Source organism: Watersipora subatra, chromosome 5, assembly GCF_963576615.1.
Source record: "Watersipora subatra chromosome 5, tzWatSuba1.1, whole genome shotgun sequence".
NCBI classification, from domain to species: Eukaryota; Metazoa; Bryozoa; class Gymnolaemata; order Cheilostomatida; family Watersiporidae; genus Watersipora; species Watersipora subatra.
The window spans coordinates 10,356,071-10,428,159 of record NC_088712.1 but is presented as its reverse complement, the minus strand read 5'-3'; the positions used below and the strand labels follow the sequence as shown (position 1 = coordinate 10,428,159).

At 32.9% G+C, this 72,089-nt stretch overlaps 1 protein-coding gene across 1 annotated transcript; it reads right to left on the bottom strand.

Moving 5' to 3' along the window:
• Positions 1–38,913: 38,913 nt before the first annotated feature.
• On the bottom strand, positions 38,914–70,884 carry LOC137397104 (uncharacterized). Its single transcript, XM_068083391.1, has 9 exons — positions 70,878–70,884; positions 68,048–68,231; positions 56,330–56,489; positions 54,671–54,863; positions 53,147–53,343; positions 52,108–52,278; positions 50,562–50,670; positions 40,579–41,301; positions 38,914–39,047 (listed from the first exon to the last, which is right to left on the bottom strand). The coding sequence occupies exons 1-9, from the start codon at positions 70,882–70,884 to the stop codon at positions 38,914–38,916; spliced, it is 1,878 nt and encodes a 625-aa protein (XP_067939492.1).
• Positions 70,885–72,089: the final 1,205 nt, after the last annotated feature.

Sequence of the window (72,089 nt, the reverse complement as noted above, 5' to 3'; positions counted from 1 at the left end):
ACGATTGAAACATCTTCAGAACGAACACTCAATTGTTCATGAATTTAATAATAGCACTCCCAGTTCTGTCCATCATAACAAACAAAATTAAAAAAAATCTGAGTTGAACACCAACATCTGGAGTCAATCGTTGCGCCGGTTGACCATCTTGAGAAGGGTAAATATTTAATACATTAAATATGAAAAACCACTACAAAATATAATATGTATAAAAAATTTGTAAAAACAATACAGGTAAAAATACAAGAATCGTTTTTCTTTTGTCTTCTTATAGTGTAGGCAGTGTACACTCTTTGAAAGAAAGATAGGTTTAATAACAAATGTGGAGGTTGTTCATGTTGTAGCATAGACGACGACATATTGACTGGCCTAAATTTATTAACAACTCCGAAAAAACTGATGATACGGATTTTTATTGGCAGTTTGTGAGCGTGCCCGTTATATCATTTACTAGTAAATCGCTCAAGTGTGTTTACGCACGCACCAGCGATATCTTTGCCCTCCTCATGACGCTTGCAATAAAATCGCCCTGTTTGGACCTTAAAAGCTCCTTGCTATATTTTCAAAAAAAGTGAATATACCTAAACCTATACCTATACTGAGAAGGTAACTTACCTCCTCAAATAGAGGTGGCGTTCATTAAAAAGATGGCGCTCGATTTTCAAAGCACTCTCCTGATGTGGTCCCAAATAGCGGTGCCAATCAAATCAAGGTGCATCCAAATATAGGTTTAATGGGAGCTCACTTTCAACATTTCTTCCAATACCAAATTGAAGGTGGCCAGAGACTCTGTGCATGAAGTCCTCATCAACTTACTTTTTTATACAATGTTAAAAACTTTGTGCTTTTGTAGAAGTTGTTTAATCTGGAGAACGAAGATGAGCTCACCACGCAGAACTATTGTTCTTTAATCATATTCTCACAGAACTAATCATATTGGCCTACAAGTTTTTTGAAAAACTGAAGGGTAAGTTGATGAGTCCTCTACTTTTTGTAGCCCTAATCTTCTGATAATTAAATTGGGCTTTGATGACTAAAGTGAGCTCTGGAGACTGCAGTCATTACATTGGGTAGTTGGCTACACTAAAATACTATAGCACTGACAATCCGCAAAAATAGTAAAACAATAGTTATGAAGCAAAATAACCATGTATGGAGTGGCATGTACAATTGATATTTAAATTGTACAAATACAATATCAAAGTATTAAAATATTAACCATTTTTTAAAGATTGAATGTATTTCTTAATGAGTGTAGCCTGGGTTTTCCAAATGGAAAAATTCTAAAACACAATCAGATTTTGGTCTAGTCCATTAACTGAGTGCGTACAACAGGCTGCGCAGTGCAGCTCAGCACAATGTATGCTTATAACCAAGAGCAATGCGCTAAAAAAATCTTTGTACAAAACATTTCTTATTAGTGAGTAGGCAATTAGTTAGCCGGTCATATGTGTACCTAATAGAAAAAAACCAATCGCCATCCTGCATCTAACTAATAGAAAACATGTTAACAGCCAACAGGGACCAAAGTTTTTTGAGAATCATTATTTTTGTTTTTACAGTTTATTATTGCAATAAACAGCTGTGTTAGACCTTTACAGCTACTAAGGTTTTAAAAATGGGCAATAAATAAACCTTTGGAAAATGGACTACTGATTGCTACCTATTGTATGAGCAAAAGAGGATGAGAACCTGACCAAGCTCATACTGCAACACACTTTTTTAGATTTTTTGTCGGTAACATTAGGCGTAAAACCTTCTGCTGATTAATTTGTATGTTAAAAAACTCTGATAGGCGGTGTGGTTCATAAATAGGGTCATCTTAATCTGAGGGCACACTTCATTGGTAAAAATTAGGTCTTTAATAAGAGCCATCACATGTAGGACAAATTAATGTACCAAAGTCTGTTCTCTTCTAATAAAAAAGTGTATTACGTTATTCAATAGAAAAATGATATGGTAATGATGCTACCACTACCAGGCACAATAGCCTTTTAGCTTTTACTTTGAACCAATTTTTATTTACCCTTTATAGTCACAATGTTTGCGCTTTAATTTTGGAGTTGTCTGTTCGTGTAATAATGTTCTATCTACCAATCTTTCATACAAATAAAAGTGTCCTCAAGAACCCTGGCCATCATTTTTTAGCTGTTTTTTTATGAAATCTAGAGGCATTTGAAGCGTTCTCTCTTCCAACAGCGTCAATAATTTTTTAACCTTGTCTTAGCATTTTACAACATATTGAAGGGTAAAGTAACAATTTGTTCAAAACTTCATGAACTTGTGGTATGGCTCTTACTCTGTTTTTTACACTAAGCCTGCTTATAAAATTGCTGATGAAATGCAGTTGCATTTAAATTCTGCATAAATTGTCTAAATTGTTTTTTATCACGGTTCATTAACAAATTAAATACTTGGTAAATTTTGATCTTGCAGCCATTTTTTCCTAATTGTGCACGCAGTATGATGCTCAATTACAACAAGGCATGAAGTAAATGTAATATGAAGCAGTTATTGCACTGATTTCTTATGTCTTAATTTTATTTTGAAGCTGTTTCAGTGTGAACTCTTAAACTACCAATAGTACAGCTCGTTAGGCAATGTGTTTCTGTATGGCCAAGTGCTGCATGATGCGGCTTTAGCAATCTTTTGTACAAATTGTTTCCGATTACTGAGTAATTAGTAAATTACCTTATTACATCTATACCTGATTAAAAAAAGCTATTATTTGCATATTTTGAGCAAATAAGAATGCGTTTACAACCTGAGCATAGTTTTGCTTTGCAAAAACTTGTTTTATGAAATCTTCTTACTGATGACCAGTAATTTCAGAAGCAATACAGCCATAAATGGTTACTAACTTCAGATCTATAGACTGAGTAACTTTATTGAGCAATAGTACTAATGAGAGTAATTATGTTCATCAGATTAATTAACATGTAAACTAATAATATTCATAAATCATCCGACTAGAGTTTTGTGCTTACCTCACAGTAATTTCAAAATAGACGAAAAGTGGTCCCTCTCACTTGGCAACTCGTTTGTAATATTTTTGGGGGCATGAACTAACATAAAAATTTATGCTGACAAATTTGCTGAAAAAATATTGTTAATAAACAATTGGAGTGTAAAGTTATAACCATTTACACACTCTTTTTAGAAATTAGGTTTCACGAAACATGTATGTCGCGGTAGAGAGATCCATTTGGTAGTAAAGGAGTTTAAGTTATAAGCAGGTAGATTATATGGGTCGCGGTCACAGAAACCATGATTAAGTCGCAAATCACGAAGTTGAGTTATTCGACTTTGAAGTTGCACCAACTGAACTTATAATATTGGTAACAAATTTTGTAACCTGTAGTTCTGGACCAATCAAAGAGTGATCTTTCTGAATCTGAAGTCAGTTTAGCCAATAAAAGTATTTTACCCTCGAAAAAAAACTTAAAACCGTTGCTATGCTAAACAAGAAGTACTGAAAAATGGTGTCCGATAAACATAATTGTTTCTTTTTTGCCGATTTTAAAGGTAACTTTGACATTTTGGACACTTGTAATGAGTACTTTGGTATTCTAACTGATGTCAAAAGCAGTGAAAGTAAAGGGAGTTGCGGTGATATTTTTCTAACGATTCTTACAAGATTACTACAAGATTTAATAATAAGAATAATTATTCAATTTTTATGAAATTATAATCAGATTTAGTTATGAGAATAATTATTCGAGTTTGCAAGGTCGAAGTATATAATGACCGATGGTGTGCAATATGTTACTGTTGTTATTTTTCTAAAGATTTGGTTGATGATTTGGGTGTGCCCAATATAGCGATACTATCAAGCTGTTTTTAATATCTGCAAAATTAAGTAATACACTTTCTTATAAACATACAGCTATTTCTCTGAAAACCAGCTAAAATATGTTTAGATTTTTAAATTCAGCATAATGTTTTGGATCCAAGTGCAGAAATCTAGATAAATATCACAATATCTTGATATTGGTTGCTATGTCGTTTTTAAATATAAACAAAACTGTACATTTGTTTTCGTTTCTCAAACTTTAACACCAGTTTTCTTGGAACTATGTTTTTGCACTAATGGTAAACGTGCTTCAGTTTTTTGACCATAAAATCTGCTGTAATTTGGCTAGAATCAAAATTTTGTTTGCTAAATCTTGTAATCCCGACTTACCATGAATTCTGTGATCATGACACATATTAATAGTTAATGCACTGTTTGGAACTTAATAGTGCTACTGTAAAACTACAATAAAAATATGTCATCACTAACAGAAATTAACAACCAGTTTTGATTTTGTATAGGTGTCTTGTTTTCTATTACAGATTTCAATGCGTTTGCAGGACAAAATGAAGCAACTGCAAGCGGTTTATCATATAATTTATTTCAAATTATGTTATTATGATAAAACTTTCCGTAACAAACTTTCATTTGGCTAATACTTGTATCCATTTTTGACTAAAATAAGTCGAACCAATTTGTTTCACTCCTACTACCTGCCCTAAATTGGTGCAAATGGTCATCAGAAATGTGCTTTCTTTGCGCTGCTAAAATGGCCCATTAAATGTACTTTAATTTGATGAAAACTCAAATATTGGTTAATTATTGGCTTTTCCAAAATACCGTAAAATACTCTTCTGATTTGCATGTACAACTTAGCTGCCCAAGTTGTCAATGCATGGTACTGGAGCTTGTTATCATTTTGCTTGTTGAAGGTTGACTTGCAACAAAATTTCATTACGGTTATTTGGTATCAAAAGATTCACCATGGCTTACTCTGCTGTGTTGTAGGTGCAAAATATGGAGAACTGTGATTACAAGCTCTTAAAAGCTAAAAAAGAAACAGTTAATCTCCGCGATCCCAAAACCGCCGTAGATTGGAATCAATTTATTTCTCTGACATAGTAAAATGATTTGGTTATTGTTTTGACCCGTGATCTTCTCACATGAATTGTAAGTTCCGTAAAAGGCTCAATATAAAACTTCTTGTAGCACTAGTTTATGACATAAACTTTGGGTTTCACCAAAGAGCTCTTACTAAATATAGATGCTTGCTAGTTTACAATTTTGTTTTGGGTTGATCTAATCGTCTAGTCGCAATCTGATCATGTGACCCATGCTTCCTGCCAAACAGCGAGCATAATTTCCGCAGCATTTTTTGACTATCACAAGTGACCAACAGGCTTTTCATGCTTATCAGGTGATGATATGCATTCCTTCGAGCTAAGGTTAAAAATTAAACAAATTTTTACGGTAGGTTTTGAGATATCAGTGCTCAAAGTGACATCAATACAGTGATGAGGAAACAGATGCTTGAGGACAATAGACATCGTTTTATTGAATGCGTGAAGTGTATTTGTGACATAATTTAAATGAATGAGGTTGCATGAAAGTGTAAACAGAAGCCATCTTGTTGAGCTATGTTCCATTTGACCAATTTTTGGAACTGGATTGTAATCTTCGGCAATTTTGTGATGGCGGCGATTAACTGTTCGATTTTCAGCTTTTAAGAGCATGTTATCACATTTCTACATATATTGCACATGCAACACAACAGAGTAAGACATAGTGAATCTTTTGATACCAAATAACTGTAGTGTGAATTTTGTTGCAAGTCAACCTTTAAGCATTAGTGATCTTTTCGAAAAATGACAAGACTTTCTTTTGGAAACATACCTTTCAAGCAACAACGGTATGCGAGTGCCACTGTACGTAATTTTGATTAATATTCTTAAACTTCATAATCATTCTTAGTATTGACTAAGTATTATTGCTTTTTAGTTTGTGTATTTCTTTATGTAATTTTTATCTGTGAATGTTTAGCTGAAGCTTGTGCAGAGCTGTCATCAACAACAATTTAGTTGAATGTCATTTACTAGTTATTCCGTTTTACAAATTGGACTGTGCCCTGTGAAATAACTGCTTTATTTTAATTGTGTATACAGCTCCTATTGACCCTTGCATGTTTATATTTGTCATGTTCTTGCATTCTGGTTGCCTGACCATTGACGATAGCACTTGTACAGACTATATGTAAGCATAGTGTCTGGGATAGGAACTGAAACTCACAGTTAAAACCTATGGTGACCAGCTCTAAACTTTACCTTGCAATAATATCTAAAAGCCAAGTCCAGATCAGGGTCAGACTACTGACTATCAATTTTACGAATGAGTAATTGCTTTTGAAATACCACTTCAACATTTGAAGTCCATTTTTTTAATAGGATATGAATAAGTTTTTACATTGCTTAACTCGCGTTCTTCTACTGCCTACAAATCACAATGATGACAAATATCAGAGCTGGGATTGAGAGTCATAAGCTAAAATATCAGATGCACTTCTGCTTGCTCAGTTTTTTCCTTTTTTTGCAGCAATCAATGAGCTTGCAATTGATTAGCTATGAACAGAGTTTAATTTAAATCGGAAAATCATCTATTCAAAAAATGTGATATTTTTATTTTGTTATTACTAATTGCAGGGTGTTGCTATAACATGTTCCGCACCCACTCTGGTGCTAGACAAGTTATCTAAAGAATTGGCGATTCAAGGTTACAAAAGCTTACATATTTGGGGAGGTTCTGGTCAGAGGAGAGCGGACAAAGGAACTTAGTGAAGGTAAATTATGGTGTCAAAACACCAAAATATTGAGTGACATAGAATGAACTTTGGTGAAAAACAATATTTTTTTTAGATGTATTTTGCAAATATTGAAATGAAAATTTTTGTGCTAGTCCAAAAATTTCAATAATATGTATTTGGACGATTTATCTAATAGTCTGCAACAAGCTTTAGCTTTTTTTTTAACTCTGAATGACACTCATATTGCTTAACTTGCATTTTTGTACCATTTACAATCTCTGTTTGTGAGAAATGTACCTTTTGTTCCAAATCCAGTTCGGCCTGTCATAGCTGTTTTCTGCAGTCATCATTCAATTTTCAGGATTAACGGGGACCAGGGTCTTTTGTGGACAGTGAAAACCCACAAAATAAAAAGTAATGTTTTTAAGTATATACATAAATAAGCCAAACTTTAAGGCCAAAACACTTGCATTGTTTCATTAGCATAATGTATTTGTTTCCTATGTGAAAAGTAAATTAATGTTCCTTTCATTGACTTTTAGGTCATATTCTAACTTAAATCCAAGTATTTTAACTCAAATTATGAATTTTTTGTAGTATGGGCATAGGTCAGATTTTTATCTGGTTGGAATAGCTGTACAGCAAATTTTTCTATAATGTACATGTATACCTATTATAACGCAAATTCCTCTCCATGTAAAGAATTTATGTAAAGCTTTTGTTTGACCAACATAAGTAATGCCATATAGGGTAAAGTGTCAAGTTGGTGAAAATTCCCAAATTTATTAACAAAATTTTCATAGTTGTCCTTAAAAATATCGCTTACATTCTTGCCAAACTTGAGCAATGATAAGAAGCATAGGGTTCACTATTATAGATACCAATACATTGTTAAACTAGTTTGTCATTAGAGATTGTCATTTTTGTCAAAAATATGTAAAATGATTCGCCTCGCAAGAAATCAGAAATATTTGAAGGGGATCTATCAGTGAAAGCTTTGGAGTGTTAATACTGACAGACTCCTACTTACGAACATTCGAGTTACGAACGACGGTACATACGAACAGGTCTGCGCGTATATTCATCGATAATACCGACGGTATTACCGACGTAATAGCGGCAGAAAGAGGCGCTACGTAGAAGCACCACCCAGCATCCACCTTCCTCTGCCCAGTTCATTGCAGTGCATAAGTGTGTGAACGTATCTCCAATGCGCAAATAACTTTTTTATTTTTCTTGTATGTATTGTAAAGGAGTTTGCCAACCTTTACGTGGCACGATCTAGACTAATAAATAAAAAGAAGAGTGTGTGTAGTTTCATTCAGCTTTTTATTAGCGAAGGAAATTTCACTATTCGAGGAGCGTACATCTATCTGCTCTGCTCAAATAAATGAGTGCGCTCCGTTATATTCAGTAATATCAACCGTTCCGTCCTAACGGCAAACGGTGAGAACACCGGCTAACAAGGTGAATAAATAGGACCGCTAGCGAGTTGGTATGACAACAATAAAAGTGACGATAAATGATAGTGTTATGATGGGATATCAGATATAACAATAGAATAACGAGTGAAACAACAATATAATAAAAGGACAACACATAAAAAAGGACAACAACGATAAGTTCTAGCATAACGATTAAAACAATGATATAATAAAAAAGACAACACATACAATCAATAAGAAAGTCATGGCCCGGCGTCCACCACAGTATTCTCTCCATTTTATTAAAAAGTTTTTTTCAGTACAAACCAATTTACAGGTTACTTATACAAGCCTTAAACATACTTATATAAACCTTCAATATACTTATATACATGTAGGCATCAATAATAAATAAATACATGTTAAGCATAAATTATAATACAAAATATAGCACTGAAGCAACTTACGAACAAATTCACTGTACAAACAAATGTTCGGAACGTAACTCGTTCGTAGGTTGGGGACCGTCTGTATACCAAGCTGAATGTCATGATATCTAGTCTCATCAAAATCTATTTTGCTCCCAAGCTCTTCCCGACGATGGATAAATGATGTCATACAGACACTGATTTTACGTTGTTAGCTAGCCGCAACAAGTAGCAGTCTGTCTCTTGTGGCTTTTATTCACCTCACCTTCTTTTTGATCTCCAAATTCATGTTTACAACCTTAAAAACTGAATGTTTTTTTAATTGCCAAATCAGTTGATATCAGCATCAGAATTAAATTTTTAGCTGAGCTAGAATTTATTTTGGTCATCTCAAATAGTCTACGAAGATGAACTGTTATAAACGAGCGCATTTGCACAGACATGCTAATGGCAAAGAGTAGCTTTATTATATAAGCAGAGACTAAATAGTGTAATCAAAAGCTAAAAATATGTTTTAATGGAAACTTTTAAACTATTTAAAGAATTTCAATAATGTCTATATAATTAATGATTAATGTATAATCCTAAATATTTAGGATTTGTTTGGAGTGCATGAGAGGACAACTCTGCTTTGCAGAGTAACCTGGCAGTAACCCTATGCTTAATTTGTACATGTATGCATTGCAGTGAAAGGCATATTCATACACACCAACCTTACATTGTTAAAGGCCAACTGAATGAAAAGGGACTTTTATACAATTTATAGTCAATTTGTGCATGGAAAAAATTGACCGTGTAGACAGTTAGGAATTTTACTCAGCTCAAGATTTTGAATCAACTTGGCTTGTACTAAAAAACACCATGGCAGTGTAGAGTGCTGTAAAAGATTATCAGTTGCAATAATTATGCATTCAAATATTGCAAATTATTACAAGGTCAATTAGCATAGTTGTTGTAGTGTCAGTCTAGCAAGGTAAATGTTGCAAGTTCAAATCCTGTATGATGCAATATTTTTCCATTATCCAACGGTTGCTTTATATGGACAGACACGGTTCTCATCACAGTACAGGCTGAATGTGTAAAATTTTGTAGATTTTGGTGCATTTTGCTTAGAAATAAGAGGAAAGGTAACGCTGTAATTATTAGTTTGTAAAGCAAAGCTTTTCTTAACCCAACTATTCATTACATTTTATATTTAAAAGATACCATTCTTACCTAATAGTTTGACAAAAAAGCTTTAGCTTAAAAGAAAGCATTAATGATAATGTTTGTTGTTTTTTACTTTTTTTGAGTTAACTTGTGTTAACAACATCGAAACAAGAATTTTTTAAGGCTTACTAGGTTAATTTTTTTAGGCAAAACATCAACATAGTGAGAACTGCAATCTCTTTAGGGGAAACATAATTATGCAGAGTTTTAGTAGGAAAGCATCTTCTGTGCGACCTAAATTAAGTACAGCCACCGATATAGCTTGCTGCAAAAGCCTACTCTTCAAGTTTCTGGCCAATCTCCTAAGCGTTCTAAAACAACATGATGGAGCACACTTTTTAGTCAGTATTGTTTTAAAGCTGGTTTGATATCTTGGGAAAGTCTGTAAAATGAGTAGTGTTCAACAATCTCCTAATTTTTAACTATACTAACAGGTTAATAACTGGTTTCTTTGCAGGTAGAGCAGCATATTTACCAGTGGAGGCAAAGTGGTCTAGATTGCCTAACCTTCAAACAACAAGTTGATGTTCAATTTCCAAAAAGGCATCCGGTGACTGAAATGACATCCAACCTTAAAGTTATTTCTGTAGCTGGGCGTGTCTACAGTCAGCAAAGTTCTCTTGCGAATTGCTTCAAAGATCTCTAGCTAAAATCATATTTTAAACATTGTGCAGAGCCATTAGTTACAGCTACCACCACTCCACACATTATACTCGAGGTGCCAGGAAATGGTCACACAATTTGCAAGACAATTATGGAGCTCAGTGTTTTGAAGCTTTACAGCTTTATTTGACAGAGATAAAATAGTCCACTTTTGTTGATGTTTTATGGCATTCTTGTGAATACTTTGATTTTTAATCTTTTGGTAATGTAACAGCTGTTTGGCCTGCTTTTGATAGGTTGCTCCATTTGCACTAAAGACTTTTAAATTTATACAAACTCATTGTGTTTTAAGAATATTTTATTTGTCACCGTTGCACTCACTTAAGCAATTTGTTTGACGTACTTATATTGAGCTTTCCTTTTCTGTAAACTCAACTCCTTGACGGGGTTGCTTAAAGAGTCAATTTTTTTCCTTATGAGTAAGTTTGGGCTTTTTTTAAAGAAATATGCTGACCAATGTTGATAAATGTGAGTTAGATATACATGCATGCAATCTGCACAGTGTGTTCAATGTTACTGCATGGTTTTATCGAAAGCTCCTATCTGAAACCTTTGATAATCCAAAGGGCCCCACATATGCTATATTTCCCAGTTTTGCCTCAGTAGCAATGAATTGACTTAATCAAATTGTATAAGTAATAAATGTGGCCACAGGTATGCAAATATCCCATGATTGACATTTATGTTTTAAAAATTGGGTGTCTCTGACTCTACCAGGCATATTTGGCAGCATGAATATATGCACTGTTTTAATTAATATACATTTTAAAAGTTTTCTATTTGACAATCAGGATGGTTTCAATACTAATTGCTTGATGTCAATACCATCATAGTTTTTATTGGAACTTATTACAACTTTTTTAAAATGGACAAAATGCTTGTTTTTGCCATGCATGCCCACTAACAAGCTATTAAGGGAAAGCATAAGTTTTCAATTTTATGAATAATACGTATGATAAACTTTAGATCAAAGCACACACAGATGTGCCTGCAAATCGGTTTTCTTAAGATCTGTTGGCAAAATCCCTGAAACCCAAATTAGTTTGCCTTTTTAACCAATTGATAGAAAATTAAATGATGCAATAAAGGTTCATTACAACTAAAAAGAACCAAACTAAATATCATAATTAGCTAAATTTATATAAAAAGAAAAGAATTAGAGCTTGGAACTAGAACTATCTAATTCAAGATATAAAAACATAATAGGAGGCCCTGAAATTAATGAGAAGATAACTTCTCTTGCAAAAGAGAAGACAACTCAAGATTTTGTATAAAAATTTTCAAATTTTACGCTAATGGGAGGTCCTCCATTTCAAACTACAGAGCCTCCTAACCTGCAAAATTTTCCAAAATGTTGAACTCTCCGGCAAAATTTATGCAAAATACAAAATAGATACGTATGTGATCAACATGACGAGTAGAGTTGTTTAAGCATGTTTCTAGCGAAGCCTCCTATCAGAAGCCTCCTATTATCTGAAAGCCCTATATCGTGGATATATTTTCCAAAGTGGCCTCCTATTCAATCTAATTTGACTATATATATATATATATATATATATATATATATATATATATATATATATATATATATATATATAGACTGTTGTTTATTCATTAGGCTCAGCTTACTTTTGTAGTCTATCAAGAATCACATGTAAGCCCATGTCTATTATTTTAGTGACATCTGTGATTGACTGGTTTAGAACATCAACTAGCCAGATATGCAAAAACAAAACAGAAAATAAACGCTCCATTTGCAGATTATGGTTATGTATATAGTGTTGACACAAAATTTTGCATAAAACACGCAAATAAAATCACATGGAAAATGATAGCAAGTAGGCAAGCAAAAACCAAATGTGTCGACAAGCCTGAACAATGATGTTGTGTCTTCTAATATACAACCCTGATTCCTAAAGCTAAGAGCTGTCTGATGTGGACTACTGAGCCGTAGCGATACTAACTGCTAGTCTAAACATTTTACTTGAACATTATCTTTATGGTAAATGGATTATGATATACCTTAAATGCACAAACCCTATTACCCAAACAGACAATAGAAAAAACCATTTGTGGTTGCATTGTACTATAGCCATTTTTCTTAGTATCAAATCTATATATGATGTATTTTAACAATTCTAAAGCCAAATTAATCTAGCTTATCCTTCAGGGTCCTATTGGGATCTGAACTGCAACATGATAAAAATGAATTTTTTTAAACTAATTTAATGTGAACTTGTTAAAGATTTTCATAAACATGACTTGACTTGGAGCTCTCTACATGCACATGTAGTTTTCTATGTAATGCAAAAACACTGATTCAGTTCAAGCATGTACTCAGCTGCAATCTATTTCAATAACAGATTACCCAGTTTTTTCCAGTTAGAGTCTTCCCTCCTTGGAAGGTTGCATCTATGAGGTGTTAATCATGCCTCATAGCATTTCTCTAGAATTACTAGCAATTACCTGATACAACCTCCGGTAACTTCTCTTACTGCACCCTAAAACTTATGCTTAGTACCATGTGATTCTGCAAAAGAGTTGAAACCTGACAACAACAGAAGCTATGAAACATCCTGATAAAATACACCACAGTATAACAACTCCTTACCAGGTCTTTAGTATAACTACTAAATTGATGAAAACTGCCATATTTGGTAAAATCATCATTTATTATTATTCTAACATTATGAAAGAACTAAATTATTTAGCGGAATGAAAGGTATATACTTTCGGTACTATGTTATGCAAATAAAATGTATGAATAAATCGAGTATTGAATATTAATTTGAAAGTATTCAAACAATGTTGTTTTGGTATAATAAATCAAAACTCAAACCAAAAATGTTTAAAAATATTGCACAGGCTCACAACAGCAGACTCAAGTCTTTTGAAATAATTTCAACAAAATACATTTTTGATTAATTGGTTGAAAACATTTAACTTACAAAACAAAATGTAAATATGAAAAATTTGTTTAAAATGTACTAATACACATATTAAACTTACTTGTATTTCGTCGATGTAATTTGTAAAAGCTTTTAATGATAAAAAACAAATATCTGGCAAGCCAATTGAATTATCGTTTTTGGAATTTCAGTACTTAATGCTACAATTTTTAAAACCTTGCCGTAGTATTATTAATTCCCCTAAAACATATCAGTTGATGTTACACACATAGATTCAAAGTACTTGTTAATAAAATGTCGTTTGTCAATTTATATAAAGACTGTTTTTTGCATCATCATTACTTCTAAGAACTACAATTGTAGCTGAATGCTTTATGCCTATTTACCAAATGTAAATGTAGAACAGTCTAAACAGATGCAACTACTGTGAACTAGTAAGTGCTGCAGCTTTATAACCTCGTTACATTTATATTACTGCTACACTTTCCTCTTTAGAAACTCTTTGTTTGCATTCAAACTTCTTTGCGTTGGCCTGTTATCAAATTAGCCAATGTTTTACTTTTTCAGCGCTCTCTGAAGTTAGTACCAGTACCAGTTGGTATTATTTTTGAAATTTGCTCTTTTCAACTATATTTGCATTTATCTCAAATTTTTAACAGGTTACTAATGAGGTTTTAACTACATTACTAATGAGTTTATGGTCAAAACGCATACAGCGATAGTCTGCCATTCTTGCTATAAACTTTGTAGTATTATTTTACATACCTAGTATTTAGGATCTTCAGTTAATAGCATCTATAAACTGTATGCAAAGTGAATACAGTGTCTTTCTTTTCGTGAATTTTGGCAAGTCAATAATCTTACTTTCCATTTTATTGACTACTGCAGTTTAACTATGTTAGTTTCAAAAAACTGCAAGCATCAACTATTATAGCAATTTAATAAAAACGAGTTAATGTGAAACTAAAAGTTGTCCTTCTGTTAAAGCGTAGTGGTACAACTCCCAAATTATTAAAACATCACTTGAAGTTACTGTATCTTGCTGCAAAATGAGAAGGTAACTTCTATGTAATTTTGTATGCAAAATATAAATATTGTGTGGCGTGCTCCGAGCAAATATGTCAACAGCATTGTTGCTTTTAGATGCAAGCTCACAATTTGTTTAAATAGGTTTCTTTCTAAATATTATTGCATATCTCCCAGTTGAAAATTTGGGATCTAGAAGCGACCACTAGCGGTGGAAACCATCATGGTCAGGATACACTTGCCTGACCATAATGTTCCTGATTGCAACTCATAATTAAGCACATTTGACTAATATTCTAAAACTCTCTGTACCATTGTGCTCGATTTCTCAAAATAATGAATATCGATAGAGCTATTAATAATTCCCATACAAAAATGAGAAAAGTAAAATGATTGCAGACAGCTGTTATGATGAAAAAGACAAATGATTGCTATCAATTGGTTTTAGTCAAAACAATATTTGCATAGGAGGATGGCAAAATGGGTAAAACTAAAATTAATCTTTTTTTTAATGGTTTGTTGTTCGCCTATTTATTAAACTACCAACAAAAGCTCTAATAGAACCAGTTATACAACTATGTACATATGTTACACCATAATGTTATAGCAACATAGCAAGCCAATGTTATACGCATGTTTACACTCCAACATCCCAAAGTAATGTTTTTGTAACATTGCTGGGACATTTATTTGAAAGTAAAAACAATATAACACCATAATGTTCTAACTACATTGCAAGGCAATGTTATATAAATGTTTACGCTGGAACATTCAAAGGTAATATTTTGGGAATATTCCTGGGACATTCATTTGAATGTAAATATGATGTCACACCATAATATTCCAACTACATAGCAAGCCAATGTTATATGAATGTTAACACTCGAACATTCCAGAGTAACGTTCCTGTGACATTTCTGGGACATTCATTTGAAGTTAATGATGATGTCACACCATAATATTCTAGCTACATTGCTAGCCAATGTTATATGAATGTTTTCACTCGAACATTCCAAAGTAACGTTCTTGGGACGTTCCTAAGACATTCATTTGAAGTTAAATATGCCGTCACACCATAATATTCTAGTTACAATGCCAGCCAACGTTATGTGAATGTTTTCAATTGAACATTCCAAAGTAACGTTCCTGGGACATTCCTAAGACATTCATTTGAAGTTAAATATGATGTAACACAATAATATTCTAACTACATTACAAGCCAATGTTATATGAACATTAACTCTCGAACATTCAAGAGTAACATTCTTGAAACATTGTTGGGACAATTATTTGAATGTAAATATGATGTCACCCCATAATATTCCAGCTACATTTCAAGCCAATGTTATATGAATGTTTTCACTTGAACATTCCAGAGTAACGTTCCTGGGACATTCCTAAGACATTCATTTGAAGGTAAATATGATGTCACACCATAATATTCTAGCTAAATTGCCAGCCAACGTCATGTGAATGTTTTCACTTGAACATTCCAGAGTAATGTTTCTGGGACATTTCTAAGACATTCGTTTGAAGTTAATTATGATGTCACACCATAATATTCTAGTTACATTGCAAGCCAATGTTATGTGAATGTTAACACTCAAACATTCAAAAGTAACATTCTTGAAAAATTGCTAGAAAATTCATTTGAAGTTAAATATGATGTCGCGCCATAATATTCTAGTTACATTGCAAGCCAATGTTATATGAATTTTAACCCTCAAACATTCAAAAGTAACATGTCTGTAACATTGCTAGGACATTCATTTGAAAGTAAAATTGATGTTACACCATAATGTTCTAACTACATTACAAGCCAATGTTATATGAACATCAACTCTCGAACATTCAAAAGTAACATTCCTGAAACATTGTTGGGACAATTATTTGAATGTAAATATGATGTCACCCCATAATATTTCAGTTACATTTCAAGCCAATGTTATATGAATGTTTTCACTCGAACATTCCAGAGTAACGTTGCTGGGACATTCCTGGGACATTCATTAATAATGTTTGCTAACGATGTTATGATAACGTTTCCAAAGTATATTCCTGTAACATTCTGCTGAACGTTATAATAATATTATTGCACAACATTCTATGCAACGTTCCTGCGACATTTTTTGGAACATAATTCCACAATGATCATCAAATAACGTTTGTAGAACGTTATGACAATGTTTTTTGGAACGTTATTTCAGCGTAACGTTACAGAACATCCCAGGAATGTCGTTGTTAGTTGGATATCCTGGTGAATGACAGGAGTTGCCCATTGTATTAGCAATTGCAAATGCAGTATAGAGCAGATATGCTGCTTTTACAATTATATTATATTCATGAATAAACTAACTTCTATTCATGAATAAAATATCAAATATATCCTGGGACATTCCTATGAAATTCATTTAAAGTTAAATATGATGTTACACCATAATATTCTAGTTACATTGCAAGCTAATGTTATATGAATGTTAACCCTCGAAAATTCCAAATTAACATTTTTGTAACACTGCTAGGACATTCATTTGAAAGTAAAATTGAGGTAACACCATAATATTCCAACTACATTGCTAACCAATGTTATATTAATGTTTGCACTCAAACATTCAAAAGTAACATTCCTGAAAAATTGCTAGAAAATTCATTTGAAGTTAAATATGATGTCACACCATAATATTCTAGCTACATTGCTAGCCAATGTTATATGAATGTTTTCACTCGAACATTCAAAAGTAACATTTCTGTAACATTGCTAGGACATTCATTTGAAAGTAAAATTGATGTAACACCATAATGTTCTAACTACATTACAAGCCAATGTTATATGAACATCAACTCTCGAACATTCAAAAGTAACATTCCTGAAACATTGTTGGGACAATTATTTGAATGTAAATATGATGTCACCCCATAATATTCCAGTTACATTTCAAGCCAATGTTATATGAATGTTTTCACTCGAACATTCCAGAGTAACGTTGCTGGGACATTCCTGGGACATTCATTAATAATGTTTGCTAACGACGTTATGATAACGTTTCCAAAGTATATTCCTGTAACATTCTGCTGAACGTTATGATAATATTATTGCACAACATTCTATGCAACCTTCCTGCGACATTGTTGGAACATAATTCTACAATGATCATCAAATAACGTTTGTAGAACGTTATGACAATGTTTTTTTTTGGAACGTTATTTCAGCGTAACGTTACGGAACATCCCAGGAATGTCGTTGTTAGTTGGGAGGCTACACACTCCAATCAAATGCTGTTTGGAGCATGTAAACACAATTTGGTTGCCAATCAGAGCTTTTATTACAAGTGTGAAAAACGACGCTCATTAAATTATTCTGCACAATTTGTTCACAATTCAATGTGGGTATAGCTCTAGCAAATACATATTAGTCATTCCTATTTTCGTAACATGCAATATAAATGACAGAACAGTAGCACCACTTTTAAAGATTTTAAATTTGAGTATGACTGAGAGAATAAAATAAGTACCTTCCAGACGCGTCACAGTATTTCAAAATGCAAGTCATCGGCTGACAGAAATAAATATAATCTTTTACACAGCCACTTTTAAAGGTTGACTTACAACAAAATTCACATTACAGTTATTTGGTATCAAAAGGTTTATCATGTCTCACTCTGCTGTGTTGTAGGTGCAAAATATGTGGAAATGTGATTACAAGCTCTTAAAAGCTAAAAATTGAACAGTTAATCGTAGCCATCACAAAAACGCCGTAGGTTGGAATCTATTTATTTCGAGGACGTGGTCAAATATTTTCATAAATATACTTCACACATTCAATATAACCATGTATATTGTTCTTACGCGTCTACTTTATCATCGTTGTGATGCTGTCACTTTGAGCCTTGAAATCTCAAAAACTAGCTAAAAAACTGTTTAAATTTTTTACCTTACCTGGAAGAGTGCATATCATCTTCTGATAAACATTAGGAGCCGATTGCTCACCTGTGATAGTCAAAAATGCTGCATAGTTTGTTCACACCATTTGGCAGGAAGTATGAGTCACGCGATCAGATTACGAATAGATGATTAGACCAAGCTAAAACAAAACTGTGAAGTAGCGAGCATCTATATTTCATAAGGCTTTTCTGGTAGGACCCGAAGTTTGTCATAAACTAGCGCTACAAGACGTTTTATAATGAGCTTTTTATTGGCCTTTCATTTCACAGCATAACAACACGTGTCAAAACAATAACCACGGCGTTTTGAGTACGCCAATGAAATAAAGAGATTTCGAGATACGGTGTTTTCGTGATAGCTGTGTTTAACTTTTTCGTTTTTTAGCTTTAGAAAGCTTGTATACACATTTCTACACATTTTGAACCTACCACACAGCAGAGTGAAACTTGGTAAACTTTTTGATACTACAAACTGAAATGTGAATTTTGTTGCAAGTCAAACTTTAAGGTGAAACTTCGCTACTGAGACAAATGCAGCTGAAGAATATATATATGATATACAATTTTTTGCCTGAGATTTTCACCTCAATATACAAACTTTATTTCACCATACGAATTCAAGAAAAGTTTGGTTTGAGTTCAAATTTGGCAGTGAGTGCGCCTATTTCGTACGTGAAAATAACAGAGACGCTGAAATGCGCTTCGCCAAAAGCAATAATTTTGCACAATGTTTAACAGACACACAATTACCCATTTCTCTTAGGTCGGCATTCCGCGTGGGACGTTTTGTGAAAAGAAAGAGCAAATATCCATTGTTAGCGTTATACTCGATTTTTTTAAATAAATTTTTATCTAGCATATGTTATAACTGCAAGTATCTATATATTTAATTTGTTAGCTATAGAATCTGAGACTGATACAAACGTTACAAGACGAAGGAAAAATGATTTCTATGACAACAAAGTTGTAGGTCATAAATAAATAAGAAGGCGCTCATATTGCTAACATTGCCAAGAATATGGTCACAATCAATGACCAATTGCGATTACTGTTATTAAAAACGAAAATTTGTTGAAGCAAACACAAGGAGGAGCTTAGGACTGATGACTTGAAGGAGTTGGATGCCATGCGTAAGATCATTATTCAAGTGAAGCAACTATTTAGTAGTGGCAAGGAAGTAGAGGAGACAGAAAAAACCTGCATCGGCAGAGGAATTTCAAGTGTTTTATTTACTGGTGTGAACTGGTACATAAAAACGATACTGTACAATGTATGTATAAGGTATATCATTAATTTATCTTCTTTGTGTGGCGTTTTTCTCATGTTTTATTCACTTTGTGTTTTATTTTATTTCATGTTTTATTTACTTCATTTTGATTTTACGTTTTATTTTCTTGTTTAATCATGTCTTTGCAGGCAGGCCTGTTTTCTACTATGTCAATACAAGTCAGTGTATGTATGTAACTCATATATAACTAGCTATTCAAGATAGTTGACACATCCACATTACTTTCTAGAACTCGCTAAAGCCCTGCCTTCTAAGGTATAAATACGTACAAACTTTTCTATGTATGGTTTCATTGATTCTTGTGCACATTTCATACAAGACAAACTACAACCTTCTTTGGATTTTAATTATAAGCTTTAATTAGCTAGAATATGCCTGCACTGCACCAGCATATACAGGTCACCAGCAAGCATCAGCCTCAATAAGTGATCAAGTGTGGGTGTAGTAATCTAAACTTTTTGAAGTGAGCTGAAAGTTTAAGTTATACGTACGTCTCAAAGGTAAGATCTTTTTTACCGTACGTACTGCACCTGGCACACACATTATGTTGTTGCATTTTACAATATTGCAGATCATAATCACTAGGTGCACTTAATACAATGCAACTACTGTAGGTAACTATAGTTACTCAAGTTAACATACTATTTTGTTACTAATTTTTAATATCTACAGGCTTTTTTTTAAATTTTAGACGATTTTTACCATTTTTATTTTGCATTGTATAATTACAATGGTTTCTATACCCCTACAGACTATTTTTCACCAAACGATCTCAACCTTGAAATAGATCAACATCGTATCTCGAGGGTACGATGAAGTGTGTAAATTATGATTAAAAGATAAGTTATTCAATCACCAATCAATCAGCATTCAATAAACAATCATCAATAACAATTTAACAAATTTACTTCACTCTAAAGATGCATGGACTGAAGTGTAGGCTTCGCAATAACTAGGTTTAAACAGAAAGGGAGTTAAAGACATATATAATATAGACCATTAACTTACGCTTTAAACGAATTAAAGTGCCATATATTTTTCATTATTTTGTCATTTTTACTTCTCGCCATTCTTTTTACATTTGTCAACAAAATGTTTGTGTGCGCAGAATGGTTAAAAGTGGTAAGTAGAAAAATACTTTGCAAGTTGATGTTACTACTTGCTCATGAGAATGGCCAGTCTGGGTTACTGTCGAACATTATCTAGCAAAACATGAATAGTATTTCCATTTTCTAAACAGATTAAATTTTATAATTAGGAAACTTTATTGGGAGAATTCCGGTTAGTAACGTGATTGATGGTATGATTTAGAGACACGGTATTCTGGTTAGTAACGTGATTGGTGATGTGGTTTAGAGACAGGGTATTCTGGTTAGTAATTAACGTGATTGGTGGTGTGGTTTAGAGATACGGTATTCTGGTTAGTAACGTGATTGGTGGTATGATTTAGAGATACGGTATTCTGGTTAGTAATGTGATTGGTGGTATGATTTAGAGATACGGTATACTGGTTAGTAATGTGATTGATGGTGTGATTTAGAGACACGGTATTCTGGTTAGTAATGTGATTGATGGTGTGATTTAGAGACATGGTATTCTGGTTAGTAACGTGATTGGTGGTATGATTTAGAGATACGATATTCCGGTTAATAACGTGATTGTATGGTATGATTTAGAGACACGGTATTCATGAAGAAAAGGCAAAGACGGTTAGAAGAGAAAAATACCAGCTATGTTTACTTGCGGCAGCTTCGCCAAACCTTCAATGAGGAGAATGAACTAATGTAAGGGATTCCATCTTCACTCAGGCTGGTATATCTATCAGGAAATAGGCATTCACAGTTGTACAGCCAGAATTTCCAAAAGAAAGAAGATAGCTACAGTCTACGTGCTTTTAGGCTTTTGAGAGACCAAAAACTGCATTTTAAGTTTTCGAGAAATTTGTCTCAATTGCTTAACATTCTTTGGCTAAATATTGTGTTATTCTACTGTAACTAACTGTCATCTCATTTAACTAAAACTTCCTAGAGATTGGTATGTCTCTATTTAATCTTACATTTCTTATATCATTTGCACTCTCAACCTTAAATAAAAATACTTTCAAGTGGTCTATGAAATGCTTTTTAAAATTCCCAGTTATCGTAATGATACGCTTTATAAGTTGAGAATAAAAATGCTGCTACAGGTAAACCTGTGGGTATGACGCAATTTAAAAAATTACCTAATGTTAGCTGAAGTTGAAATTAATTTTTAATGATTACAACTCAATTTGTAATTATTTTATTGTTAAAATTGTAACAGAGAAATAGGTACTCATCAAAGTTTTATTGCATCATTGTGTCTCTGAAAGGCGAATAGAAAGACCAAGTGAGATCAAGTATAAATAAATGTATTACACAATTACAATAATAAACTATTATTGCTAATTTGACTCTTAACAGACTTACGTTGCACACTTTTTTGAAACTTGTCCTAGATAGTGGTAAGTATAATTGAAGATTAATTTCCAGGTTCAACTAACTAAATAAATAGTCGTTATTCTCTATACTAGTGTCACCAAAAATTAGAATATACATGATTAGACCTTTATGCAGTTTTTGTATTATTCAGCTTCGCTGTAGCAATTCATCGTATTTTAGTATATCTGTCATAATAATTGTTGATAAAGAAAGACAACTTTGGGAAAATCATGGTTGTTTTTTTTTACCCTAAAATAGTTTTAACTTTTATGAAAAATTAAAAATGTAACAGCAAAAACGAGTACTGACCAAAGATTGAGTGTAGCAATTTGTGTAGCCCGAAAAATTAAGAAAAAGAAAGCTAGATACAATTGTAGATTTTTATTATCAATTCCATTAATAAAGAGTTATTGATGCTTTGATAGATGTTAACATATTGTGATCCTCACGATTAGTAATTAACAATTCTAAGTTTTACTAAACTAACTATGCAAGTTTAGTAAAAAATAACCTGCTCATAGATAATAATAGAAATCAATTACTCTCACCGTTATTTATGCTCTTAAGTGATTGGCATAAATAACGGTGAACCTATATAATGTTCACAGTACCCGACGGATCCGTGTACCAAAACTCAAACTCAAAAGTCAAAACCCGAACCCGAAAGACCGGAATACCCAAAATCTCTATTACCCGATACACGAGAGAAGATAAACCAGCGAGTTCAACGAGTATTACTACTCGTGCCCAGCACTATTATTAACTATTTTTTCATAGTAGCAGCTTATTACAATTGTTAGCTACTTTCTAGGGCTTTATGAAGAATATATATACAATAATAATAGTCAAATAAAACTTAATAGCTAATTAAATACTTAATCTTATGGTTAGAACCTTAAGCTTAGCTTATCAGGTTAGGACCTAATAAACATGAATACTGTTGTGGCTTCATCAGCTCATTGCACAAAGACAAAGTGAATAGCTAAGCTAGACAAAATACTGACAAGTATTTACAATATTTGCAATAAAAACCAGTTAATTAATAACACTGTCATTTTTAATAACACTGTTATTTAATATAAATATATACATTTAGATTAAAAAATTATTCAATTACCAGTAGTTTAGCTGGGTTAACTTCCTCCTAGTAATACCAGAACACAGAAAATGAACGTACAAAATGAAACTGCTCCAGTAGTGCCTTCCAGTTGTTCATTGGCTCAGCCCAAGGGTCATAACCCTTTCAACTCTGATTGATTACATTAAATGTGAGCTTATAGTTTCCACTAGTCAATGCGCTAAGACTAAGTAAAATACTCGCTAGAAGCAGAAACTTGACAGGCTGGCTTGTCAACTTGACTTTTCAGGAGTTTCAAAAACAGTATTTGCCGCTATATAGTTTTGTATCACCCAATCAGCAATTTCCTTTACCACTTATGTGATTAATATACATAAAATAACTATAACAAATAAAATTTACGGTACTTTAAAGAGCTAGTATAACTTGTTTTATGCAAAGTTAAATGCTTTCTTCTAGTAGATGATAACAAAGAGTCTGATAGTTACTAATTGATTTGACTAAATTATTTTTAAAAAAATATTTCCAAGTGTCGGTATCATTTATTATATTTATTATAAATTTTTTTTATTGGGCGAGCACATGTTATATGTTTCTATTAGGCGTAACATATGTATCATGTTTATTGGAGTCGTGTGCAAATTGCATGACCGTGCAAACTAGCTCATTCTATAAACAATCGCATATACACATAGACTAGATCATTTCAATGAAAAATTGTAGGGAACTCTATGTTACAAGTTATTAATCAGTGAGCAACGCAAGCAAGAAGCTCAATCGAGAAAAACAAAGAAAGTGCTGAAAATGTTTAAAATTGAATAGCTGGAGCAGTACATTGATGAGCATATGTTGCAAATGTTGTTTCAATGAGTCACAACCATGATGGATTTGATAATTTTTTTGTGAAATGCAAAACTAACTTAGCTTGCAGATTTATGTCATTTCAATGATACTGGTAACTGATTGGCTTAAATTTGGGAATCATGTGCTTCATGGAAACATTATGATGTTGTAGTGGAAGTCACCTAACGCTCTGAGTAGTTTACATTAGCTTTCTCTTTTTTATAACAAGCATAATTCATCATATCGTTATAAAGCAAACAGGAAATGCACTTAGTACATCAAATTGATTAGTAATATGTAATAATCTAGAGTAAAGGTGCACGCACATTGCTTGCGTCCATAATAATAATTTGACTGTGCCGATTAACAACAGATACATCTCCAACATGTTAAAATCATTTTTAGGTAAACTAGCAATAATTTTGAACTAAAAACTTACAGGATTGTTCTGCATAAATGTCTTATAGTTAGAACACGAAGAGGTACATTATGTTCTGTTTTACTGAAATTAGAATTTATGGTATATGATAACAGACTATTCATTTAGTGACATCAGTTCAAATTGGGACAGAAGATAAACTACTCACCAGTTGCATTTGGGTAAACACTGAACCACGCCTTCAGAATAGGCTTAACGAATAATTATTCAGCGAGAAGGATAATTATTGACAAATCGAGCAAGTGAAATAATTGCAACAAATACTTATTACCACTATTAGTTTCATTTTGGACTGCTTTGTTGTTCTCAGAGTTTCATTGCAGTTCGCTAAGTTATCCCTCGTGTCTTTTTTGATAATATATCTGTATTTTTGCATACACAGTCCTTTTAAGTAAATATTCATGAGCCAAACAGATTTTTAAGTGTACTATATAAATACTATTATAGTAGAAATTATTATCTGACTGTTTTACAAACACTGACCAAGTAAGTCTATGTTTGTTATACCTGTTTCTAGCATGATGTTTGCGCTTGACTAGTGCCACTCAACTAATAAATATCACATGTCTAGTACCTATATTAATACACATATAGGTCTAGCACAAAATCAAGCAAATGTGTATGTCTCTTGACAACTAAAACAGTATATTATGTCAAAGAACAGTTTTTCACAAGCAACTTTTCAGATTCTCCGATAAATTCACCTCAAATATAGTTTTAAACCAGTCGCTTTTTGAAGCAGATCTAATCACGATCTATAATAACGCATCTCAGTGCTTTTCTAAATGCAGGTCTGCTAATTTTTGTTAGGTAGTTAGTTAATCAAATAATTACAATCTTTATAACCTTTTTTCCATCGTTAAATCTTAGGTATGGCATTTTTCTATGACTCATCATAACGGTGCTAACCTGTCCTATTACTCACCACCATAGTGCTAGCTTCATCTATGACTCATTACCGTTTTGCTTGCCTCATCGCTGCAATTATACTAGTCAATGCACTCAATTATCGCCAAAGTTATAGTCTGTTATCTCATTAATGACCTAGTGCCGACCTGCGCTTCCCCTATATATTGCAGTGTTAGACTGAGCTCTCACACATTATGTCTGAACTAGCCTGTAAAATAACTCGTCTGGCTAAAGTTCATTCGTGCTCACAATTACACCGTAACAATACTTTGTATTACCTAGTTAACACAATAAAGATTGCTTGTGCTTGTAGTCATGAGAGTGTAGGCCTGTGCTCCATGTGTAGCTCTCACTAAGGTGTGAATAGGCAAACATAAACCTTCTTAGGTAGTGTAATGCATTATGACCAAATTGAGATTGCTGAGTTCAAAAACTGAAGGCTGCTAATTTGTTCAAATTTCCAGTTTTAGGTTAACTTACTACTTGAATCCACTGGTAATCATGTTTATTGCTGAAAGCAATAGTGGCTAGGTTTTATGATAACTTATTTTTATTCTAAATGTTTAATGAATAGTACTTTCTTAAAAAAAACCAAATGATTGAAACTTGCTCCCTCAGTTGTATTAACCGAGTGATTATCAGCTTTTTATGACACTGTGGTTTTCTAGTGCTATTATTTTGTATATGTTCCAATCTATAAACTATATGATTATCATGTAGAATGGTGGAACCACTTATTGAATACTCAAATAAAGAGTTTTGTGGTTCAACTACAAGTTCAAAGACTGTTGGTATGTCAAATTTCTCTCTGCGCCCATTTATAACACGTTACCCAGAAATTTGAATAAATTATGTGTATGACTAAAACTAACTACATTGTTGCCTCTAGTCTGCTTCAGTCTAACATCACTGTTTTTATTGCAAACTTTGAACTTAAAAAACTCTTAGATTTTCAAAATTATTAGCATTACACCAAAACTTCTACCAGTATCATGCCATATTATTACAACAAAAACACCATGCCATAATATCGTCCCATTTCTTTAAATATTTAACAGTTATTTTGGTTTTGGAAACATTGTAATTATTTCACAATATTTTGTTTATTGATTTTCTTTACTGTTTTATGTTGGCTTTCTATTATATTTTAATGAAAGCCAAATAAGGACTGTCATGTTTATTTTAATCTCTAACGTCTTCCAAATCATTGGTATCAGTCATATCAGTTTCACCTGTATATATGGATCAGCATTCACCATTTTTAATAATCTAAAACGAATCCCCAGTTTTGGAACAAGGCAGATTTGTGTCAGTCAGAGTTGAAAAGCTTAGACATACGCACTCATACAGTTGTGCTTTTAGTTCGCAGTATATCTTATCAACATTAAATATAAATTACCTTATACAAGACTCTGAATCTGACTCTACCTAATAACATGACAGAACTCCTGACCTGTTTGCTGCTTTTTAATTCATCGCAAAAGAAGTCATCCAATCTTTTTCTTATTTTAGCTTTGTTAAAGAGAAATTTATTCAGTTTGTTGATTTTGTTAGATTTTCTGACTAATTTTCACCTTTAGATTTCATTTGAAGCTGTTCTAAATTTTTGATTGACTAGTAAAATAAAATTTATTGTAGTTATTGTCAAGTGCTTTTATCAACTTTCAATGTGGATGGCCATGGAGCCCTTAAAACTACCCAAGTAGTTTTGCCTAATATAATTTTTTACAAAAATGAATTCTTAACTTTTTTTGGTGTCCTGTTTGATTGCTCAAACTAAGTACAGAAAAATAGCTTGCAATGTAAGTAAAAAATCATTGGCAACGCTAAACCTTGAGACCAAAGCTCTTAGAAGTGCTAAAGATCAGAACAAGTATTTGAAAATAAGGAACAGATTTAAACCAATTTGAAACTACACAGACTGCTGACTTGGTCATAATAGCATGACTATTTATAAACAAAATACAGTAAGTTAAACATCTAAAAGTTATTATATCTGCTCACATGGGGACACGGTTAAATAATTGTGACCGTTATCACTAGTAATAGTTAACGAGAACCATTTGTGTTCTGTAATGTTAGAGATGAGTATTTATTTTAGTCAGTGCAATATTAGTCAGTTGTCCAGATGCTGTTTTTATTTAGATCAATAAGCCAATGTGTCAACCATTCTGCAGGTTAAAGAATAGAGAAATCATAATATTATTATGCTTTATTATTTATCTTGAGGTGTTGACTGATGTTCTAAAGAAAATCAAGGAGATTGACCAACCAGAAGCTGAGATATAGCCAGCCAAACACAGGTCCACCAAAAAACATACGTGTTTTTGTAATCATCAATATATGACATATGAAATCGACTTGTGTGCTTAATTGGTCAATTAAGCCAACTAATCATTATGCGCAACGGTGGTAAGGGTGCGCAACTCCGGCACATAAACATTAAGTCGATGTCATACGTCACAGTTTTTGGGATTTTCGAAGGGTTTTCCTCTGATTCTCTATTAGGTAGACCTTTGTTTGGCTGGCTATATCTCAGCTTCTAGTGGGTCAATCTCCTTGATTTTTTTTAGAACATTAGACATCATCTCAAGATAACTAATAAAGCATTATAATATTATGCTTTCTTTATTCTTTAAGTTGTAGCTAAATCAAAATTTAAATGGATCTCTAATCAGTTCTTTAACAATTACTGTGAAAAACCATGATCACATGTTTCCTACCGATCAGGACACAGCAGGCGGCAGTGCATGTATGAGACATAGTACTGGTAGTAGAAGACTGACTTTCAAATCTAATCATTGCGTTTGGTTACAAATATGGTATGAATTATGTTAGTTTCCTATAAGCGGGAGAGAATGGTACCAGCTGATGTAAACTGTATGAGATTGACTGAAGCTTTTTTAAGGATTTGAAGACAATGTATACTACTGTAGATGACTGTAATGAAACTGCGGATTTAGAAGATTGTCAACTCTAGATTAACATTTGGGGCAAAGATAAGGTTAGTATGATAATTATTTTCTACTTTATTTTAAATAGTAACGGATCTTAGGAGATGTACCATTAAGATTACCAAATATATATTTATAAGGGCAAGTTTTTCAAAAGTTGACATACTTTGTTAAAATAGTTAAAGGTTGAAGCAAATAGCTCCATAAAAACCCATGTTACTTAACTTAGTGAGTTCTACATATTAAACACTAGTATTATTTTCTAGCAGTACTGTAAGTAACATGTACACACACACTGAACTTACATTACATTTTTAAATGATTCATGGCCTGATAGTCTCAGAGTCTCAGTCATGCTTTGATGCAAAAAGTTTTGGTTTCAAATTCCAGTCAAGCCCGGTTTTAATATGTTTTTGTTGTTAAGTAAACACAGCCAACCAATCAGAATTGGTCTACGATATTCAGATAACTGATCGATTAAGGATTGATAGCCTAAGGAGGGCACATTGACTAATTATATTTACCAGAGTCCTAGGAGAGGGTAAAATTGTCTCAAAGGGCCTTCCTCCTTATTTCAGTGTACAATGGTCTAAATTAAACATTTTAGATGTTTAACTATAGGAAGATAGTAGCATGCTGTGAATATTTACATGAGGCTAAGCAAAATTTTGATAAATATAGTGCAACGATTTACTTTCCTGTTTCCCCATTATGACAAAACTCTCACTTGCATGCTGAGCTTATCTTTACATGAATCCATAATAAACTCTATCGTAATTTTCTATAACTAGCTTTAGTAATATCCTTTATGTTTACTGACTACTAGTTCTTGTTCAAAAAAAATTATTAGGACTTGTCAGTCTTATAAATATAAATAGTCTGAAAGTCTATAAATTGGAGTTGTTCACTTTTTCTTAACAATGGATATAGTTTTAGGTTTTTTGGTCAATTGTCAGTTGATGGGTACATAATTGCTCTGCAGTCTTTTGTGCATATGTCATTGTGACAAAGTGTATTTATTGTTTATGCACCTGATGCATAATTGGAGTATTTTAAAAGCAAGAAAGTTTGAAAAGAGTAACAGAATCATCAGCTGTTCTAATTGATACTCTCGCTAATTGATAATTAGTCATTTGTTGAAACATGAAGATGTTTTAACTTGAAAAATTATATTTCTAGTATGTTTTCCAAAAACTTTTATCAATAAAATTATAATAATCATAAAACTAATTGACCGATATAGATGCAATCGTTTTAAACAAATATTAGAGGGAAGAATAGTGATAATTAGAATTTTACACAAAAAGCTTCATAACCTTATCATAGTGTAGTAATTAGGTTTGTTCTAAAATTTTACCGGTTTGATAATGACCTACTAATTCTTGAGAATTCAAGTAACATATGCAAATTAACCTTCGCATACTAATCTCTATGAACGTTGGAATAAGAGCATGGTCTCAGCGTACTGATCTCATAAACTCCCAGCAGAATTCCGTCTTCGATCAACCTCTTTCAAATTTGTTTAATTTGTTTAAAACCTAGCATTAAAATATATAATTATTACCTTGAACAATTACGATAGGCTTTGTACTATTATTTTTCAGGCTATAAATAATGCCTATTATACATGTTAAAAGAGTAGAGCTGGCAAAGATTTTATCTTTATTCATGGAAAGCTATTCAACGTGAAAGCACGCGATTGTTTGAGCTTTTCACAAAAGATTTATTCAGAGGATGACATTGGTTTGGAAATAAAGATAAAGATTTCAGGTCTGAAGAAAATAGAGAAGACGATGGAAGTGAAAAACAAGATCAACAAAGTGAATTGGATTGTGAAAGCGAGTGTGAAACAGCTGCCCTTTACAAGGAACCGTTTGATCAAATAGTTCAGTTCTCATATTTTTTTTCAATCTATCAGTACATAAGTTGCTGTTTCTGCTCGTAATATCTGTTGCTTCTTATCTGTTGCTGCTTCACCAAATGTGTCGATACAGCTTCACATCTCAATTCTTCTCGTACACAACCAGTCTTTGTTTAGTGTAAACTGCAGCAAACACAAATATTTTCTATGAGTTTATATGCAATTGTTACATAAATCTAAAGCTTGAATAAATGAATAAAAATCTGATAGCAAAAAACAACTACAAATATTTAGAACTCAGGCTGTCAAGTCTTCACAAGCTTGCTGTAGTGGAAATTCTCAGCATGAAGAAAGGTTTCTCAGTGTTGTGTTCTTACTGTAATGTTCTTTATTCCAGTACTGGGTTTACAATGAATTGCTAAAAGACATCTCAAGTATATATGTATAGAGAGCTGTTATAGCAAAAGTATTATCCTTGAATTATACATTAAGCAAGTAAAAGTAACATGTAATTATTCCATAAATAACCAGCTTTGTATAATACTATAATGACAGTCAATTTCATTCACAATGTAATGCATTGATTGTTCATTGTAATGTCCCAACACTCAGCTTTACAACGCATAATCATTTGTAGCATCATGCCAATTTGCATGTTAGTTATAGCAGAGTTTGAGCAGTCATGTCGGACGACCTTGCACTGGTCATCCACATGGCTTTATGAGCAGTTTAAAGATGTGCACCTGCGATACATGGGAGGTCTTAACTCTATTTTCAATGCACATAGAACACCAATTTCTCTGTCACACTTACGAAAACGTATCAATCCTTGCAATTCCTTTTTATAAATTGTTTTCATCATTTTTTGCTTCACAAAATGCATTATTTTTTTATATTCAAAAATAAAATATTTATTTTTTCAACAAATCAAGATTTTTGCTGAAATCTTCACAGGAAATTTGCATGGAACAAACGGCTGCCTTTAAAGCATTTTCTAAGCTTTCCAATGCATATTTATTTATAGCTTCATTCCAATTTTCATGTAAATTATAGCCAAGTTTCAGCTAATACGATAGGCGTCCACTTTGCAGTACTCATTGGGGTCACGCAATTAGCATTTCGGTGGATGCGCCCGGAATGCATCGGACCTCATAACTCTACTTTCAATGCACTCAGAGGAATAATGATTTTTGCAAAATTGTAGTCAGTCTGTGAATCCATACAGGTGTTCTTTATACAGCATTGCCAATTAGTAATGGAAAGTATCATATTAAAATAAATTAAAAATTAAAACATATTAAAAATGGTTGCCATTTACAAGTCAACCTTAACAATATACATTATTTGCAGGTAACTTATCTCTTCATTTACTCCTAAACTTGATCAGAGCAAATTTACCTAAATGTGTCGGTAATCAAAATGATGACATGGTAGGTTATGTCATTATGGTACTCAAAATAGATTTACGAACAATTGAACTTCCAACAGACAAGCAAATATATGTTATCTTTTATAGAAATATTGGTAGCATTAGGACTTTCTGGCAACAAATTGATCCAGAGTTACTTTGTCTCTTACGAAAATACAGTAGACGCTTCTGTAGTGTTTACTTACTGTGAGGTAATTTACAGATAACGTAAAGAACTTGCATGTATATGAAGTTTTTGCTCCCTACTATGCAAAAAACTTCCATATAACTTAAAATTTGATGTCGGATCAGTTCTAAAATTTGATATGAACGTAAGTATGTCTCGCTGCACTTGCTAATCACCCAAAAGAACATAGTCGTGCATTTAGCGTTATATTCATTATTTACAACTTTCGCAACACTCTAGTTCATTGTAAAACATCGTTAAATGTGTTGATAAAAAAGAATAAGATAGCTGTGCAATTATTAATTAATAAAAAGACAGTGATTTAGTATAGATGTTACAGCGTCGATATACAAGTCTGAATATCACAGGTTAGAGTATCGTCGAATGTTGTATTTTATCCTTACCTTAATCCTTGGATACAGACAGACGACGAGCGGGTAGAACTGTTTTTATAGTAAAAACATTTTGTGGTTTTGTTTTATTGTTGTCATACAAATATTTGTTATTATTTTTACTTGGCAGAATAGTCTTTGCTGTTTAGAAAAAAAATAATCGAGTCATTTTAATTAAATGTCGAAAATGTGCAGTCCCTATCAACTTGTTTTAAAATTACCTCGATCATGGTGTATAAAACCAGTAAGATTGATCATAAAAAGTCCGAAAAATTAAATTAAAAGAGTTATGTCAGATATTTCCCTTTTGCCTGGCCACAGTGGTCAACTTGGAAAGATCTGGAAAAAAATTAAGAAATTCACCTGTGATTTACTGTTCTTACAACTTAAATTCCTGACACCGTAAATGTTCCTGAACGAATTTTTTATTTTTTAGAAGCCTTTACTGTACCTGTGTGTAACTGTGAGTGGGTCTTTCTGAGAAGGATTTTATCTAATGGCTAATATTGGAGTAATAATATAATAATAATTTTTAATAATATAATAGCTAATAGCTAATAGCTAACGTATTACTAACTTCAATAATTTTGTGAGTTATAGTTTGAGAATGCAGTCTGAATTAATATTTACTTTAATAGCTGAATATGTCTAAACAGCCACTGTGAAACTGAGACAAACAGTTTTAGTGCAGCCTCATAACCTCCAAATGATGACTTCTAGGTTATTACGAAAACATTTGTAGCTATTCTACAGTGTGATGAACAATATTAGCATAAGCCCACAGCCCGAAAAGATGACTTTCGGTTATATTAACAGCCTACCTATTGATCCTTTGTAATTGAGACAATCAATTATCATAGGTCATTAACTCGACATAGTGATATGATGACTATGCAAGCTTTAGAAAAAATCACAACCATCTGAGACAATCAGACTTTCTTAGTGGAAGGACTCCTACACAGTGACAAGCTGTGGTAGAATCAATCCCAAATATGTGTATATTATTAAAATACCTACAATACAACCAAATGAACCAGATGATGGTATAAGTAATGGTTTCTTTTATTTTATTTACAACCTTTATTTACATACCTTCCACAAGAAATGGGTGATTGAAGCAAGAGCATAAAGTAGAATATAGTTGTAGAATATAGAAGTATAGAGAAAAGCATTCTAAAATACTTTTACATGCTGATTTATATCTTCCTAGCATAAAGCCTAGGGCAAACCAGTTTTCAAAAAGCACCAATTTGGTGAATACAAAAACCAATCACACCTGATCCAAGTGGATTGCTAAGTTGTTGCTGTTGAATGGTACCAGCGGCTGAAGTAGACATATTTCACTGACCACTGTCCTGGTATACAAGTGTGAATCATAATTTTGCAATAACTACTCTATCGGGTACCTTGGCAGGAAAGAGACAAAGTCTACAGCCAAACAGCCAAAACAAAATGGTCATACTATCCAAGGCAGGTCATATACATGCAATACATAAATACATCAGATTTTAACTTAATTTTTTAGAACTCTTTACTAAACCAATCAAGTTGAAGCTTCATTTTCACATTTGACAGGTGGACAGAATTAGGTAGTATATTCGTTATGAAGGATATCACAAAGGATGTTTTTGATGAATATCAAATTCAAGGAACTATGATCTACTATATAAATGACAATCGTTGTCTATCTGTCTGTGTATGTGTCCGCCTTATAGAGTACCATACTTTTCGGACTATTACCCACTACTAGGTAACTAGGGCGCATTAACGGGAATCGACGGTTAGTACACGCCTCTATACATAACCTATTCATCGGTTGCCGTTTTTACACAAAATGACGTAATAATTACAGCTCTATAGCTTTCTTTTAGCTTCATGACACGCGATGCCTTTTTGTCCTTGGCGTATTAGGGCTAACTTGTTTTTGCCAAAACGATATCGACAATAGTAGATATTAGAATTAGGCAATTAAATATTATTAACTCTATGAACCACTATGCCGTCTTTGTGAACCTCTATTTCTTACTTCAATTTCTAAATTGATGTTAAGGTCACTACTTTTCACGTGGACCATTGTATTATCTTAAGTAAGAATAGCGTCTAGATTCTCTCAGACAAAAACACTACAATATTTTATTTTTACATAACGTATCGTCATACCAGTATCGACGTATTCAGAGTTTTGATGAATAGCTGCTGGTGGAACAGTGATTTTTTAAAAAAACACTTTTATGCAAGAATTGTTATTATTAATTCAACGCATTAACCAATTTTATTTTGTTTTCTCAGTTTGTATTAATTGTATCATTACCGAATCATCTCATAATGTAATTGCAGAAAAACAAACTCAACTTAGCTATTACTTGATAATTATTTCACTGTTTCATCTAAACCCTTTATAGTCATTTTATTTTTAAAATTTAGTTGACCTGCACAATACATTTTTCTCATGATATGAAGTGTAAAAGTTGTTTGACAAAGTAAGTTTGAAAACCTTTCCAGTTGTTTTAGGTTTTGTTTTTTACATGTTGTTATATGTTAAATACAAATCAATTTTCTGCTCAGTTTTTTTATTACCCAGGCAACGCTGGGTTGTACAGGTAGATACATGTATTAGCTTACACATCGTTCCTCAAAGCTAACCAGTTAATTTTTCGTAATTAATTTCACATTTTACAACAAAAATTACTGTAAGATTTATCGTGTAAGATTGCAAGTATCAGTTACTCTCCACTCTCTTATATTTACACACATTCACATACTTTGAGAAATATAAATATAGACTTATAAATTTAAGTTTTCTTATTACATTTATAAATTTCTAATGACTTTTGAAGTTTATAATTTAAGTTTTTGAAAGTTTGTTTCATCATTGTTATTATTTTAACTTGCATTCTTTTAAACATAAATTGAGTATCATGTTTAAAGTTTAAACATTTTTCATTTTCCTATCACTGTTATTATTACTTGATTAGTTTCCAATCTTTATTATTAATATTATTCTTTTATTCAAAAAATTTGGCATAAATTGTTTTAATAAAAGTTCAACTACAAAATACTATGATATTCTTTCATATTTTTAGTATCGTCGTATTCAAGGAATTGATGGATAGTTTCTGATGGGACAGCAACATTTTTATACCCACACACTTTTATGCAAGAATTGCTACTATTAATTCAATATATGGATTTTATTTTGTTTTCTCATTTTGTATTAATTGTATCATTACCGTATCATCTTTTATTGTAATTTTTGCAAAACCGACTTAATTTAGCTATTACTTGCTAATTATTTGAAATTTACATCTAATCCCTTTTACAATGGTTTTATTTTTTTAGTTTATTAGACTAGAAGAAAACTTTCTACTCATGATATGAAATTTAAAAGTTACAGTAGTTTGACAAAGTTTGATAAACTTTACAGCTGTTTTTATTTTCTCTCAATTCATATCAACTACTCAAAACACTTTTCTCATGATAGCTTACCTATCATGTTTTCTCATGTTACCTATGTAGTTTGAATGTTAGAATGGCCAAGATTGTTATATACATGTATGTTAAAAATACAAAAAGATTTTCTGTGTAAAGACTTTTTTAGTATCCGGGTCTAAGTACAGCTTATGGTGTAAAATGTTGAAAAAATACTTTACCCAAGTTGTTTTCTTGCCTTGAAGCAGATTAAAATTTACATTACTTTATTTTGACCGGAAAAATTGTTTCAGATCTCGAACTTCTAGAACTGGTTCTGTTCGAGAACGGAGGTTCCGCTATACGTTATCAAAAGATATGGGTCGCTGAACGTTATGAAATTTTAAATTTACATTGGTTTGAAAACCTTTACAGTTGTTTTATTCATTTTTAAATCAGTTGTCCTGCACAAAACCTTTTCTTCGTGATATGAAGTTTGAAAGTTGTAGTTGTTTGAAAAAGTTAAAAAACTTTTACAGAGGTTTTATTTTCTCTCTTAATGTATTTCATCTACCCAAAACACTTCTTTCATGATTTGTAGTTTGAAAGTTAGAATGGCAAATGTTGTTATATGTTAAATACAAATCAATTTTCCGTGCAAAGACTATTTTACTACCCGTGCAACGCCGGATAGCACAGCTAGGCTTAGGGCTATGGTGTCACTCGGGAATGCACGGGAGACCTTTTTCGCCCCGAGTACTGCAAGAGTCTCCAGGCGCGGCTTTCTGGATAAATGAGTTGGCTAGTGTGAAGCAATTGATTGCAAAGCGATTGAGTGCTAGGCGATTGATTGCGAGGCGATTGATTGCGAGGCGATTTATTGCAAGGAGAGTGCAAGGCAATTGACTATGAGGCCGGTGTGGGCCGATTGATTGCAAGGCGAGTGCAAGAGCGTGATTTTCAACTGTTTGACGGGTAGAGACTGGTCAGCCTAGGCGGGGCTCAGGGGCAGAAGTGCGCAATCGTCAACTGCAAATATAGACGGGTATGAACGAATGCATGAATCTAGACACATGAATCTAAAATATTTACTAGATTCTACATGAATCTAGCTGTAAGACACATTGCAGATTTCCATTATTCTTCTCAACATTGACATGTATATGCGCATGCATACTCTGATCAGAACAACAATTTCAGTAGCATGCATACTTGGAATTGTTTTACAGTATGAAAACAACTCGCAATAAACCTTGTGTTGCATGCTAATCTGTTCCTGTAGGCAGGGAATGCAGCTAGTAACCTTTATAAGAACAGGTTCTGTAATGAATGTAATTTCTTCTAGTGATATTGGCAGACTGCCAAACACAAGGCTGCAATGTTGCAAGGTTATAGTCTAGACCAGGGGTCGGCAACCTTTTCCACTCAAAGAGCCATTTGGACCCATTTTCCGCAGGAAAGAACGCAATGGTAGCCACAAACCCTCTTCAATATTTTTATTTAAAAATAAAAAAATACCATGTGTAACTTTTTTGTTTAGCTTTTAATGCTTTCATACCATGTTTACACCATGAAACGAGATGATGTGGCATGTATACTGATTTAACTGCTAAAAAAAACCAAATTACACTTTTGCAAAAAACAAAATAGTTTTGGCTGTTTTATTGGGGCATAAATTGTTATAAGGTGTGCTACCTGTATTAGTGTTGTTGTTTGTCAAAAGTGTTGTTGACGATATTGCAGACCTAAGTGGCTGTCCAGCCTTACAAGATTCATAAAATTTTAACCCCGTTTGTTGACATAATATTATAACGTATCTCATAGCGACCTTCTACGCGAATCCAGTAGTTCATTCTTCTGTAGTTTTATGTTAAAGTTAAAGCCATGTGACAATCATGTGAGAACGTAGTAATAATAATAATAGAACTAAATAATAAGGCAAGTGACAATTTTTTATTTATCACCATAATCAAATCTTTTTTAAATTTTTTTAGAAAAATTTAGTGATAAAACTTTTATAGTTTTATGAGTTACTAGGCATATGGTAAAAAAGGAAAAAATCCAAAGTCAGAAGGAGCCGCAGTGAGGAGATGAAAGAATCGCAGATTGCCGACCCCTGGCCTAGACTGAAAAGTGTTATTGTTGGGTATAATCAGTAAATGTGCTTCAGTAACAATGTTTTCCAGATCTGATTATTGAGAGATCATTTATTAACAAGCTCTTACCTACATGAGGTTTTATAGTGTGGTACATTGATGTTTTAATTTTATAAATAATTTGAGTACATCTGAGAAAACTGAAGTGAAAGTGAGTCGTAATTTGTCCACTTTCTTCTAGCAAACTTGGCACGCAGCCAGCCGCAAAGCTTCACCTAAAATGTCAAGCGTTACTCTATAATGGGATCATTTGACATTAATCTTTCTGGTGCAGCTGTAGACAATTTAAATATATTTCAAGGATTTAAACATTCTGATGTAAACCAGCAGTACATATGAGTCAAGATAATATACACAGATGAGTAGCTACTGACTGATGTGTTAAACATGTATAACTGGAAATTTTAGAGCTTTTACATATTCCTTTTTATTTCCTCTATATAATTATTTATTTGTTCTATTTTTGGCATCCTCAGATGAAAATGTCATATAGAGGGGAGTCCGTAGCAATTATGGAATGGAAACATACCCTGATAAACAACTCCAAAAATAAATATTTATGTACGCACATATTAAAATGTATGTATTTAGTATATTTAGTACGAATAAAACTAAAAGACATTGTGTTCCATATCATAAGGCAGAAAAATCGTATAACAAGAACCTATAGACTACCCAAGTGCGCATTGTATTAAGTTGATTGTTGGAACCAGTAATATGGAAATGGATTTATTATATATAGCAATAAGGTAATTACATCTTCAATTGTTTAAGTGTAAAAAATGATGAATTTTGAAAGACTAACAAACATGAATGAAGAATGAAAACCTGCTACTGATGACAAAGGTACAGAAATATCAATCAGAATACAATATATTTTATAACCTTGTGTAGGCCTACCAATATCGATACTATATCTGCTTTTCTTAAAGCCTTCAAACAAATTCAGTTCTTCAACAAAAATATTATTTTATAAGTTATCTACTGTTAATAATATTTCATCATTGTTCTTATAGAAGAAAATACATGAGTTTTGATTAGAATGTCCAAACTATGTAACTTTTCAATTCATAAAAGCGAAAATCATAGAAAATGCTAATTTTCTCCATGAACAAAGCATTCAGAATCACAAACAGCAAAGTTAGTGGAGAGACAGCTATTCAAGACAAGCTTTTTAATCATTGTTGTGTAGCAAATTACCGAGAAAAAAGTGGCCAACTGCAGCTGCATGTACATTGAAACCACCGTTCCAACATTGATTCATCTCTATTAATTTCTATATGAAGTATATAATTTACATTAAGAAAGAGAAGACAACAACTCTGACTGATGAAGCAGCAGCTATGGTTGTAGCTGAAAGACTGCTATGTTCCTTCTATTGTAGTTAGCTACAATTAGTCTGTCTCCAGAGATGTCCATGTCAAACACACAACCACTCTCAATAGCTCTGTCTGTCAGCTCTGAGACTACCTCACCTACAATATAATAAGTATTATCAACAGTCACAGCCGGTTCATGAATCTAACACTTTTTAAAATAATTTAATCAAACTTGTGTAACGGTTTACACTGTATTCTTCAGCCTCTCAGAAAAATAGGTAATACCTATTTTTGGATTTATCCTCCTCTCGCATAAGTTCATCTATCACTGAACTGACATACCACTACCCAACAGCTAATTAGTTGGATGTGACTTGGAAGGCTGTGTGAAATTTCTGTCATAAAAATACAATTTAAGTTTTAAGACTACACCATTCTTCCATACTGCAGAAAAACTTTGACAAGTTTTTGTTCGTTACTGTATTGCTTTTTGGGAAAGAACAATGTTAAGTTTTTATTCATAGCAAGCTTCATACTTCAACCTTTTCAATATTCCAGGTATGCTCCACCTTATTGAGTTATGTTTACACTAAGCTGAGAGTGCAGCGCTAGCCTATTTACTACTAGAGCAAGCTTCTCTTCCTTGCTTGACAGGCTGCCTTTCCAGAGCCCGTCAGGATTAATACAAATAGACTAACTACCAGCTGATTGGATTATGAACATGTTGCAGACCCCTAATTACAAATATTATGTTGTCTCTTACAGTCATAGAAATGTTGGCAAGATGCCAAATACAAGCTATGAGAAAGTGTCAGTAGCAGATTAAAGATAGCATCCAGATAGAAATTATTTGTGTGGCCTGCAGTTCAAGGCACACATTCAAAGTCTTATAGGCAATTATATGAGATTTGTTCCGAATGAATGTGAATTGGTTTATAAAAAAGTATGCACATTATAAGTAGAGGCTTACGCAAATTTTATTTGACTTCAACTAACTGACAGGCAAAGCCCGTCTTTAAATATAAGTTCACATTTTACGAAGACTAGAAAAAGCAAGTGGATAAGAATAGTTTATTTTAAATTGTGTATTGAAACATTTGATGACCAACATCTTCTTTTCTATCATAATATAAATGATAGTAAAATGATCAGAGATTATTTTGCTGAATTCTTTAACTTCATATACATTTTGTTCACCTTTTTTACAGACTACGATGAATAATTTTTATTAAAGTTATCACCCTCAACACGTTTAGACTGCAATGATTGTGCTTCTAATTTTATATCCAAGAGCATCATATCCATAGCTGTGTGTACAACTTTGAGATATGATGCTAACACAGGAAATTATAACAATAAAATGTATGATATTTGGTTGATCGGTGATGGTCTACCGACTTTAAAGGCAAATCCAAAATAATTGGCTAATAAATGAGAAATAGTGAATATTATACAGCTATCTTGAATCTTTAGCTAATACTAAGTCTATAGCAAGTAGACTGTCAGAGCTCTCTATTAATATGTATAGTGTTTAATTTCACTATGAGAAGTAGTCAGGGTAGCATTACATGGGTTTACATCAACATTATGTATCTACTAGTATATCTATCAATTACTAGATTGTACAGCATATTTGTCAGCACAACTGCTCACTCATATTATGTATATCATTTATAAATACACCAACCAGTTGAGCTATCCAGGATTCTCACAGTGCTGCTTTTGTATGCTGCTACCAGGATATATCTCTCTCCATAGCATTTTACTCCTAGTGGATAAGGCACATATTTACAAGTCCAAAGCAGCTGACCTTGAGTGATGTCTATCAAGCAGACTTGAGATGAGCCATAGTCAGACACAACAACCTTGCCTGATCCTGAAACACAGAGTGAGACATAATCATTTTGACTAAGCTGAGGACAAGAAATATCTTTGAGTTTATTCCCTGTCAGTGAGTAGATGATGAGAAGCTTGTTCTTTCTGTCTGGAGCAACTACTTTATCACTAGTGATGGCTAGTCCTGTGATACAGCTGCTATTATAGTCATTGTGAGTCCAGGAAGTGACTTGCTTTCCCTGCTGATCATGTACATAGATGGTCCAAGGATTGTCTCGCACTGCTGTATATAGTCTGTCCTTGTAGGCCTCCATAGCATAAGGGTAGTTGTTGAATGTGATGAATGAGCCTTTTACTTGGTAGTTGTTGTCAATAGTAGCTACTGCTTTATTATCCATTCCAGTTAATATTTGAGAGTTCCAAATTCTTGTTGATAAAGGGTGTGATGGTAAAGAGACTGTGTGAAGGAGTTTGAGGGATTTTGGAAGAGGTTTAGGAGGTTGAAGCTCTAGCTGTTCATCAATTTGAAATCCGTCAGTGGAGACAACTTCTAGCATTATCTCACTACTTCCACCTGTAAGTATTTAAGTATAAATAGATGCACATATAACTTATTTCAAAAAGTTATTGTAAGGTGAACGAAATTGTTAAACAATAACGATAGGATATTTAGTTTCAAATATGCTTGCCAACATTATATCCATAAAACTTGTATTTAGTTTGCATTCTGAATACTGAAAGTAAGGACATGATTTTAGATTTTTGGCTGGTTGATTATGCAGTTTAGGGCAACTGAGAATTTGTTGAGAGTTTATGGGTGCTTCAAGATGTGTTAATTAAAACCTGTCTTTTAGATTCTTCATTTGGTTTCTCCTTTAAAGCTGTTTAGTGTTTGATCAACAGAGTTATGCATATGAGTCTGTCATAGCACAATATGCCAATAATACATTTAACAGTGACTAGGAGGTATTTCATAGCAATGCTATAATTGTCTCAAACAGTTACTATGAAAATATTTTTAAAAGGGTAACAACACTTTCATTGCAATATTTTCATACTATTATTATACTGTGTGCATATGAAGGAATTTCCACCTCATTCAGTCAGCTGTAAGTTTAATGTGAAATGGTATGTACAACACAGGCACGAAAATAATTTTCTGGATAAAAATTATTTGCAGTAGTCACCTTCATGTGACTTAATTTCATGACACAGATCTATACTACTCGTTAAATGAGTTAAACGAAACTCATCTCCAAGGTAAGATTACAAGTTTAATAGATTAAACACATAATAGTTGCAATATTAAAATAAAAGATGCGTGTGATTGATAAAGTTTTGGTTTTATAAAGTCAGCTGTTCAAATTCATCTCCAATTATTTACAAATTCATTTTCTTGTTTAGTTGTATCAATTCTTTTAACCAGTTTTACAAGTTCATGGGTTAATATATGTCATTGATGTGATGAATAAGGGTGACTTGGCCCAAAGCCAAAAATTATTGAGACACGCAACTGGCCAGGTATATGAAAAAAGACTGTCAGCCAAGCCTGGCTGACAGAGGCTTGACTCAACTCCACCCATAGAGTTATCTCCCTCTAGAGTGATAAATACACGAGCGTTTCCGGTGCCAACAAAGAGCGTTTAGGCCACGCCTCTTTTTTGTGCTAGTCAGTCGTAGTGATTGACTAGATCAATAACATTAGCCATGAGAATGATTAAACAAGGATCATGAATTCCAGTTGAGATAGTAATCATTGCTCATATAAAAGAAATGATGATTATAGTTTATTACTCTAATATATGCTTATTATTTAAAGCAATTCAATACCTACCAGGGATTGCTAAACATATTATGGAAATGTTTACTTTTTCATTTCCATTTCCATCAATGATATACAGGCCCCCCCACAGCCCCATACAGCAATGATATACAGCCAATGATATACAGCCCCCCTGTATATTATTGTTTCCATAAGCATCAATATTTCCATAATTTTAGGGAAATGGATATGGAAATTTTATTTTAGAAATATGGAAATGTTATTGAAATGGAAATAATATGGAAATGTTGTTGAAATGGAAATAATATGGAAATGTTATTGAAATGGAAATAATATCGAAATGTTATGGAAATGGAATTAATATGGAAATAATATAGAAATGAATTATGGAAATGTTATGGAAATGGAAATAATATAAAATGAAGTAGGGAAATGTTATGGAAATGTAAATAATATAGAAATGATGTAGGGAAATTTTATGGAAATGGAATTAATATGGAAATAAATTATGGAAATTTTATGGAAATGGAAATTATATAGAAACAAATTATGGAAATGGAAATTGTGACATACACGTAATCCCTGATACCTACTTGACTGGCAAAGGCACTGAATAGATAGTGTTAAGTAAGTGAGTTAATGCAATCAGTTACTCATAGATAAGAAAGATAGTCATACTAGGGTTGTATTACATTAGTGTGATGGGAAGCTATTTGACTGCCATCAACTATGAGCTGTACTACCCGAGTTGCCCGAGTAATGCAAAACTCTTTGGACAGAAAGTTTATTTTTATATAACATTTACTATTCTAACTTTTAAACTTCATATTATGAAAAAATATTGTTAAGCAGTTCAAATAAATTAAGAGGAAAAAGAAAACAACTGTAAAGGTTTTCAAGATTTTTCAAACAACTACAACTTTTAAATTTCATATCATGAAAGAATTGTTTTGTTGAAATAAATTAGGAAAAAAACTGTAAATGTGTTTAATTGTAAAATAATAAGCAAGTAATGGCTAAATATAATCTGTTTAGATATGATCACAATGAAAAATTATTTAATAAATAAGGTAATAAAAGAGTCTATTTTATTTTTAAATAATTATAATTTAGTATAATTAAGTACGTTATTATTTGTTTTTATTTAACATATACCAACATTTGCCACTTTAACTTTTAAAATACATATTATGAGAAGTGTTTTGTGTAATTTAAATAAATGAAGAGAAGAGAGAAAATAAAAACAACTGTAAATGTGTTTAAGCTTTTCAAACAACTACAACTTTTAAATTTCACATCATGAAAGAAGTTTTATGTTGAAATAAATTAGGAAGAAAAATGAAACTGCAAATGTGTTTAAATGTAAATGTGAAATAATTAGCAAGTGTTGGCTAAATACAATCTGTTTGGCTATGTTTACAATAAAAAATTATTTAATAAATAAAATAATAAAAAAGTCTATTTTATTTTTAAATAATACTAATTTAGTATAATTAGGTAATTTATTTTTATCTAACATATAACAACATTTGCCACTCTAACTTTCAAACTTTTTGCTTGCTTACATCAAGCAAAGATGTCCACTAACTAGTGGACACCTTTGCTTCAAGACAGTCTATGTATTTGATTGATATGTATTGAAATCTAATATTACATGCAACGGCTGTTTGTGAACTGTGGTGTCAATGAATCACTCTATCACCATACAATGTCAACACTTTCAGTTGATGGCAGTCAATTAGCTTCCCATCACACCAATGTAATACAACCCCAGTATGACTATCTATCTTATCTATGAGTAACCAAAGATATACTGCCCACCATGTGTGGGGGCTGTATATCATTGGAGTAACTGATAGCATTAACTCACTTACTTAACACTATCTATTCAGTGCCTTTGCAAGGCATGTAGGTATCAAATTGCTTTAAATAATAAGCATATATTATAGTAATAAACTATAATCATCATTTCTTTAATATGAGCAATAATTACTATCTTAACTGTGGAAATTCATGATCATTCACACGGCTGATGTTATCGTTATGTCAATCACTACGATTGACTAGCACAAAAAAGGGGCGTGGCCTAAACGCTCCTTGTTGGCACCGGAAACGCTCGTGTTGTTGAATGCACAATTATCACCCTAGAGGGAGATAACTCTATGACTCCGCCAGACAGGTGCAGGGAGAAATCGTGCCCAACGATGAGGGGATTGAGCCAGTCAGAAGTACAAATGCCGGACAAGCCGGCAGGTGAGCTGGCATCACAAAGACTGACATGCTGCTGTGCCAGTCCAAGCCGGCCACCTAGCCACTAGAAAAGAATTGCCAATTTTAGTTTTCTGAGAAGATATATAAGGAGTCAGTCAATCTCGAGAAGTTATACAAAAAGTCAGACAATCAAGAGAAGGCAGATGATAAGACAGCCTTCCCATTGCAGTATTGATATAAATATATAAAAAATTCTGCTCGTAAAAGCTGCATTGTTTTGAGGTTTTCACAAATCTTTTTGCTGGTTAAGTCCATAAATTCCCCTAGTCGAGCAACAACGGCACTTATCAATAAATCCGGTTCAGTCTGTTATTGCATATCTCCCAGCTGGACACGTGTAAACTCATAGTAGTCATTAGTTTCTGTTATCATAACATCTCAAAAAATATTTACACTTTATTCAGTAGGAAAAAAATATAAAAAAGCTCAAGGAAAGCTGGGCCAGCAGGTGGGATGAAGTTGGGGGCTGAGTGAGAGGAAAGTAATTGGAGCCATGGCAGCTTATCACCATCAAAGTCAGTGAAATTTTGTCAACCATTACAGGCTAAGGTAGTTATATTTCCTCAGCCACTGTTCCACTAGCAGTTATAACACTAGTATTCTGCTTATTGGGCTTCTATATAGTGGCAATTGTCATTTATTCACAACATCATAACTTGCAAATACCACATTATCAAAATCTGAGCTCTCCCTCAGATAATCTTTTCAAATTTTTTAAGATGTGGTTGCATCAAAAAGGTCAATTTGTTGAAATTAAAACCAATAAAAGGCTAAAACAGCTATAATCTGATGTCTTTTTTGCCTTTGTAGACTAACCATGTGCAAAGATATATGCGTTTGAATGAGGCCATCTTTTAGAAAGTTCAGATTCCAGCGGGTGCTTCATTTGTGACGTAATTAGGGATACCTGTGACAAGAGCCCACGAGCGATAAATATAAGATCTCTTTGTTAGCCAATCATCAGGACGAAATTTTTATATAGGTCATATTAAATGTTATCATTCGTAAAACAAGTTGTTTGTGATGTAGAAGATTCTCATTGTTAGGGAGATGACTCTATTACTAGTTAGTTTTGCACATCGACTACTAGTAGATTACTATTACATGCATCGACATATTTATTTTATATTAATCATCAGACATGCGGACAGGTTATGGTTAGAGACAACAGGCGTCAGCAGCGTTATGCTGCAGAGGAAGATACGAGAATAGAGGTAAATGTATTGTTAACTTTGAGTATCCTATATATACGTATATTCTAAGCTAACAGTAATAGTGTTAGTAGTCATGAATACATCTATTAATAAGTAAAGTTATAACTTTTTTCTATCACGAATCATTGTTGCATACATTTTTTAATTGTTACACCATTTTGTATCATTTCACCTAGCTATAGCATTTTCCTTGGCATTTTTAGCTAGTAATTTAGATTTATGATTAGAATTCATGTTCAGTGTGTAAAAAGTAAGGAAAATCGATTGATCAATGCTCACCTTCAACTCTCAGAAACAAAGCTTCCGATTGTTGGCTCGGCGTATTTATGCCTTTGTTAAACATTTATTTGTTTTGAAAATTACACTCGCGATCTATTTAACTCTCAAATTGAAAGCTTCCAGTAAATACGCGTCAAAATGAAAGCTTCCAGTAGATACGCAATACAACAACACAACCGCCCCCCTCAACACCCCCAGGTGTTCATAACTAGTTGCCTAACATTAGCCGGCCCTACTTGCAACCAGTGAATATACAGGCCTGGTTTACAGATTAACTAGCGGAGCAGTCGTGTCGGTCTGGAAACTGCCATAAATGTGAAAGAAAGACATGAATGTGTGCTGTACAAACCATAGTATGTTTTGTTTGAGTTTGCTGCAGTAGATTAAGTTGTTCTATTATATGAACTGAAACTATATGAATGGCCACAACTTGGAGGGATGTTTTTAATAAAAACTTTGTGATGCGATGAAAATCTTTAGGCTTGTGAAAGATCATATAGAAGTAATAAAGTATTATTGTTGAAGACCATACAAAACATGATTTGCAGAACATATTGAATACATTAAAGCCTGTTACCATCTGTGTTAAAATCTTTTCTCATAGATGGTTTATGAAGTGTAATCAATGCTGTATTGACAGGGACTTTGGATAGCTCGACTCAATTCCAACGGACCAAATATTAGGTTCAAAAAATATTGTGTTCTACCCTACTAAGTGAAAACAGCTGAGTCCACAAACCGCCAACAATGCATGTGCAAGAATGGTTTTATTAACCCTTTGTCAGAATCGGTAGGTTAATTGATTTCAACGAACTTGATGTTGTTTTGCGTTCACTATTTTGGTCAACTCATAAAACCATTGGTTTTGTACTTGAATTAAATAATCGAGTGGAACCAGTAAAATTTTCTACAAATTGATACTAATAACGACTAGATAACGTAGACTATTCGTGAATTTTTGAGAAGCAGTTGGTTTCGCCATATATTTGAACATATTATTTCCAAAGATGGTGGAGTGCCTATTTTATCTAGTAGCTAGTTTCCAGTGTGTGTGTTTAGCAACTGAGAACTCAGCTGATACAAAGGCCGTGATGAAATAAGCTAACATGACGACCTAATTACAGTAGACCGGTTGAATTGGTAGTCAGTACTCAAACGTTTACACAGCATTAAGAGAAAGCTAATATGACAAGTTTTTAATATTTCTTTTTTGATGCGTTTGAGACATTCATAATAATGTATCTGTAACTAAATTTAAAATTTTATTCTAGCCAACATGAGCAGATCCAAAATAAAATTTATGCCAATAGAGCTGCGTAGGACTAGACTTTTATTGCAATAGCTGATGTGAATATGAGAGATAGAGACTGGCTGTATCACTCGTTACATCATTTTGGGCAAGTGAGGGCATGTTTTTGTGGCCTGAGCGTTTTTACCGCGATCAGATTTTTTCTATTTCAATCTTCAAATATCTTGACAAGGAGATTGCCTAACACAACAAACAACATGTCAACTGATAGACAAAAAAATTACTTTCTTTTAAAATCAATTCAAATTTGACGCAACCACATCTTTAATCATTGATAAATCGGTTCATAAATATATTAAGGGTTTGAAAACATTGATATCTACTTTTTGTGTTAAATAGGCGACCGTCTCATTAACATCCACAAAAGACGACATTAAAGATGTTTGCCCATGGAACCGATAAAATATATTGTGATGAAATAAGCTAACTTGACAACCTAATTACAGTAGACCGGTTGAATTGGTAATCAGTACTCCTATGTTTACACAGCGTTTAGAGAAAGCTAATATGACAAGTTTTTAATATTCCTTTTTTGAGGCGTTTGAGACATTCATAATAATGTATCTGTAGCTAAATTTAAAATTTTATTCTAGCCAACAAGAGCTAATCCAAAATAAAATTTATGCCAATATGCTTATGCAATATGCCAATTTATGCTGCGTAGGACTAGACTTTTATCGCAGTAGCCGATGTGAATACGAGATATAGAGACAGGCTGTATCATTTGTTACATCATTTTGGGCAAGTGAGGGCATGTTTTTTTTGGCCTGAGTGTTTTTACCGCGATCAAATTTTTTCGATTTCAATCTTAAAATATATTGTCAGTGAGATCGCCTAACACAACAAACAACATATCAACTGATAGACAAAAAATTACTTTGTTTTAAAATCAACTCAAATTTGACGCAACCACATCTTTAATCATCGATAAATTGGTTCATAAATATATTGAGGGTTTGAAAACATTGATATCTACTTTTTGTGTTAAATAGGCAACTGTCTCATCAACAGCCACAAAAAAAGACATAAAAGATGTTTGCCCATGGAGCCGTTAAAATATATTTATGTCATTTTCTAACAGCAAAATGGTCCACAAGGTAGTTATATGGTAAACGAATTTTTCAGAAAACCATTTATTACTAATTTGCTATAATTGGTTATGTAACCCAATGAAAATATAATATATGAATTATATATAAAGTTCTTACATTTGGTTGTTAAAATACCATGGTGACAAAATTGTTTTGTAGTCTTTAACTTTTTCGCTTTCAAATCATCTTTTTTACCGGGACATAAATCCATATTCAGTAAAACCTAACACTTGACAAAGACACATACAGATCGCCATGACTTTTAAACTTCAGTCTAGAAAACCTATTTAGTACCAAAAATTTAGTATAAAATTTTATATCAGGTAATGCCTTAGAAAACACTCTGTGTTGTAGGTTGACCTCAGACACTTTTCAACCAATTTGCAAACGTCGGATGAGTTATCAATATTATTACAGCGTATCACATTATTATTACTGATGAATATAAAATATTCAATCTCAGTAGTACCATTGTTCAATAAATATCAAACAGTCTGCAGATATGAAATTATTGAAACTTTGTTGCACTAATGTATCTGACATGGCTGGTCATTCCTAAGAAATTGTGATAAAAAATAATTTTGTGCAAAACGAAACTACACTCATGATGGCTTGGAAACCTATTTTATTGGCTCATTGCAGGTAGATAATCGTTTCCCTTTGTTTGAGTACAAATGCGGATAAAAAGTTTGGTAAAACCACATCATGTGGCATCCTTTAGCACATTCATTTGGCACATCAGTTAGCTATACATGACTGCCTTGCTGATCTGTACTATGCAACTCAGATTAGCCTAAAATTTTGGTAAAACCACATCATGTAGCTTCCTTTAGCACATTCATCTAGCACATCAGATAGCCATATGAGACTGCCTTGCTGTCGCGTAAAGCTGACGTACTGATGCAACTCAGATTTGCCTAAAAGTTAAACAATTGCTGACCATTCCAATTTTTACTAGCAATTTCGTTATTCCACTTTGTATGGCAGTTTTACAGTCTAGGTTTACAGGCTGCTAATTATAGAGAATGATAAAAACAAGGACCGGAAATGCACTAAACTTTGCAGAAAAGAACATTATTCTTTGATTATACAAAAAATTTTCTTTTCAAGCTCACCCCTTTTACTTACTGATTGCAGAAAAAGTTTCTGTTTAAAAAGTTTCAGTTAATAAAAAAAATACAAAGGAATAGTAAGGACTGCCTACATGTATGTATTTCTAAACCAAAGTCAGTAGCTGGGTGTAGTTGAGAAGATGTTTGCCAAATGGTGAATCTGGAAAAATACAGGGCACACAGTTTTTTGGAACCAAAATGTCTGCCAAAAACATGGAATACCTTTAATTTGAATTCATAGCTTTTATACAGCAAATATACAGTCTGTTAGAATGACCAATAAATAGCTGCCAAAGGTGTACCTTGATAAATCTGTGTCACATATGTTTTAGTTGTTAGTTAGCTATTCCCCAGCAGTTTAAATATTATGCAGAATAATCCACTGAGCATTTTAAAGGTACTGATGTACTTACCAAAAGCGAATAACTCAAAGTTTGTGTAAAATTTTTACTGATGTCTCAAATCAGTTGCATACTTTAATGATTTCAAGTGTAATGAACATATAAGTCAGCTTCCTGCATGGAGTTTTTTAAGTATTGTAAGTAGATATTGTTTTAGATTTTCAAATTTTCTGTTAGTATTATTTTTTGATAGTGTTTTTCTCGGAGTGATAAAACTTTGATGTGAACAGTCAGCTAATGGTGTCGATATTTTACCAAGTGGAAATTAAACTTATTCTAGCAAGTGGCCTGAAATAGGAAATGATTTATTGTGGTTCTAATTATGGCTCATCTACAGAGTATCCGGAAATAAAAATTTTCCTGACTAGACTTACTTTTCTCTCTAACTTTGCTGACTGAAGGTACTTGTACTGATGGTATGATTTCATCAATCAGCCTTTGTATCTCATTCTTTGTCTCCGTGTAGCTAGAGACTAAGTCACACTGCAATGACAGTATAAACAGTTGAAGTCTTCAAGCAAAAGAGACTGTGAGGCAACAAAACATACACAAATCACCAATTAGTTACATTTTAAATTATTTGCATAATTCCTATGCTTTTTATAAGCTGCTGCTAAATTGACACACTTTATCTGGGTGCGTTTCTGGCTCTGCGTGTGGTTGTGTAAGCATGTGTAAGTAAGTATGGTTGTGCGGGAGGTAAGTGGGGAGGTAAGTGGGGAAGTAAGGGAGGTAAGTGCGTGTTGGCGGTGTATGCCTACTAAAACTATCAGTATACTGACAGCTCATTATCCATGAGCAACATGAACACATAACAAAGCAGTATGAAGCTATATGGGAGACACTTGGACTTATTCACATTTTAAGTTTAAAGCTCATGAAGTTCAGCATTGCACTATAATTAAAGGTTTCCAAAATCAATAGTTGTAAAGAATACCACATCAACACAAGTCTAATATTTAATTATTTCTCAAAGTTACAATACTGTGAGGGTGTTTCAGTAAGCAAAGACCCTAATTACTTTAATAAACTGCCATTTAGACTATGCAATAGTGCTCTGGGCACCATTTAACTACAAGACTTAGCTATCACTGCAAGTGAAAACGCACATCTGACATCGACCCTGTTTTTTGAAGTTACATGACCAAAGCCGCCGCCTCTATAAAGCTCCAAATTGGAAGAGCAGAAAACTGTGATAATATGTTTAATGCTGATAAAAAAGTAGAGCTAAATACATGACACACTGTCAAAAGTCTATGAAAATAAATGTATGAAGAGAATAAATGTCTAGAAATGCAAAAACGCTGCAGCGCAAACTTGAAACTTTAGTCGAAGGCTTGTCAAACTTCCGTGGAAGATCTGAAAGACCAGTTTTGACCTAAAAGTTTAAGGTGATCCCATCTGGAAAAGCTCATGTCGCAAATATTTCACGTTCTAAATTGGCTTGTTTTAATCTGGTTCTGTCAACAGCAGTACATTTTTTGATGCGCTGCACCATTTTCCGTTAAGTTAGGTTCACAAGGAGAAGAATGTCGTCAACTGGCGCCATTCTTTAGCAAGACAATTCTAACCACACACAGCCAAAATCACTCCAGATAAGTTTGCAAGTATTAACTATAGGTCTCTCAGAATTTCAGCTCTAAAGTTATCTCCTAGTGGCTATTATCTGTTTTGTCCAACAAAGAACGCTTTAGGTGGAAAACACCTTTTTGCCATAAAAAACGAATAGGAGAAAAACTCACTGCGTAGTAGACCAGACACCTTATATTCTGGTCGGGTCAAAAATTTAGGAAATTAATGGAACAAGTGTATTGAGATGCAAGCAGTCTATGTAGAAAAATGACATACACTACAAAGTTATATGTTTCAAATAAAAACTTCCAGATTAAAGTGTCTTTACAGATTGAATCATGTATATACCTGATGAGCATGCTTAGCTCGAGACTCGGTTTTGCACATGATATTTCTTATTTGGCTCCATTTCTTAAGTATCTTATCTTCGAGAAAGTCTGTCATGAGCGTTTTGGTTGTTAGTCGATCCTCTGTATATTCAGCTTCTAGCTGTTTGTACTTAGACTCCAAAGCTTTGATCTTCAACAAGTTAATCAATCTTATGACTACGTTCGTCTTAAAAGCACTAATACTGCTACATGCAAGAGCGTTTTACTGACTTTTACAAAGTATTAATTAGTATACAATAGCTGGTTATCACCACCTGCAATTGTGGAAATTGTCCACAATAGACTACACTGTCAAATACATCGCAATAATTGAGTAACTACACAAATGAAAATTTAAAATTATGGCACATCATATATGGCACATATGGAAACATTATGTTTGTCATGTATAACCTCACAAGATAAGCTATTGCACAGTTTAGTTTTACTTTGCACAATATTATGAAAAGACTTTGACAACTGCTAATAGAAAAGACTATTTGCAAAAAAGTAGTATACCTCTTAGAAATAAATTTTTGATTTGTTAAACAGCATAAATCAAATATATATTATGCTGATGCAGAAGCACTTTTGTACAGTTTCTTTGAATTTATTTCACTTTAAAAATATAGTCAAAAAACAATTTTTGAATAGAAGTTTATCGTGATCCACTTGACCTCCCATCCAGTCATACATAACAAGTTTATAAAAATAAGTCTGCTTTTGCAAAAAATTAACAGAAATAGATTCACAACAAGAGCATTACTACAACTTTAGAGGCCTTTAGAACATGTATTGGTATTCAAGTTGGTAATTATCCATGTTAACCTTTGTATATTATAGTATTATTATTAACCTTTATATTTATAGTGTTATTATCTAGCTCTATAGGAATTAGTATCACAAGATATTGAGAATCGTTCAAAAGGTTTTAGCAATTTAACTAAGACTATCTTGTTAACTAATAGCATTTGGAATTAATAAATGCTTTGTTAAACACTTGGCAATGTCATTACAACCTGTGCATCCCTTTTATCATGAATCTTTTGCACCGTCTCAGCCGTTTCCTTGTCATACTCAGCAAGTGTTTGAGAGGTGAACTTGAAAATTTGTTCCAAACCCTCTTCCTTCTCAATCATCCCTTTCTTTAGTTTGTTAATCTCATCATGGAGCTGTTCGACAAGGTCATCCAATGACATCAGCTGATGAGTCTCTCCTGAAAAAAACATAAAAGTTCCCAATCAAACTTGTACAATTTTTCTAATTACGAGAACATTTAGCTGATTGTCACTAAGAAAATTTTATTTAAAATTACAGGTTTTGAAAGAGATAAAACGGTGACAAGCTAAGCAACATTTAATAAAATTAATTATTTATAAGGTTAACCCTTTCGCTGCCAAAAACACATTTATGCGTTTTCTAGGGTCGAGTGCCACAGACGCATAATTGTGACTTTCCCAGCAAATGCGTAGTAACTTCATTTTTTCATTTGTTGACAACATAACCCACGATCTTTAGGATTTTCAATATATTGACAACGTTGCCCAAAGATATCTTTATAAAACTAGCCTAAAATAACAAAGCAATTTTAAACTTTTGTTTGAGAACTACGAATCAACAACGAACAATTTTTGTGTGAGTTCATAAAACACTGCCCACGAGTCAAAAAACAGGTAATTTATTATGTCGATGACGTTATAGCCAACTCAGATTTAGATTTTCGTGATTACACAGATAATTAGAGTAGCAGCAGTGACTCTGATAGTGGTGGAAGTAATAGTTTTGTAAGAGTAAGGAACATTGTGAAGGATTGTCTTAGCTTCATAGCGATCGCTTTACATAGCTTTATCGTTGCACAAAGTATAGATACATTGAATTTTTTGCATAGCAGTGTTAATTAAAATGATGACAAAATAAAATATGATACAAAAGATGTTGTAGATAGAGTTTGAAAATGAAAAAATGTTGTACGCATATCATCAAGCAATATCAGCCATTTTCGGTAAAATAGCTGGCACTAGACCAATAGCAAAATTTGTACATGGATGGCAGTGAAAGGGTTAAAATATAAACTGGTTCGGAGTGAGTGGCTAGCATATAAATAACTGTTGCACTTATTTTGATATCTTTAATGTCTAGGTAACAAGGTATATAAAATATGCACATTATATTAAAACAAAAGTTGAAGTTTTAACAAATATATTATGTATACTAAAAATAATATCAAACAGTTGAACAAATATTATCGATGATCCATCGCTAAACTACATATCAAATAGGTATAATAACAGTAGCAAGTCAAAGTTGTATTGGTGAAACTATTCATATATTTGAAAGCTCTCTGCATTGTATTACCTACAAAAGTTACTTTCAGTATTTTAGTAATCTAACTAAGACAATTAGTTTATGAGGTGAAATAATTAATTCAAACCAGTGAGAATTGTAGAATTTTTATGACATATTTTTAAGTTTGCTTTGTACTAAAATTAGCCAAGTTTTTCTTATAGTCTATGCACAACAATTTTATTATTGTTACCGCTTACCATCATCGCAAAACTTGGCTCTGCGAACGCATTCATTGCAGATCATCTTCAGACATTTATCACATCCCAAACTGACTGGCTTGTCTGTGTGATCAGTACAGACTCTGCTTTGCTGACTCTTCAGTAGCTCATACTGCTCCATGTTTATGGTTGGATGAACTTTACCAATCTCTTCATGGTACTCTTGATGAAACTAAAATGTAAAGTGGGTCAGAACAAATGTCAAAAGTTACTCAAATGTAGATAAATGGGGTGTTAAAAATTATTCGAAGGTGCGATGAGAAAGCTAGTTATAAAATTTTGTTGGTATTTCAAAAGACCAACAACACATTTCCCAACAATAAATTTGTCTATAATCAGCCCAATTCTACAGTTCGCACACTAGCATTCACTAGGTATTTCAATGTGGCTGCACTATTGTAATTCCCATTACGAAGCTTCAAAAATATACTAATTTAATCAAAAATATATATTTTCAGCTAAGTTCATATTTTTATTTGACTACCTAAGTCATTGAATTACTTCTTTTTATTTGCTGATATTTACCGAGTTATATAATCAAAATATTATTAAACCATTTGCTTATCAATAAACAATCGATACCATCTGATTACAATGTCTAAAGTTATTAGTATTGCTTGTTCGTAAATAACTGCAAAAATGTCATTATCCTACAAGCAAAAATATTCAAAAAGCTTGAGAGTTACTTCAGGCGACCAACAACACTTTTTACACAATAAATGTGTATGTAATCAACCCAATTCTAGAGTTAGCAGCTTACTATTCGCTATGTATTTCAATGTGATTGCACAATTGTAATTTTCCAATACAAAGCATTAAAAATGAACCAATTTTTACAAAAATATGATTTGTTAATCAAATTAATATTTTACACTTACTAATCCTATTTAATAACTTTTCCTAACCTCTTTTTACTGATAGTTACTGAGGAATGAAAACAAAGGATTAACAAAACAGTTGCTTATCAATAGAGAATGGATATCATCTAATTACCTTGTTGGCAGTTATTGACTGTGGTTGATCATAAATAATTACAAAAAAAGTAATTACCCTATAAACAACCTCAGTTGGTTTCAACAACATATTCCTAATTTGACCGAAAACATATTACTTCAAAACTAATATTTAAAAGAATATCACAATTTAAAAAAACTGATGGCTGAAATTACTAAGACTGTGATGATAACGAAGTAAGTCTTGGTGGTTAGTTGTAGCAAAGATAGCAACAGCATTTGTAGCACAAATGAGGAATATTTTTAAAAGCTTTAGTTTGCTCAAACTTTGACAATATTAAATAAATGGTAACCATGATGTGAATGATTTTCTTGTTGTTCATCACTTGTGAGATGCAGAGAAAACCTGACTGAAACTATTAAAGATAATTAGCAACAATACTTTTTCAGTTCACACTATAAAAACTCTGGCTTGATCAGAACATCTGAATAAATGAAATGTAACCAGCAACATTTGCTAGACAGCTACAAAATGAGATCCATTACAGATGACCATAATAACCATATTCAGCAGTGAATTGTTAATTAGTGAGGCAATTTTGATAACTTACAAGTTTAATTATTCCTCAATGCCTGATGCTGAAATGTTGAATAAAAAATAAGCTATCAACTCATTCATATGTACCTCGTGATGTTTTACACAATAAATGGTATCGCACAGGGGACAGTAGGAAAATGCTTGCTCATTATCCTTTCCTTTCTTTGCGCAGAGATCACATGACTTCGGCTTATTCTTGGATAGATCATAGGCTGGCAGCTGGTTTAGGGGCACCTCACAGACTTGACTACAACATAATAAACATCAGATATTCATGTTCATGTGAAAAAACAATTCCTTACAAGAAGTTTGGTACACATATTTACATTAGGTTTGATTTCACCATATGAATTCAACAAAAATTTTGGCCGAGTTCAATGTAAGTAGTTGTTGTGCTTATTAGGTACATGGAAATTGCGACGTTTTTAATGTTTTATTCATCCAAAACGTTCTCAAAACGCTTGTAATAGATACAAAAATTTCAGTTTGCCATTCCTCTAGTAAAAAGTGGTCCGTAATATTTCCCTTCCAACTTAGTGAAAAAGTTGGAGTTGCGATTTCTTTAAAAAAGAAATCGTTTTCGTTGAACGACTGCCGTAGACGCATTATTGCGACTTTCCCAGCAATTGCGTAGATAGCTAATTATATTATTCGTTGACAACATAACTCACGGTTTTTAAGACTTTTATGAAATTGACAGTGTTGTCCGAAAATTTGTCTATAAAATTAGCCTAAAATAACAAAGCAGTTTTAAACTTTTGTTTGAGAATTTTTAATTTAAAAACAAACATTGTTTTTGTGTGAGTTTATTAATTACCGTGTGTGAGTCAGAAAACAGGTAATTAGTTAGGTTGACGGCATTATAGCCAATTCAAAATCAGATTTTTGTAATTATGCAGATAATTAAAGCAGCAGCACTGTCTCTGATAGTGGTGAAAGTAATAATTTTGTAAGAGTACGGAACATTCTGGAGGATCGTTTTAGCTTCGCATCGATCGTAGCTTCCCATAGCTTTATCATCGCACAAATTACAGATCCATTGAATTTTTGCATAGCAATGTTGGTTAAAATGTTGGCAAATTAAAATATGTAACAAAAATGTTCTAGATAGAGATTGAAATTGGAAAAAATACTGTTTACATATTATGAAGGAGTATCAGCAAGTTTTGGTAAAATGGCTGGCACTTAGCAGATACCCAAATTTGTACATGGTTGGCAGTGAAAGGGTTAATACTACTGTAAGTTTTTTACAAGTTTTTAAAATCGGAGTAACTTTTATACTTTCACCCAGAATAATGGTGAACCGCTGTTTTGTTCTGTTTGATGACATTTGCTCTGAGTTGCCCTACTAGTTCACTAGTGTTTACCAAATATCATTATATTATGTGCACATTTAGATATATTTAGAGATATTTATTAAAAGTTGAAAAACTTCAGTTCGTTTGAAAAATGCCCAGAGTTACTGACACTTTCTTTGTCAGGAACAGCCTGTTCTAAACATTTATCTGCTCACAAAAATTGTTTCATTATAAAAACAACATTTTTGGGCTTTCTGGCCAAATTAAGTTGAAAAATGTTTTAATGATGCCGGCTAGAAGTTAGAGTGAAAATGAGCCAGTAACTGATAGGTAATCAAGTTTTAGTGATGATGAAATTTTAGCAATGATAAAATTGAAGTTCAGTAAAATAGTCAAGAACATCTACATACAAGTATAAGAACTTAGTTTGACGTGTTGGTTTAAAAAGCTAAATTCAATAAAGTTAGCATCAAAAATAACGATATATGTCTGTCTTGACGGTAATAAATCTCTATATGGTATGAATCAAACATAGGACTTTGTAATGTTACATTGCATTGCAGAACATATCCATTAAATAAACTACAATTATATATGTAGCTATATTTTCAAATGTGAACCTTTTGTTAGTAATTTTTGATATATACACTACACATACTGAATTTAAATGGTATTTACCACCAGGCAGGGGCCTGGGTTAGCAGAGAAGCCAGACAGCCAAAAATTATCATTGTTTTGATCAATTACCATTGTGTAACTGGACAGTTTTGACTGCTCAAAGAGCTAAAATGAGCAGCGTATTTTTACAGTGTTGATGTAGAAAAAAGTAGGTATCTTTTGCGTAGCTAATAAAATATTTTTATTCAGAATTGAAAGGTAAAACATCGACATCACTATAAAATTATTAAAGATTTAAAAAGCTGCCCTAATGAAACCTATTAGTTGATTGTCGGTCAATATGTTTAAAAATGATATGGGAGAACCAGTTTAATACAATTTGACTTAATTAAAAATAACAGTGACTTTAAATAAAACTGCTTTAAGCTGAGTGATAAGAATTGTGCACAAAACTACATTTAATTTCTGCCATGAGCAAAAATAACAAGGAATGTCCAAGCAGCAAGAAGAGAAAACCTTGTTGGCATCTTAAACTCTAATGTGCATTGTGAAGTGTTTGTAGGGTGACTGTAGCTCTGTAACTCGTATCAACTTCCTGCAGTTTTATCAGCTAATACATGCAGGTGCTTTTTAAGTAAATGAATTGCACTAGTTGCTTCTACCAAGTGAATAGTCCATTTTTGGAACGCCTACGCCATAAAGACTTTGAAAAGTAATATACACGTAAGTTGTTTAATCTGGTCTAAAATCCTTCCAAGCTTACCTCCTTAACCCTTCAAAAAAGAGAAATAGATTTGAGGCTTTATTTTAATAAATGCAAAGTTACTATCCTAGTATTGGTTTGTATCAGCAACTTTGTTTAGTTTAAAAAGTTTGTATCTAGTTTTTTCCTATTACTTTCATTAGGTTTATAGTCAATAATTAATGTAAAATTACATTAACCTTTCAAACACTATCCGTCTTTGTCAATGTCATGTCGGTAATTCTAAGCAACTTGTCCAAAAATTCTAAGTTTTTAAACTTTTTGGTAAATGTTTCAAAATGTGCTCATTTTGCTATAAAACCAATAATATGCATTGATTTACTGAGTGGTCTCAATTTTTTATTAATAACTGTATATGCAATTCTGAGTTAGAAGGACTCAAAAACTCCACATTAACTCTTTACATCATCTAAAATTTAAATCATAGAATTAGGTGCATTTACGGTACTTCGGCCATTGATTTTGTTAAGACAAACGCCATTAAGGCTATCCAAGTTCCTTAGACCTTAAAAAGGCTATGTTTGCATGAAGAAAAATATGATGGCTGTATGGCCTCAGCACGAGTTACTCTGATTAGATATTTTTTTCAAATGAAAAAATCTATTTTTGTAGATCAAAAAGTATTATTATAACTGAGCCACTAGTGATCAATATGTAAATGTACCAGTTACTGAAGGGAGAAAATTGTAACAAATTTACAGAACTTGCAAATTTAATTTTATAGATAAAACATGATGAATACCACTGAGCCACTAGTATTCAATACGTAGGTAACTTTTTAATGAATGGAGGAAATAGAAAGAAACTTCAGTATTTTTAAAAGATTTAGTACTAACAATACCATGTGTACACTTTTAGTTGAAAACAAGTGTGACATACTGCCGTGACTAATTATCTCTATTTATTTCCATTCTGCATGTTGTTAGATAATATACACAATTATTGTTTTATGTTTAGATATTAATAACATGAGATTTAGCAAAATATTGAGACTTTAAAATATTGCTCCGTCAACTTGCTGTCTAGATTGGTCAATGTAAAATAAGAGGAGGTGATACATCATCAGATGTAATCATCAGCAGGGTTCCTTGTATACCTTAAATGCTTATTTCTTCAAGCCAGTGTGAAAGCTTTAGTGCTTGCCAATATTAAAAAAAACATTGATGCTTGGTTCTCTCCACAAGAAAAAGGTGATTGTATCCTTACTAGTTACTACTAGTTATCTAGACAGGTGCTTCAGCTTATCACAAAGTCTCTGTGTAAGATCAATTACCATGACAATATTGAATCTTTTTTTAAAGAAAACACACAGAAACTTTTATTAGATTCTGTTAGTAAAATTGTTGTTTCCCTATTATTTGTAATTGTGTCTGTTTTAAGTATTCTGACTCAGTTTTTAAAAATCCGTTGGCTAAACATGATTGTCGATAAAATACTCGAAAGAATAATACGTGAAAAATGACAACACTAATTGTTACCATAGCTACAGTTGATATATGTTAGTATGTTGAAGCTCTTTGGTACTATAGACACCATAATGGCACTTCTGCTTGATCTGACCATTTTAACCACAGTGAATGGTGTCAATTTTAATATTGACACATTCAGGCAGTCACATCAGCTCAAACACCAATAGTTCAAAACATATGTTAAAATATATCCCTTTGGTTGGAGAAACGACTAAAATTTTGTTTATCGGTCGCATTGGGAAGCAAAATTTATGTCGCTTTAGGTAGACGTTTTTAAAGCTGTCGCCTAGTAACATTAAACAAAGAATATGAACACTAGTAAGTTTCAAATATCATCAACAAGATATTAGTCGATGATTTACAATATGAAACGATTATTTGAGAGGCGTTGCTTTGTGCTAAAAGCAAAATAAATCTCACCTCCTTGGAAAAGAATAAAATTTGGAAAAACCAGTCAACATCGGCTCGACTTTCAAAAGGTAAAATAAAAGATTATTTGATACTGCAATCGTTAGTGACGTTTTGTCTGATCAGAATATAATAGTTCAGAAGATATAAACTTTTTGGACTTTCAACATACTTGGAATATACAAAGAAAAACGATCATTATGGTAGCTCGCATGGCTACGTTATAGCATTTGACTCTACCAAAATAAATGCTTCCAAGCGTTTCATACAGGAAAAATTGCACATGGTTGTATTTTTTGTAGTATTAGATATGTGAATGAATGTTTACGTACAAAATATTTGGTTCAGAGAAATAAATTTAAGATTTGAGCTATGCATGTTCATAAAATACCAAATTTATTGAATTTTGAAAGATAAATCACACGACTTTTGGGGGTTTTGCCAGGCTTTAACCCACCGAAAGGGATATCAACAGCTTTCATGTTAAATCTACTAATAAAATTTATGCAAACTATAGTTCACGCACATCTTTAAAGATGTGGTTGCATAAAATTTGAGTTGATTTTAAAATCAAGTATATTTCTTTGTCTATCAGTTGATATGTTGTTTGTTGTGTTGGGCAATCTCATTGTCAAAATGCCAAATATTGTCAAATTGTCAAATATGCCCAGACTTGCCCAAAATGATGTAATGTGTGATACAACCTTTCTCTATCTCTCGTGTTCACATTGGCTATTGCGATAAAAGTCTCATCGTCTGCTCCTCTACAATTTATTTTGTGTTTGCTTATGTTGGCTGGAATAAAGTTTTAAATTCAGTTAAAGATACATTATTTCATTACATTACATTTACATATACAGCTATATCCATTCCTGGCTCTCCTGAAAAGGCCTGGTTACCTGTTTGGCCCTCCAGCAAAAGTATTTGGGCACCTTTGCTCTAGTGCTTGCAATTTTTCAAACAACTAAATTTTGTTCTCGCTAATCCAGCAAGGAGTGTGATTATAGTCATGTTTTCAGAACTATGTTCATGAAAAAAAGGTAGCACCAATGTATTTAATTGATTACATTAGTGAGCATGAGGCCTTTTAGTTAATTCAGGTGTCCTAATATTGCATTGGCTATATAGCTTACTAAAGCAATGTTTTTAGACTGAGTTTCAAAGGAATACCTAAACTCAGGGGAGGTGTTAATAACTTGTGGCCGGCTAATTTAAAAATTGAATTACATTAGTGTTTAAACCTGCTGCCCTGACTAAATTAGCAAATATGACATATTTATCTAGCTGATTGTCGGTGAGTTTGGTCAAAAAATAAAAAAACTAAAGGGAAAAGTTTACCAATGCTAGTAAAAGAAATAATTTGTCCTTTAAACAACAGAAAACAATTTAAAAATAAATTTGGTTTAAAAAATTGAAAGTGTAAACTCAAATACCTTCAAGGTAATTTTACATTTGAATTTCAAAAATTAAACGAGTTTAACCAATTTGTTTAACTTATGAATGTAAAACTGGTTGTTGGAAGCTTCATGCAAGATTAACAATAAACATAATCTTCATATCTCCTCTAATGTGCTTCAGACCTAACACCTTACGGGAAAAATTCTAACAATAAGTTTATATTAAATCCTGTGTTTGCTAATTTGCTAACAAATCATCACTCAATTGCTTCTTAACAAGAAATATAAATTTTATAACAGCTTCAACTTTTATCCTCAAAGTGTTCATATTCAAGTCTCATTCACTGAAATGGATATGAAGTTCATGCATATTTTATAGAACTTAGCAGATACATCAGCCATATTAGTTATGCATCTCACTTTTCACATTTCATTCAGTTTTCATATGAATATTCTAGTGATTTTAACTCTTTAAAACACTGAGACTTGGTTCCCTCTACTTCAATTAACCTTCTAACTACACCCCTATAATTAATAGTGCATTGTCTATGCACAAAAGCAATTTTGCCAGGATATTTGATTGTTTACGCTAGCAAGAATGAAGCCTGCTTCTGTAGCCAGAAGTCCTAATCATTGAGCCGATAAGTTTGTCTACAGGGCTCTTAAGGCTGGTTCACACTATATCCCCGTTTGTCAGCTTTTTCCTTTTGGCGTCCATTGTCAATTATGTGTCAAACCCAGACTATATCCCTAGTATTAGCGCACTGGCTACTGACTAACGCATTGGCTACGTGACTAACGCCATGTCACTATATTTTAATTTTTACATTAACAGGCATGACACCTAATTTTCTAGCCAGGATTCTTAACCATTGAGCGGATAAATTTGCACAAGGGCTCTTATCAGTTTGTTTGTTGTACAGCCTGCAGTTCTCAGTCAATAATTGAAGCGCTTCTACTTAGCTGGTGCTTGCTAGCACTTAGATAATCAACTTTAATCAAAATTACATGCAATATTTGCAGACTATGTAGATAATTGCTTATATTTAGCTGCTGCCAGTTGTGAGTCTTTCATGTGAATGGATTAAAATTTTAGCAAATAATTAGTAGTCTGACACTAGATATTTGCTAAAATTTTGACAGTTTTCACGCATCTAACAAAGTTCAGGCCATAATCATATTTAAGATTTTGTTTTAATAGAATAATTGTATAGAGAGTTTGTGGTAATTACATATAATACGCAAACTTTGCTTGCTTCAAAACATGAAACAACCATTTTTGTGCAGAGAAACACCTATAGTCTTGATTCCTAGTATAAAGTTACGATTTGTGCTTAGCTAGCATGTGCAAGCATCACCCTGCTTATGACAATTATTTTTCTTTCTTGTGAAAGCTATTAAAATGGTAACATGCGAAAATTCTAGGTCTGCTAAAAGAATTCTTTTCAACCTGAAATGCTGGTTGAAAACATAGGCGTACGTAACGTAGAAAAACTCCTTACCTAGGCTGGCTAAGCAAAATATGCACACCGCCAGTATATGCATATTTAAGCCCTAAATGTTAAGTCGTGTCAAATTTTAAATGATACGCATATGTATTACACACTAGATAAACGCCCAAGTATTAGTAGCTATTATTACCAATAAAAACGTTTTAGCAGAGAAAATTTGTTTTAATCAACGTCTACAGCATATACAACATTTCCCTTTCAAACCTATAAATGAAACCGTTTATTTCTGTGTGCTGTGTTTATTCCTGTGTGCTGTGTTTATTCCTGTGCGCTATGTTTATTTCTGTGTACTGTGTTTATTTCTGTGTGCTGTGTTTATTTCTGTGTACTGTGTCTATTTCTGTGTGCTGTGTTTATTTCTGTGTGCTGAGTTTATTTCTGTGTACTGTGTTTATTTCTGTGTGCTGTGTTTATTTCTGTGTGCTGAGTTTATTTCTGTGTACTGAGTTTATTTCTGTGTGCTGTGTTTATTTCTGTGTGCTGGGTTTATTTCTGTGTGCTGTGTTTATTTCTGTGTACTGAGTTTATTTCTGTGTGCTGTGTTTATTTCTGTGTGCCGTGTTTATTTCTGTGTACTGAGTTTATTTCTGTGTGCTGTGTTTATTTCTGTGTACTGAGTTTATTTCTGTGTACTGAGTTTATTTCTGTGTGCTGTGTTTATTTCTGTGAACTGTGTTTATTTCTGTGTACTGTGTTTATTTCTGTGTACTGTATTTATTTCTGTGTACTGTGTTTATTTCTGTGTACTGCGTTTATTTCTGTGTACTGTGTTTATTTTTGTGTGCCATGTTTATTTCTGTGTGCTGTGTTTATTTCTGTGTACTGTGTTTATTTCTGTGTACTGTGTTTATTTTTGTGTACCGTGTTTATTTTTGTGTACCGTGTTTATTTCTGTGTGCTGAGTTTATTTCTGTGTACTGTGTTTATTTCTGTGAGCTGTGTTTATTTCTGTGTGCTGAGTTCATTTCTGTGTACTGAGTTTATTTCTGTGTGCTGTGTTTATTTCTGTGTGCTGGGTTTATTTCTGTGTGCTGTGTTTATTTCTGTGTACTGAGTTTATTTCTGTGTGCTGTGTTTATTTCTGTGTGCCGTGTTTATTTCTGTGTACTGAGTTTATTTCTGTGTGCTGTGTTTATTTCTGTGTACTGAGTTTATTTCTGTGTACTGAGTTTATTTCTGTGTGCTGTGTTTATTTCTGTGAACTGTGTTTATTTCTGTGTACTGTATTTATTTCTGTGTACTGTGTTTATTTCTGTGTACTGCGTTTATTTCTGTGTACTGTGTTTATTTTTGTGTGCCATGTTTATTTCTGTGTGCTGTGTTTATTTCTGTGTACTGTGTTTATTTCTGTGTACTGTGTTTATTTTTGTGTACCGTGTTTATTTCTGTGTACTGTTTTTATTTCTGTGTGCTGGGTTTATTTCTGTGTACTGTGTTTATTTCTGTGTACTGTGTTTATTTTTGTATACTGTTTTTATTTCTGTGTGCTGGGTTTATTTCTGTGTGCCGTGTTTATTTCTGTGTGCCGTGTTTATTTCTGTGTGCCGTGTTTATTTCTGTGTGCTGTGTTTATTCCTGTGTGCTGTGTTTATTCCTGTGTGCTGTGTTTATTTCTGTGTGCTGTGTTTATTTCTGTGTGCTGTGTTTATTTCTGTGTGCGGTGTTTATTTCTGTGTGCTGTGTTTATTTCTGTGTACTGTGTTTATTTCTGTGTGCTGTGTTTATTTCTGTGTACTGTGTTTATTTCTGTGTGCTGTGTTTATTTCTGTGTATTGTATTTATTGTTGTGTACTGTGTTTATTTTTGTATACTGTTTTTATTTCTGTGTGCTGTGTTTATTTCTGTGTGCTGTGTTTATTTCTGTGTACCGTGTTTATTTCTGTGTACCGTGTTTATTTCTGTGTACTGTGTTTATTTCTGTGTACTGTGTTTATTTCTGTGTACTGTGTTTATTTCTATGCACTGTGTTTATTTCTTTGTACTGTGTTTATTTCTGTGTATTGTGATTATTTCTGTGTACTGTGTTTATTTCCAAGTAATTCATTCTGTACTGACTGCACTGCCTATTCTAGTTTTATATTGATTACGATAGTCTTGCTGACCATGTGAGTTTAAGTTTTCCTTCTAGCCAACAATTTTGGCATAAAACTAGTGTAATGCTAGTTGAAGTATTAAGCATAAAGACATGCAATATCAGCATCTGTAATAAGTATGCCCACAGCTATGTCCAATAGTATAACCAGTTTTAGTGTAGTCTATTGATGTAAGGGCTGTTTGTAGAATTGGAGAATTCAATTTCAAAACAAGCGCATAGCAAATTTTTTATTCCTAAAACTTTGCCGCTGTCACTGTACACTCGAACGGATGGAAAGATCAACTTTGAGATCCAAATTTTGAAAATTTTCTGTTTTCTATCTGATCTGACAACCAAAGGATTTTAAGATTAAAACTTCAAAACAGTAGCAGCGAATTCAAAAGCAACAAAACTTCATCGCAGTTACAACGCTCATAGCCAAGTGACGTCAGAACTCCACAAAGGATTTCAGCACTCGTAATGTTTATAAGTGAAATGTAGCACTTCTATGCTTACTCAGCATTTGGCGAAAGGCAATATGACCTATTCTAACCAGCCTAATCCTAAACCATGTGAAATATCTATCGCAACCTTTCAGAAGCTATATTGGAATTCATAGTACAACAATAGAGAGCAAATATAAAATAACTATAGCTGTGCCACCTCGACAGACTTTGAGAAATATATACGTATATAGAAAGTATATGTCAATAGAGACTGCCACTTGAACACAGTAGCCAATGTCACAACAAAGGTTACAAATAAGAAATGTGACCGTATATATTATTTTAGGAAAAATAATTTTTTCATGAGCCTTTTAACCACAATTAAGTGTGTCAATTCTCGTCTTAAAACTTCCTGGAAATCAAATCATCTAAAGCAACAAACTAAATCTTAAGTTGAAGAAAAAATGTCTGTACTTTGTAATGAATATTTCCAAACTGGAAGTGAGTAACCCTTTAAGCAACAAATATGATATAAAAACTTTTCACCGCTTTGATAATAACTATACATTGTGGGATAAATTAACATGAATCTAGCGCTTGACTCTGCCATCTTGCTGTCTATGCTTTATCAATCAAAAACAAGGAAAAATAATACTAATCAGTGCTTTTTGATTTCAAGATTATTTCTTTTCACTCATCGCACATATGAATATTCAAGCACTTGTGATTCTGTAAAATTGAGAATTTTCCCCAACTCATGTAAAGTGTGTAACTACAGCTCTACCATGAGTGTATTGTGTACGTGACTAAGATCTTTTCACTACACTTGATTGATATCTTTTCAGGGGTGTTGCCTTAGTTTTAGCTAGGTGTCCTATTCAGTAAACTGATAAGTTTGTCCAGCGGCCCAGCCTCAGCTCATAATATAAACTCAAAGCTACGGGCCGGGCTGAGAAGTGAAGCTTATAATATTATTATAAGTTTCAGTTCTTAGTCAATATGTGAAAAGTCTGGATTTAGCTGGCGCTAGCTGTAAGCCTTTTGTGCTCATTGACGGATTCCTAGCAAATCTTTAATGTGCTAACAATGCCTACACGCGAGCCTTATGAGAATATTTTCTTTACAAAATATTATAAAGCCAAATCGAGTGTTAAAGATTTTTTTAAAGAGAATTTTCAGAAGCAAAGGGAAATAATATAAATCAGTACTTTATGATTCCAAGCTTATCACTTTTCACTCTTTGCACATATGAATATTCAAGTCCTTGTGATTCTATAAAATTGAACATGTTCCCCAACTGAAGTAAAGTGTGTAACTATAGCTCTACCATGAGTGTATTGTGAACGTGACTAAGATCATTTCCCTACACTTGATTGATATCTTATCAGAGGTGTTGCCTTAGTTTTAGCTAGGTGTCCTATTCAGTAAACTGATAAGTTTGTCCAGCGGCCCAGCCTGAGCTCATAATATAAACTCAACGCCTCGGGCCGGGCTAAGAAGTGAAGCTGATCATATTATTATAAGTTTCAGTTCTTAGTCAATATGTGAAATGTCTGGATTTAGCTGGCGCTAGCTGTCAGCCTTTTATGCTCATTGACGGATTCCTAGCAAATCTTTAATGTGCTAAAAATGCCAACGTGCTAGCCTTATGAGAATATTTTCTTTACAAAGTATTATAAAGCCAAATCAAGTGTTAAAGATCTTTTCAAAGAGAATATCTATGAAGAGGACTTTAATTTTAATATTCGTACCAAGATATTATTTAAATCAAATATTGACCAGCTTCCAAACATGAAACACACACTGTCACGAGCAACATACCTGCAGTCTTCCCATGGACACACTAGAATGTTATTCTCATCATAGAAGCCAGTGAGACATTCAAGGCAATGTACGTGGTTGCAGGTGAGTTGACGAGGGTTAGGTAATGCAACTCCTTGTCTCAAACAGAAACCACATTCTATGGCAGGTGGCACAATCTTTTCCATGGCAGCCATAACAAGAACTACAAATATGAGTTTAATATCTGTACCCAAAGTGAAGTACATGGTCTAATAAATAGTAAACACAAATTTGTCTACATTTTTGCTTGTCTTGAATAGCTTTTGCAACTGGCAACTCAAGTTTTGACCAGATTATATTTATACATTTTTATATCTCAATTACCGTTCTTTATTTAATTGTATTTTCAGACACACTACTTCATCAGTAATTCTGAGAAAAAGAAATATTTCCACCACCGATGTGTATCGATACAGAAAACAAGTCATTTGGTAAATTGAGTCTAATTGGCTCAACACTTGCAAAAGAAAACAGCAAAGATCAAGGCAACACTCTTCACATCTACCAACAGTCCACCCCAATTATAGATGATCAAACGGTGTAATGTAATCAGTTTAACTATTACTATTAGTTCTTCTGCATGCAGATTACCCTTTATTTTATTACCATTCTTTAGATTGACTACTATGTAATAAGCCATTATGATGTAACCCTCAAGTGATGGTTTGTTTTGATGCACATAATAGCCTTTACAGTTTTAAAAATAGTAAGTAATGGGAAAGAAAAATGAGCATTGCCAATTGCAAACAATATTTAATATTACAAATCCATCAAAATTACATCAGCATGAACTAAAATTAAGGTAGGTTATAGCAAGTTGCTTAAATTGTTTTTATTTTTCATTCTATCACAAAACCCATGAACTGCCAGGTCTACTTTTCTGTTTGTTTGTCCCTGAAGGTAAAGTTGCAAAAATGCTTCTAGTATTCATGATTAGTTTAGTATTTTTTTCCAATTTAGCTTTTACTTTTACAATTATTTGTTAACTTTCTATATCATAGCCTGCTTGCTTCAATTTTACATGTAGTTTATAGTTTAAAATTAATCAAGACACATCAAATTAAGTATTCACATCAAAACTCCTGAATAATTTGATGTGAATACAAGCTTCAAAAGCTTCTTTTTTCAATAAAAATAATAACATGATAGATATTATTGCATGTCAAATTCTGATGTTAAGAGAAAGAGTTATGAGACAGGCATTGTCAGTAGTGGATGTATATTTGACTAGTGTGTAGATGATTAATGCTACAGTAGGCCTATATGTAATCACTGCCAAATAGATTGTCAACAATCTGAGTACATAGAAAATATGTCAAGTATCAGCCTAAGACAGTTTTGACAAAACTGTGAGGCAGATCTTTCTATCTTGAGGTTTGACTGCAGGAGTTGGCGTCTAAGAAGAGAAGCTATGCATCACAATTGCTAGTTTGAATACTATACACATTTATTTACTGCAGAAAAGGGGCTAATTTCAAACTATCATCATTCTGCTCAGTACAATCATAGCCATTACTTCATATGTGAACATTACATTAAACAGTACAGGCTTCGATAAATTAGTTTGTAGCTCATTATGCTTTCTTTAAAGTTTTTATCCTTTTTAATTACCTCTTATAAACCATCCTTCACATTGGAGCTGGCAGCTATATTATAAGCGTTACATATTTGGCTTACCATTCAGAGAATAGTAGTGCCACATTATTTACTTTTAATAAATTTAAGGAGAAATGTTTAAAGTCTGATTACTCACTTAAAGCTTCAGAATTAATGATCTATTTCGTGTTACAACCAAAAGCTCTACGATTTAACGCTAGAGCTTCATAATTGGAAACACTATTGTTGCTTTGTCAACTCACTGCATAAGATCAAAATAAACAACTGCTCCAGAATATTTGTTAGACAAACTCACAACTAATTTCTATGCACTGCCAATAGTCTTTCCTTGTATTAACACCTAGGCAGCAGTTTCTTTAAGTATTGAGTATTTCTATCTTTATAATTTGTACAAGGGTTTATGATATAAGTTAAAAATAACTTTACTCACCAGCACAGTTTAGTTGCGTTAGCTTCTTCCTAGTAGCGGCGGAACATACGTATGAAATGAAACTGCTTTGATAATGATTTATTGAATTAGCCTTAGAGGCTAACACACTTCGGACTCTGTCAGATTACATGTGCAAGATAAATGAGCCTAGGCTACCTACGGATCATTGCACAAAGACAACAAAAGCTCTGATAGAAAACTTTTAAGCTAGCTTGTAATGAATTCAGTTCTGTACTCTATAGTGTAGTACTTGACAGCGCTTGATTTTGTAACTACATCCAAGCAACCGGTGTGTTCACCACAAATGCTATAACCCTTTCTACCGGTGCTATGAATGGATGGACTGTCCTTCTATGAATAATTGATTTTTTCCTTCAATTTCAATATCAACCCAGATATGCATTAAAACTGTGATGACTTGGTCTAGGATTCTTAGACTTTGCTCTAGTTTTTTGCTTTAGAAAACTGACATATTTTCCGACAAGATTCTAATGCATGTTTAATTATCAATGTTTTCTGAACCCTACACAAAATCACGAATATGACATGAGACTTCGTACTGAGCTTCATGTATGCAAAGCTTGGCAAGAATGGTATGATTGTTCAAAATGTTACATCACAATGAAATTTGATCAGATACTGCGTAATTGTGTTTTAAGTGAGCTCATAAAAAGTCACTGCAAAATATCTTTACATCAATAGATATAGCAAGATTAGCACAACAACTTCAATTGAACAGTTAGCAGAGTTATCCCATCTTACCTGACATTATTGACAGCGGTGTTAAAAGATTAAAATTAGTAATTTTACTTATTGACCTATTCTCAGATTTACAAGTAAACACATTTAGGCAAAGCCATTAATCGCAAATCACGCCCAGTATGCTTCAGTACTATGTGTGTGCTATGTCTATGTCCATGTCTTGATTGCCATCATGATCCCTTGGAGGCTGTTGGTCCATGGTCAGCAAGTCCTAACGTATCTACACCCTCTCCTAAATGCAATGATAAATGTAAAGGATCATTTTATTTCTGGTTTCCCGCTTGCAGCTGATTCTACTAATAATATGACAACTACTACTCCTAGTTCCATGGGCGGATTGTTATTCCTACCTCATAAAAACAAATATGGGAGTAATTTGACAGACGAAAATACATATACAGAGAATAAATCATCAATCTAACTGTAACTGGCTCTAAATCTTGTAATCTCTTTTACTCGAATGACAGTTTTGGTTTTATTTTGGAAACGATATAAAAATATTGTGGTCAGCTAAATTATTTCATATCCACTAGTCGCCAGGACTTGTAATAACCTTGTTCTTTTGAATGATCATACGAAATGTCTCGATCTTTATATCTGCCATCAACTGAAAAAGTTTCATCACCATAGCTAATAGCAATGCTAGAGGCAAATAAATATCAACTTTTCATATTTACTGATAGCCAAAACAATGCCTGAAAATGGCTCGCAGCCTGGTGCCTTTTAAAATGTGAATAAAAAGAGTGTAGAGCCATACAGACCCATACTGTAGAACCTAAGGTTATATTCTTAAAGAGACCTAACATAGGAGTAAAATAATTATTTTTCTTATGTCATTACCGGACAGTCATTAGACTATGTCTAAGCCGCACCAGCTTGTTATCCCAGTTATTCCAGGATGAGAGAGATGAAAGCATAACTGCGTACCAAAACATCCGGGATCAGACTAGAAAGAATTAATATATACAACATAACTGTAATAATTAGTAAATGCCTTACTTCTGACAGCTGGTATAACCCTTTAGTATGTAAAATTAAATCTATTTCACCCAGTAAAACACAATACACATTATATAGTTACATATTACAAATACAGGCTGTTTCGTTTGCTCAAAGGATATCACTCTGTTTAAATATCCATGTACATACTTGTCTAGCCAATGTTGTAGATAATGTCACTCGAATGTTGGTTTGCTTACATATTTTTGTTTG

What these genes read in the sequence shown, in the direction of transcription:
- LOC137397104 (XM_068083391.1), bottom strand. An exon ending in TGTCCATGGGAAGACTGCAG is followed by an intron (nt 56,490 to 68,047) that starts GTATGTTGCTCG and finishes ATTATGTTGTAG; the next exon opens with TCAAGTCTGTGAGGTGCCCC. An exon ending in ATGATAAAAGGGATGCACAG is followed by an intron (nt 52,279 to 53,146) that starts GTTGTAATGACA and finishes AACTTGTTGAAG; the next exon opens with ATCAAAGCTTTGGAGTCTAA.